Source organism: Semicossyphus pulcher, unplaced genomic scaffold (assembly GCF_022749685.1).
Source record: "Semicossyphus pulcher isolate SPU_LCO1_2020_fin unplaced genomic scaffold, fSemPul1.0.p SCAF_7, whole genome shotgun sequence".
Classification (NCBI taxonomy): domain Eukaryota; kingdom Metazoa; phylum Chordata; class Actinopteri; order Labriformes; family Labridae; genus Semicossyphus; species Semicossyphus pulcher.
The window spans coordinates 6,114,746-6,175,693 of record NW_027211748.1 but is presented as its reverse complement, the minus strand read 5'-3'; the positions used below and the strand labels follow the sequence as shown (position 1 = coordinate 6,175,693).

The window sequence follows — 60,948 nt, the reverse complement described above, 5'->3', positions numbered from 1 at the left end:
GTCCCTTTTGTGATCCTACATTTGTGAATATAGAATTTACCATATAATATCATTAAGTTAACAATAAATTCAATGTTATATTTATCATGTTTGAAGTACATAACATTTTTACATTCAATATTAATGACATTTTTACTTTTACACAACATATATTCCATCGTTTTAGTCCAAAATGTAGTGGAATTGCTTCCCTTCGATGTGTGTGCTGCTCTGCTCAGCCGTGACGCGCACTCTGGCAGCGATAGGGAAGTCCTCATTTCCCATCATGCCTGCCGCATAGTGCTGACGGAGTAGTTTCAGTTGTTAAGTTTGTTATTTATGTTCCAAAATGCAAAAAAACAAAATTGTTAGTGTTTTTAATGTGTCTGTTTAGAATATATGTTCTATATATGTTGGTATTTGTCATTAGTGAGGAACCTGTTACATTTCTTGACTTCAGCTGTATTTTGACAAAAAAAATTGAGAATCTAACTCTCATGCTGGCAAAGTTAAAACTGTGCCCTCTGCTTGTGAGAAGGTGCAATGTTTTTTTCCCACAGGACAGCAAAAAATTAAACCATTTTATATCTGAGCATGTTGGAGGACATTTACGTCGTTACCGATGTATCAACAAAGTGCAAATACCGGCCGATATATCCGAATGACCGATCAATTGGTCGGGCTCTATTATGTATGGCTGCCAGAATTGTCAAACAGTAAGTAAATCATACAGGTTCTAATGCAATTCCTCTTGTCACATCACGGTCACAGCAAACGCAGCACAATTACTGATTCTTCCTTGAGGAGTTGATGACATGAACGTTACAGAAGAGCTGCTAGACCTCCAAAGTCTTAAAGGTCAAACAAGAGGAACTGATTTATGCCTTTTTAGTTTGTTCAGCTGTTGATGATATGAAACTACCACTGATTAAAGTTAGTGGGATTATTACCAATGGCACGCCTGCCATGGCTGGTGAACAAAGGTATTCTAGACCAGTGGTTCTCAGCTGGTCTGTGCTCAGGACCTGCCACCACCTCCTCGATGACAAATCGTGACTCAAATTTCTGACATTTTTTAACCCCTCAAATATATTTAATGAAAAATGGTGCAGTTTGGACCTGAAAATATTTCCTCTAAATTAGCAGCCTTTTTTTAAACAGAAATAACCAACAAAAGTGTGATTAGACAATCAGTGGACACACAGAGTGTAAATAAACTACTCTACTACTGCACGCACGTCATAGGAAACCCATGTCCTTCAAAATAAAAGCGCAGCATAGACTGTTTTTTTTACAAGCACACATCCGCATTCCACTTTCGGGTCCTGACCCACCAGTTGAGAACCAATGTTCTAGACAGCTTGTTCTCTATGTTATATGACTCTCCAGATGTAAAAAAAAGGCTGAATTAATTTGTTGAGACCTGTTCAGTGGCTAACATTTGTGTCTTTGAGAATACAATTGTTATAAAACAGAGAATTTGTATGTAACTTTTATGGTTCACAAAAATTTGAGGAGGTTGGCTCTTGGACATTTCCACATGATCAAACATGATCAAATCTGTCCCTCTTTGAAAGACGTTTGGACACCCCTGCCTTAACTCTTAGGTTCAGAATGAATGAGCAGAAACAAATACTGTATAATAAGATTTGAATACTCACTTCCTTTATTTAACCAATAACTGACTCTCTTTAACTGTACATCGCTCCAGCCTTGTGACAGACTTCCTAACCTGGCTCAGTGGGCTACTTGTCCTGATGATGGCGCTACAGTAACCGTCTAAAGTTTACTAAAACGTCGGTCAAACTGAGCAGAGTTCTTTAAGTGCTTAGAGTTGGCCAGATTATGATTTATCAAATATTGAGTCCACATAGAAACAAAATGTTTTATTGTAAACAGCCACTGTAAATTCTAACCAAATACTACATTTTGATGTCACGATAGATGTAATGTCAAAATTGTATCTCAGAAACTGATTTTCTTTTGACAGATCTATGAATTTATGTTCATGTTGACTTGTGCAGTCAAAGGGGAAAACATCTTTGTCAGGTTGTCTCTTATACATCATGAATTCTTCCTAAGAATGAATGCATGACTCTTTGTGTGAAACCACCTCTGTCTCACATCTCTCAATAACAACGTGCTGTTGGTGGCCAAGACACAGGTAAAGCAAAGTAAACAACTTACACCTGAGGCATTGTGCTTTGTTAATAAAATATGAGCTTAAGGTTCGTTGATTCATTTTTTTAGCTGGAGACTGCTACAAATGCTTGGCCCCAACAGCAGCTGTCATCTCTATCTGCTTGTACAAACTGTTAAAAGCTTCATCATATTTACTCTGAGTAAAAAAATAGAGTTTAGATCATATTTGCATCATCATCAGACATATATGTTTGGTATATTTGGAGATTAGTACTGTCTGAACAATGTTTGGTTGCACAGAATGAGTTTGTTACAACTGGCATACAAGGGGTTACTACTTTTTGAGGGTTTAATCCATATATGACACCGTGATGTCCACACTGGGGCACATGTACATTTAGTATATCAAAACATTGCAAGCAACTAAGCTATCTGCTATAACAATATTATCACTAGTTGCGTTTAATTTGAAAGGCCTTCTCTCAGTTATCTATGATAAAAAATCTTCACTACAGGTTCAGAAAATTGCCTCATAAATGTAGATTGAAGCAAATTCATATCATAAGACTGAAAGCTTTAAACAGACATGCCATTAAGACACAGAAACCTGCTAAGTCAAACAAGCCTTAAAAGTAGAACTATATCATAAGTGTACAACTATCAAACACTTCGTGTCAGCCGAATGGAGTATTCAGGGCCACAGATGTATGCCCCATCCTAATTGCTTAATTAACAACACCTGCTGTGGTCAGGTGTTGTTGATGAGTCGTGATTAGGTCCGAACTTAAAACTCAGCGTGTGTAGAGAGTTCAATGTTTACAGCACACTGCTGAGGCAACCTGCCTGTGAAGTGCTTTTTTGTTGTTTCAATGGCGTGTCGAGAGCGTGGTGGCACTACGATTTTATTGTGTTTAGGATTTATTTTGGTTGTAAGTTCATTTTGCCATGGCACAATTCTAACAAAGCTTAAGGCATTGGATACATTAAGGGGGAACTCGACACTTGGCCATGGTCTAACTAAAGGAAATGAACTGCACCATGGAAGACTCATGATTGGGCAAAATGCTCTGCAAGTTGCTAAAGTCAAAGGAGCTAAGGCCACAAAGAACCTACTGGAAGTTGATACTGATTACCAGGCAGACATGGGTATGTAAAGTTTACATTTTTGTAATTTGTCTTGCCTGCAGTGACCACAACATTATTTTAACAGCAAGTCGCATGTATGAGTAGTACACCTGTTTGATCTTTTAGCTTGTAATTGATTTCGTGTTCACCATTGTTTACACATGTTTAACCTTGAGTTTATTTCTAAAAGGTTGGGGGGAGCACAAAAAACCTAAGGGGCAGGATCATGGCTTTTCAAGGCAGAAGCAAGACAATGCTGCAGTGGACAGACTCCTTAAAATGGAGCCCAAGGTTGAATGTACTGGAGACTCTATGAAGCTTCAAGTCCAAGATGCTGCTTCTACCCCCGGATCTCTGTTGTTTGTGGACAGGGGTAAGATTTTAATCCAGTTATCATTCATAAATAATATTTGATGTAAGCCCAGAGCAGCTTTATGTGAATTTTAATGTTCCTATTCTCAAATGTTTTTGCTTAGGAAGTCGCCTGTCTCCTCTGCCCCTATCCAAGTTGCCACCAAGCTGTGGTTACTCCATCCAGTCAACACGAAGAGATTTGGTCTTAGTTGCACCATATGATGGTTGCTTTGTTGCTCTTGAGGTTTGATATAATTCTCAAAAGCAAGCACGCTTGAACAATGTAAATGTGTAAACTTGTAAAAAATGTTCTGTGCTTGTTTCAGGAGGACACTTATGTGCTCCCATTGCGCTGGTGGGGTTTACCAGTGAGAATGTCTTGTCCTTTGATGAAGCAGTCTTCACCTAACCCTCCAATGGTCACCTGTCACGCTGAAGGCATGGTAGTGAAAACAGAATGGACCTCGTCTGTAGCTAACATAAAAGTGAAATGTAGGTATTTTCCACTTTTATAATGTGCTACACTGCCCATAGAAGGTCAAACAAAGGTGTAACAAAGTATTGCATGCTTTTCCTGCCATTCCCTGTCAGAATCTAAGCAGTGAAACTCTCGAGCATTCACTTCAGTTATCAAAATAGTCTAGTGTCAATTTGACTTGAATCATTTTCTGAGCCTTAAGTGGTCAGACTAAAATTGGATAAATTGTTTTGTAATTTAAAATATTAAATGGTTCTTGGTTTGCTGGCATTCAACTCACTGATTTCAAGAGGGGATTGGCAGCCCTTAAATTTTCTGCCTTATGACTAGATGTTTTACTTTATTTTTTGTTTAAGAAAATGTGCTTGGAATTGTTTAACTTTACAGTGACTGCTGACTGGGAGCCCCTGATGACTGCCTCAACGAGATGTGGTTTCAGTGTAGTTGCACATCCTGAAGGAGTAGTCCTCTCTGTTCGCTATGCACCCTGTCTGGAGAAAACGGTACTGTACAAATGACAAATTCTAAAATTTCACTTTGGTTAAATTGTTTAACATTTGGATATATTGTGCTCTAGGATGGAATGTATACCCTGGAACTTGCTGGAGAAGGAGAAGCCAAAATTTCCTGTCCATCGCTGTCACCAGCTCAACCTGAACCCACAAAAAGTCCAGTAAAGGACCCAAATCAACAAACTGAAGCACCAAGCAAAGGGGTGTATCCCTCCACCTCGTCACACAATTCTGCTTCAAACCATGCCCCCGAACCTACTATTGATAAACCTCATTGGCCTTACTTTCCGAATTACCCCAATTTCTTCCCCCAGCCTGTAAATCCAGATGCTAAACCTACACCTATAATAAAGCCTTCCTCCCCTCCTGTGACCAACAAAAATGATGGATTGCAATCGCAACCAACTGACCCTCCTATGAAGCCACCGATTACCTCTGGCCAGGTGCATCAGCCATTTTATCCCTTCCCCCATTACCCTCAACCAGCCACAAAGCCTGAAGCCCCTGAGGGCCAAGTGTACCAGCCATTCTTCCCTCAGCCACAACCAGCTACAAAGCCCACTGCTGCCACAGAGCCTCCACAGCCTGATGCCCCTCAGGGTCAGGTATTTCAGCAATTTTACCCCTACCATTACCCCTTCTACCCTCAGCCAGAGCCTGAAAATCAACCAGCTTCAAAGCCCACTGCTGCCCCAAAACCACCAAAGCCTGAAGCCCCACAGGGCCAAGTGTACCAGCAATTCTTCTCTCAGCCAGAGCCTGAGAATAAACCAGCTGAAAAGCCTACAGCTGCTCCAAAACCTCCACAGCCGGATGCCCCTCAGGGTCAGGTATTTCAGCAATTGTACCCCTACCATTACCCCTTCTACCCTCAGCCAGAACCTGAAAATCAACCAGCTACAAAACCCACTGCTGTCCCAAAGCCTGAAGCCCCACAGGGCCAAGTGCAGCAGCAATTCTTCTCTCAGCCAGAGCCTGAAAATAAACCAGCTGAAAAGCCTACTACTGCTCCAAAACCTCCACAGCCTGATGCCCCTCAGGGTCAGGTATTTCAGCAATTTTACCCCTACCATTACCCCTTCTACCCTCGACCAGAGCCTGAAAATCAACCAGCTACAAAACCCACTGCTGCCCCAAAAACACCAAAGCCTGAAGCCCCACAGGGCCAAGTGTACCAGCAATTCTTCTCTCAGCCAGAGCCTGAGAATAAACCAGCTGAAAAGCCTACAGCTGCTCCAAAACCTCAGCAGCCTGATGCCCCTCAGGGTCAGGTATTTCAGCAATTTTACCCCTACCATTACCCCTTCTACCCTCGGCCAGAGCCTGAAAATCAACCAGCTACAAAACCCACTGCTGCCCCAAAAACACCAAAGCCTGAAGCCCCACAGGGCCAAGTGCAGCAGCAATTCTTCTCTCAGCCAGAGCCTGAAAATAAACCAGCTGAAAAGCCTACTACTGCTCCAAAACCTCCACAGCCTGATGCCCCTCAGGGTCAGGTATTTCAGCAATTTTACCCCTACCATTACCCCTTCTACCCTCGGCCAGAGCCTGAAAATCAACCAGCTACAAAACCCACTGCTGCCCCAAAAACACCAAAGCCTGAAGCCCCACAGGGCCAAGTGTACCAGCAATTCTTCTCTCAGCCAGAGCCTGAAAATAAACCAGCTGAAAAGCCTACAGCTGCTCCAAAACCTCCACAGCCTGATGCCCCTCAGGGTCAGGTATTTCAGCAATTGTACCCCTACCATTACCCCTTCTACCCTCAGCCAGAGCCTGAAAATCAACCAGCTACAAAACCCACTGCTGCCCCAAAGCCTGAAGCCCCACAGGGCCAAGTGCAGCAGCAATTCTTCTCTCAGCCAGAGCCTGAAAATAAACCAGCTGAAAAGCCTACTACTGCTCCAAAACCTCCACAGCCTGATGCCCCTCAGGGTCAGGTATTTCAGCAATTTTACCCCTACCATTACCCCTTCTACCCTCGGCCAGAGCCTGAAAATCAACCAGCTACAAAACCCACTGCTGCCCCAAAAACACCAAAGCCTGAAGCCCCACAGGGCCAAGTGTACCAGCAATTCTTCTCTCAGCCAGAGCCTGAAAATAAACCAGCTGAAAAGCCTACAGCTGCTCCAAAACCTCCACAGCCTGATGCCCCTCAGGGTCAGGTATTTCAGCAATTGTACCCCTACCATTACCCCTTCTACCCTCAGCCAGAGCCTGAAAATCAACCAGCTACAAAACCCACTGCTGCCCCAAAGCCTGAAGCCCCACAGGGCCAAGTGCAGCAGCAATTCTTCTCTCAGCCAGAGCCTGAAAATAAACCAGCTGAAAAGCCTACTACTGCTCCAAAACCTCCACAGCCTGATGCCCCTCAGGGTCAGGTATTTCAGCAATTTTACCCCTACCATTACCCCTTCTACCCTCGGCCAGAGCCTGAAAATCAACCAGCTACAAAACCCACTGCTGCCCCAAAGCCTGAAGCCCCACAGGGCCAAGTGCAGCAGCAATTCTTCTCTCAGCCAGAGCCTGAAAATAAACCAGCTGAAAAGCCTACTACTGCTCCAAAACCTCCACAGCCTGATGCCCCTCAGGGTCAGGTATTTCAGCAATTTTACCCCTACCATTACCCCTTCTACCCTCGGCCAGAGCCTGAAAATCAACCAGCTACAAAGCCCACTGCTGCTACAGAGCCTGAAGCCCCACAGGGCCAAGTGCAGCAGCAATTCTTCTCTCAGCCAGAGCCTGAAAATAAACCAGCTGAAAAGCCTACTACTGCTCCAAAACCTCAGCAGCCTGATGCCCCTCAGGGTCAGGTACATCAGCAATTTTACCCCTACCATTACCCCTTCTACCCTCGGCCAGAGCCTGAAAATCAACCAGCTACAAAACCCACTGCTGCCCCAAAGCCTGAAGCCCCACAGGGCCAAGTGCAGCAGCAATTCTTCTCTCAGCCAGAGCCTGAAAATAAACCAGCTGAAAAGCCTACTACTGCTCCAAAACCTCCACAGCTTCCTCAGTTTGTAACGTTACCCCCTGCTACTTCCATACAGCAACCCCTTAATGGGCCACCTGTATACTGCCCTCGATCTTGCCCTTCTGGATTATCTAACTGCTGTGTACAAATTGCTTTTCATCAACATCTCCATCACATAGTTCCAGCAAAAGGGACACCTACAGTCTATACAGGTCTGCCGTTCCTTCCTTCAATGGTGTATTCTGGTTTTGACCAAGGCTTGGGTTCTGCCCCACTTTCTCAAAAGCCAGCTGAGGCAACCACAACTAAAGCTTCAACACCTTCCACCTCTGCCCCTGTCTCATTTCAGTCCTTTCCATCTAAAAATGAGAATCGGCCACATCACCAGCCACCAGATGGCAACCCTGATGCCATAAAAGGAAATGATCCAAGCAAGCTTACAAATCCTCAGCAACCAAATTACCCCTATATTCTACCCAATTCATTGCGTTCTTATTGGCCATATCTTGCACAAAATGAGAGGCTGCAAAATGTACCGCAAGGCCCATTACCAGCTCACTACACTTTGCCCTCTCAACCTCAGGCTCCACAAAATAAACAATTAAATCCAGTTGTGGAAAATGGCCAAAATTTACAATGGCAGCAAAATAAGCCCACAAGCAACAGTAAACCCAGTGACTCTAAAGAGCAGACACATCCTAAAGTCCTGGGTGAACCTAATCGTGTTCTGGTCCCTTATTACCAATTTCAAGGAGCTCAAACACCAACTTTGAACAACTATGGGGTCCCTAACCACTCACAACTACAGCCTTCTGTTAGTGACTCAAACGAACCCCCTGAACATCAACAAACTACGGATGCCTACTCTGAGCCCAAGGGTTATGTGCTACTACAGCAAAGCCCACCAGGTAGGGAGTCTAACAGCTTCAACAAATCTCCTGTTCCCTACAGACCCCCAGTTCATGGTCAAAGTCATAAACTACAACATCCTCAAAATTTAAAGCTTCCACAGGAAAACCCCCAACACCCCAACTACATGCCAAGGCCTGATGGTAAATCAAGCCCATCCCAGCACTTCTCTGCTCTGGTTGGCCCTCATTTTGTGCCTTTGCCCCAGGATCCATCTTTCAGTGTGGAAAACTTGAAGCCAAAATTCCCTGACTTCTGGAAACCCATGGCACCCCTTGGCTCGAGCACAAAGATTCCACCTCATGTACCTAGAAAGGCATTTCAGCGACGGAGCTCTGCAGGTGACCACCAAGCAAATGGTATGTAATATGACTTTTACAACTTCTCAACCCAGACTTTTTAACTTGTGTGTCTCTCTTGCAGGACTTCACCGACCCTTTTAGAGACGAGGTGGACATCTGAAGCAGAAATAAATTGCCTTTAATGTGAATAAAAAATTTAAACTGACTTATCTTGCTTTGTTTCTTCTAAAACAAGCTTTGGAATTGATTTCAGTTGTTTGAGGGCTGCCTTTTGATAATGGAAAGCACTTTTCTTTGACCAGTATGCACTCTATACTTGTTGACTTTATGTCAACTGTGTAGTATCAAAGGGGCAATGCCCTTGTTGAACTTATTTGTCTTGCTCTTGGAAGTTCCTGAACATTGACCTATTCATGTAAATGCCACTATTACCATTCATCAGTCTTCTTGGTAAGAAAACTCAGATATTCATAAGTTTCAAGAGAAACTCTTAAATCAAAGTATTTCAGATTAGTTCTTACAATATGCTTTGTAATGCGTAACCTGCAAAGTCCTACACCGAATTCCCTGACTTTTAAAATGTACTTTGCATTTTAATCTGGACATAAAAGTAATTTTGTGTGTATGTATATATATATATATATATATATATATATATATTTGCTGTTACTCTTGTGCATATATGGGAAGTGTGTTTGTAGAAATGTCAATGGGTTCAAAGGAAGAGTAAATACAATTGGCAAACAGCAGTTTGTTTTGCAATCACTCTGAAAGTTTTTCCATGAATGAGTAAAGGCAGTTTGGTGCCAGTGCTTGTGTATATAGAGGTCATCAGTTTTTCCTCAAACTTGCGATAGGCCTAAGGTAACTATCCTTTATGGACTTCTTTTAAAATGACTGACGTAGAAGTATTGCAAATATTTTCAAGGATACTTGAATACCAAAAAGAAGACAAGCTTTCAAGAGATTTATTCTACAGCACCATATTAAAATCTTTATTTTTACAGAAACTTTTTGCAATCATTTATGCTGTTATGTGATGCAACAATTTCAAATGTGTTTTGCTTGAAGTTTTAGGATGTGCTCATGTGCTGATTAAAGTCTCAAGTTACACCTGTACCAGTGCAGCTAAAGGAAGCTGGTATCGAATCTGTGGGACCTGAATGCTTAGAAGAATCTGACCCTTCCTGGGCACACTGGCACAAGAGAAACAGGGTCAAGTTGAGTTGCAGAGACTGCAGCAGTTACATCCCTCTTAAACAGAATACTACCCCCCACCTCCTTACTGGAGGGGGCATCTGAGGCAGATGTACTCTCATCAGCTGGAGCAGGATCTGCTGTAGCTGGAGCAGGATCAGCAGCCTCCGGAGCAGGATCTGCTGTAGCTGGAGCAGGATCAGCAGCCTCCGGAGCAGGATCTGCTGCAGCCGGATCTGCAGCCTCCGGAGAAGGATCTGCTGCAGTCGGATCTGCAGCTGGTGCATTAGCTGCAGGGACTACAGGTACAACTTCAGCTGACTCTGTTGATTCTAAAGAGAGAAGGCCACTTTGCTCAGGGTCATGGATAGTGGTCAGTTTGTGGTATCTCAGACCATGTTTGGGTGACGGGTTGCCTGTCTTAATATGGACCAGTGGTGGCGTAGCTGGATCTGCAGGTGCTGTGCCGTTAACATCTACAGCAGGCATCTGTAAAAGTTGAATCAACACATGGTTAGGACAAATGGATTAATCTTAAGGTATAATAAATATTTGGGGGTTAAATGGAGTATTATACCAGAGTGGGAAACTTCCTGCAGTCCACAGTGTGATCAGCATATAGACCTTTGGCAGAACAAATACCACGTGTCTGGTTGAGGAAAAAAAATGTGTTAATTTTGTTCTAGTTTTAGGTGAGCTTCAGCAACCACATTTCCCTATCTTCTTCTTCCATTTGCTTACAAGCAGGGCTCAGAAAATATATATAACGATTGTAATACTAACTTGGCAAATAAATACTCCATCCTTCAAAAATGTTAGTTTTGTGAAAAACTAAATGTATACTTTGTGTACTTACAGCCATGGTATCATTCAAGGGTTCACAGGCATCGTCAGTGCAATTTGCCTCAACTATAACATATTCTGCTAAATAGATCGGTCCACCTGCCACAACCTGAAACAAGGTTTACAGAAGTATTGATGCTCTGAGAAACACAATTTTTTATGTGCTTGTGCTTCAAACTTTAGAGTAATTGAACCATGATTGGGCTGACCTGTGACGACATCCGTCCAACCTCCAGAATGCTGTAGGTTTGGTTTACAGTGAAGTTGTTGAAGGTTACCAGAGAGGCATAGACAAAGTCCAGTGCTGCAGTGTCATTTAGGGGAAGGAGGGTGGGACAGCCCAGGCACAGGTCCTCTGTTGATTCTAAATGTCATCAAGAAAGACACATGCAGGTTTTTGCATGTAGGATGGGTATCTGGGTGGCTTGGTTTGTACATGTGTGATCAGAAACGTTACCTTCTGTTTTACACTTGAATGCTGTGACAGTCAGAACTTCACCAACCCTCTTCAGCAAAAAATCACAATCTCCTTCTACCGCCTGATAGGAGACAAAGAATCAGTCCAATTATCATAACTGTCTCTTCGTTTGGTTCAAGTATGCAAGCTACTATGTATTAATGGTGTGCATTCTCACCGTCAATGCTTTGGGTCTGACTGTGCAGTTGGCAAGAGGTGTAGGATCCAGCACATGACAGTCTGTCTCCAGCAGTTCAACTTCCAAAACATACGTGTGGTCTCCCATGGGCTAAAGAGAGGTCAATTTTAATATTCAGTTTATATTTTTTAATTCTGCTGCATCAGACAGACAATTCTGCTTTGTGTTGTACTATTGAACAGACTCTTTTATGGCATATTTGAGCAGATGTTCATATTCAGAGGAAACATACATCAACCGTTCAGGAATTTACTCCAATGGATTATGTCTCAATTATGGTGCTGATTTAAAATAACACACTTGCAAAGTAAAAAATATAAATGTAGAAATGAAGGTGAAGAATCGACCAAAAATGTACTGATTTTATCTGTATATCTGACTTTCTGATTAGGTTCTAATAAAATAAGTTAAGCCTTTATTGACCCCCGAGGGGAAAGTCGGGTGTTGCAATATTATGCAAGCATGGCTACGTTTTGTCTATGCTCTGTTTACACAAAATTACACATTCATATCACACTTCCCTGTTTGATGAATATTTGATGCTGTTATCAAATGGCAAAGAAGAAATTCATTTGAGTACTTAGGTAAGTACTGCATTCCAGGTTCATGCTCTGAAGAACAGAAGAACAAAAGTGAAAACTGTTGGCATAAAACTCTACACCTGCTGACTTACAGTAGTGACGATTTTGATGTCCTCGATCCTGTTCAGTGCATACTTGTAGCCATGAGTGTGCTGGCTATTGAGGTAATCCTGAGCCACCTGAGCAGCCTCCTCTGCCTCAGCAGAGTCACACTCAGGTCGCAGAACATTGATCTGAGCCCAAACACCCACCAGTGAAACCAGAACCACAGTGATGCCCAGGGGATTCATTTCTGTGAGAGATGCACAAGTGAGAAGTATCAGGACTAGAGGAAGAACTCGGGATGTATATATCTTGTCCCTCAAACAGAAAACAGAGCCAAGTTAAACACCATTATCGTCCCTCCTGACTCCTACGTGACGCAGCGCGGGCCGTACTCTGTTTTGGGATTGCTGCCAAAACAAATGTGAGCTGACCGAGACTGGTCAACTTAAATCACTGATGGTTCACTGTGGTTAGTCACGTAGAAACATTTCCCCTGTCTGGGACTTTTATTAAGTAGCACAAATGATTTAAATCATATTTTGAAGTATCATGCAAAAGATGCAGAGCTTTATGTCCAAACACTCACATTGTGTAAATGGCCGTCCCTCTCCACACAGGATAGAGTGGGCGGTCAGCTACAGAGCAGGGCACCACTGGCAGCCAGGATTCAGTGACTTGCTCAATGACACTTCAGCAAAGAGGATATTTCCCAACCGGGGGACATAGTTTAGGGACCGAGTCACTGCTGCTACTGCCCACATATTTACTTTGTATCGGACCCTCTGCCCAATAAGCAGTGTTGTTGCTGGTCAACAACAGGCTGAAGAGACAGTTACAAATATATTTTTGTCTGAACCAAAGTCAGCAATAAAGCAATGACAAACATATCCTTAAAAACACCTATTTCTTTGTTTTTGTGCTTAGCTTTTGGTAAACTGTTCCTTTTGACACTTTTTGACTTCTCGTGTCTTTTCTCTGCTTCCATATTTAGTTTTGAGTGCTGTCAGATTCAACGCTGAGAAGATAATGAAGTGTTGGTACTTAGAAAGGAAATATAGTTTGATTAAAATAGTAAAAAGATATAGCTAACGTTGTCATTTTTGGAATACGAAATGTTACTGAACTACAAAGTAACAAAATAAATGTATTTGGCTGACATTGCTACATTATATAACTTTTGAGAAAAATTACTCTACGTATAGCTTGTCAGAAACATAGCTAAATGTTGCATTTGTTTCTCCTTCTTAGACTATCCAACCTAAAATAGGCAAATGCTAATTCTGTCTTAAATCAACAAATGTTTCTCAGTTAACTCTGATTGGTCCGCACATCCGTGACGTAATCCACATGCGACTCTCAATGTGCAAAGGATTGTATACATACAGCTAAATGCGCTGCGGGTTGAGAGGGTCATACGGGCGAAATATCGTTTCTTAAATTATAAAGTAAAAGAAAATATTGTCTAGGTGCGAGACATGGTTGACATTTATCAAACGATAATTCATCCCAGTCCGAATTTTCAATGACACAATGCAACAGAAATGGTAAGGCAGAGTGTTTTTTGGCTAGCAGCTCACCATTTGTTACCCACAGTTGTTGTCAGTAAACCATGCTGTGTTAGCTCGTTTAGCGAGGCTCTTTGCTTGGAAGAAGCACGTGTGAAGAAGAAATCCTAAAAAATTGATAAACTGTGAGCAGTTTATCATCCAAAAGCATGGAGAAAATCAAACGACAGTTTGTTAACTTAGCTGTGTGGTACATGCGTGTCGCACAGGCTCTCAAACAGTAAGGTCTTTAAACTGCAATGCAACGCTGTATGATGCATTGATCCTCTCCAGGTCGGACAGGGGTGATATTCTACTGAAACATTTGTGAAAAATACTTAACAAACTTGCTAAGTAATCTGTTAACACGTGACGTGACTGTTAACATGTAGCTGCAAACGCATAACCTAGTTGGTTTATGAAATATAGAGACCATTCACTGACGAAAAAATAATTCAGCAAAAAACCTTAAAAACCTTATATAAGCTCAAATATACTGCAAACATGTACTTAAAAGTATCAAGAGTGAAAGGGCTTAACTTGCCCCATAATGGCTCATGTCAGTGTTTTATTTTTAACTATATAATTTGATTTCTTTACCGATCTGTTGACATGTCAACTTAATTTAAAGGTTTCATCTGATGATTGATTTTAACCACTCAATAATGTATACAAATGTCAAGTTAATAAAAAGTGATCAAGTGGAGAATAAGTATGCACTAAAGATTGTAAATTATTTTACGTACAACTATCTCATAATTGAGAGTGCCATATAAGAGTAATTGTACTTCATTCCACACCTGCCTAGTTAACTGGGGTGTTGCCCAAATGTAACTTCCATTAGTTACATTGAAAAAGAAAACATCAGAAAATGTAAACTGTTTTTTGTGCAAAATGTGTGTAGCACTGTTAGATGAAAATGTGTGGGAGCCGTGCATATAATAATAGATTCATTCTGTATTGCAGCAAATGTTTGGACTGCACATTCTACTGAGGAAGCCCCCAGAGGTGGAACTAAATACAAGGACAGCTAAGTACACGATGATAATTCTGTCAAGGTGTGGGTGAACCTACAGATCCAACAGCATCCAACACTGGTACTCTGGCTCAGCTGGTGGCAGCTGAGCTGAAGTAACAGGGGATACTATACTGTGAAAGAGGACCATGGCCTGAAAAACAAGTATCTCCTTGTCATAAAGAAGACAAAATATAATCCAGAATCAGCACTGCTGCATATGAGCTTTTTGATTCTGAACTGCCCTTCTAGCAGCTGAGAGCATTCCCTCAAATCCATGCTCCCATGTGACCCCCATCGCTCACTCTAATCAAGCGCTCCCAGATGCACCGAACACAGAGCCACCGGAGCAAAGCAAAATGCCTAAAGAGCAAGAAAGGATTCATGTCTTCCATCAAGGGAGTTTCTCACCTCTCCAGGCGAGCCAAGAGACGCTTGTATTGTAAATTACAGCTTTGGATGTGGAGGAGGCGGAGAGAAAAATGCCGCTTCGGGATGTACAGAACAAAGAAACAAGCTTTTGTGATCAGCCCTGGCTCCGGCTCCTGCCTCACTGTGAAGACACAATCACAGAAAAATAAAATGAAAGTTCTAGTGTACCACGCACAACATTTACAAAATTCACAAGTTGGTACATCATCTCTTGTGTCACCTCTTGTGTGTGATAATAGAGGATCAGAGGAGTCACTTAGAGGACACAGTTACCTGCATAAGCAGTGTGAGTTGTTGCCTGCCTCCAGCTCCTTGCAGGACCTGGTTACAGACACACATGTTGCTTTAGGTAAGCTCAGCAAAATGGCTGATCCTTTAGAACATTGTCACTCTGTCAAACTGTTGACTACAGACAGTGATGCTTGTACATTAACTACACATTTCAAAGAACCAAGGACGATCGTACAAGTGCAAAGGCCTGAGGTCGATGACCCATCAGGACCCATCACTACTGTCATTCCGGGTCAGGATCAGGCGACAAACAGAGATACTGATGGGAATATCGACACAAAAACGCACCTTCAAGCTGATGTCAGCCTTAAAGATCTGACAAAAGACATCCACGGTAGATTTTTCTTTAACTTTTCCTCTTATTTCTTCTCTCTTAGTTTTCTGTTTTTCAGAGCAGTTTGAGATGATTGTTTTTATGTTTCTCTAGAATTTCTTGAGGACTTCTACAGAACATATGGAAGTTTTATCGCTCTACAGAAGACTGATGTGCTGAGACATCTAAAGAGGAGGTTTAACACTGATTTCAGTGACAGGTGAGTCTGTATGAATCACTTTGAGTCATGTAATGACCTCAACTCAACAGTGGTATTTTCTGTTTGTATTGTTTTAAAGGTTATGTTTCTTTCATTCAGTTTGTATCTGTAATGACCTATTCTTGGACTAATTGTGTTGTATTTCCATATGTTTGAAGGAAAAATGTCATCTTCTCAGTGGTGACCACATGCAGATCTGCATTTGCTCAGAAACCTGTTCCCTCCTTCCGGGTGGTCTACAAGAAACACACTCTGACACTGGATGACTTGTCGACACTGGCAGATCAGAACTGGCTCAACGACCAGGTTATCTACCACCTCTTACACTAACAGTTTCAGTTGCACAATAATGATGCTGAAATGAACTCTAATATTATGTTGTGTTTTTGTATCAGGTCATGAACATGTATGGAGAATTGATAATGGAGTCTTCACATCACAAGGTAATCTTCAATGTTTTATCAATAGTAAAGTGTAAAGATGCATTAGCAGCTTGATTTTTATTTTCTAAAGCTCCTGTGAGGGTCTCACATTGAGCGACTATGGAGCCATGGCTTCTCAGAAAAAGTGACAGCAGTTCTTAAAGTAAGGCCTGTAAGACCATGAGGCTATATACTCTGTTTATATACATGTTAACAAGACCAGTTACCTCAGTAATATGAGATTACCATCTATTATTGTTCTTTTAAGCCGAAAGCAGGCTTGGTGACTGTTAACAGTGAAGATGCCGTTATTTCAACAACTCTAGAAACACTCATTTAAGGTGAGGAACTTTCAGTTTGTGTTGATTTTGGCGCCCCTTGTGGACAAAGATACCTCTTACCTCTTTGCTGATTTTTTTCCTTTTCATGCTTAAGTGGTGATTTGAACAAAAACCTGCTTTCCTGCTTTCATTAAGAGTCGCATGTATCACTCACTTTAGAATTTTGCCCTGGAAAATGTGAACAAAGGCAGCGTGCAGTTCATGGCTTCGTCTGACATTAAAAATAACTATATAGAAATAATCAATCTTGTCACTGATGTCATGGTCATCCTGAGAACCACTGGTCTGGACTGTGTCACAATCACAGAATTGTCCTGTTCCACAACCTCTACGACAGGCGTCTCCAACCTTTTTTCATCCGAGAGCTCCTTTTAAAAAATGAAAGGGCTCAGGAGCGACTTGCATCACATCGCTGTAACTGCTTGTGGCCCATGTCGATTCTTCTGTTGACTGAAGCGTTGGCACCACAGATGAGGCACACACACTTGTCCTTCACATTCATGAATAAAAAGTCACTTTCCCACTCCTGGAAATAGTATGTTTTCTGCTTTTTCTTGGCGTGGCCACTTTCACTGTCCATCATAAATCTGGCTAACAGGCTAATAGCACCAAACTCCTCATTTTAGCTCAGCTAGCGTACAGCATAACTGACCCGTGCTGCGGATGGAGGTTGCTGCAGCATTGCTGTGATTGGTTAGGTTCAGATGTTGACAAACAGGCTACCTGGAGACCCCTGCTCTACGAAGACAATAATTATTATATGTTAGAGTTTCACAGTCGGACTATGATTCAAACACAAACATGCACTTTATTTATTTATGTTACAATAGTTTTGTCATTTTAATCTTCTTTTGTCTCCACTTTCAGGTCCATTTTCTCAACAGCTTCTTCCACAGGCAACTCATGACAAAAGGATATGATGGTGTGAAGAGATGGACAAAGCAGGTTAGGTTGAAGACAGAAAAAATCTACTTGAAGTCTGCATTATGAAAAATTAATAGTTGAGGTTGACTTAAAACAAGATGGGACGGCAGAGTTTGTGGTTTTAACCTCGTCTGTCCCGCACAGGTTGATTTGTTTTCCAAGACGTTGCTTTTGGTGCCGATCCACCTGGAGGTTCACTGGTGTCTGGTGACCGCTGACATCGTCAAAAAGAAGATCTGCCTCTACGACTCTCAAGGGAACGCACTACAGAAGGTGGCAAGGGTAATTTTATTGTCACTCCAGCATTACACGTAATCATTACAAGTTCACAATGTCTTATCTGCATACAATGTTCAACTGAGTTTTTCTTTATGTTTTGCTTTAACAGAACATCCTCAAATACTTAATGGCAGAAGCAAAGGAGAAGAAACAAACAGATTTTGAAAATGGTTGGGGGGTATCCTTCGATGAGGTATGTTCTGTAATGTAATGATGGTGTTTCAGAGGAACAAAGCAGACTCAATCGCTGACACTGTCTCTTGTCTCCCCCTGCTGTCCGTCATAGACAGTCCCACAACAGACCAACGAGAACGACTGTGGAGTGTTTGTACTGGAGGTACCAATAGGCTTAATATACACAACTTTAACCATTATAATATCTGATTACTGCGCATTTGATTCATTATAATAACTCTGTTCTCTGTTACAGTATTCTAGATGTCTTGCCCTGGCAAAACCTCTGCAGTTCTCCCAGAAGGACATACCAAAGATACGCAAGAGGATCTACAAAGAGCTCTGTGACTGTAAGCTGCGTGAACAGGGCTGACGAGCGTCACACAGATGTCTGTATGAGTTCATGATCATTTATGCTGCTTCTGATCCAGGTAGGAAAGCTGTAATCGGCACAGTTCTCTGTCAGCAGCTCTGTAACAGCCTTACAGCACTGTGAGTGCAGGTGAAACACCCCATTAGGAGGGTTTTGGTCTTATATCAGGTGCACTGTTCATGCTAAATCATAATCCTTTTATGATTACTGTATTTATATGATGAATATTTAATCCGGCATGTTATTTAATAAGGTATTTTTGTCCGTGTTAGACCTCGACTCTGAGTTTACACATCTGCGATGCACCAACGGCCTCACTGTCAGATCTGATGTGTGGTGTCTGTCCTCGTCTGTGTTCAGCGTCTTATTTTCTGTACTCCTTATTTGCACAGTTAAAGATACATTTTGGATTAGTTCACAAGGTTTACCAGATGACTGAGTAGAACCCGTGTGTTGGTGTTTGTATTGAAAGTAAAGTTGTTGATCTGGAATAAGCGTCTACACTATGATTTTGTTTGCTGCACAATATAAATCTGTATATAGGTTTTAAATAAACGACAGTTTGTGAACATTTCACAAAGTTTATTCATCTTTCCAGGGTACAGATCAAGAACTGTATGTCCTGCATGCAGAATAGCATTCATCCATTTATATTAAATACACAAATATTTATAAATATACAACTTCCTAGATATAGATATGTATTTTATGAGATTATAACTGTGTGTGACTGAATCCCTGAACAGTAATAAAACAAACACTGATGAGAAAGCAGGGCTCAGATAAGAAGTAGAAACTTAAGGCACAATACAAACTCTCTAATGTGTGGTTTTCAGTATGAGAACCAGATTTATATAGTATAATAAATATGGTGCAAAATTGTATATTTATCGTAAAATATATCTGTTAACAACAGAGAATGTTCTATTAAACTAAATATAATAAAATACCATTTCACATATAGTGTTTATTTATTGCAACTGTTCCCATGTCTTCTATACGGAAGCCCTAAGCGGACATGCAGCCATACATGTTATTTTCTCCGTTTTCCCGTGATAACAAATTATTTCTGGTCGTTTTCTCGTTATGTTTTGGGGGAAAAAGCTGCTTCTCCCATTATAATGGATTAAGTCATCCTGTTATCTCGGGATAACAAAGCTCATTTTCTCGTGATCTAGAAAACACAACAACAGGCTGTTCTCTGTGATAATACAGACCAGGACATGCCATGCTGCCATTGCCCACACTGATGAGGGAAGTGAAGCCTGTTTCCGTTCTTTTTTTGCTTTTACAACTCTGGGGATACGAGTTATAATCATCTGACATCGTAGTGGCGCCGCGTCGTTTTCTCGTGATAAATAAGTCGAGATCTTGAGAAATCAGCCAGAATAACTTGTTATCACAGGCAAACAGGGTAAATATAATGGATGGATGCATGTCCTCTAAGGGCTTCCGTACTTCTAGTCTAATGAAACAACTCCAGAAAAAGTTCATGGGTTTAACTTCTTTAAAAAAAATACAAAGTGATCCCAACAATAGTTTCTTTGTTCCTAAGAAAACTGGTCCATTGTTTTTTCAAGGATGATCAGTAATGTTTGATGTAGATACACAACTGTTTGATCCACAAGAGGCCTCCATCACTGAGACCATGTAGGTAAATGTACTGTATTTACTCATAATGTAGTAAGTGACAAAAATTAGATACAAACGATCAACCACAAAGCGATGAAGTCCATTTTTATCGTTTGTTTTATGTATCAAACCTGATGATCATTGGGTTCTTTATTCGGAAGTCATGATCGGCTGTATTTTGGTGTGACCATCTTGATCCAGTTTAGTCAGATCCAGCCATAACAGAGAGAGATCAGTCTAATCGTTATTGTGGAAAGCCCACTCGATTTCCGGCTCGTCGTCGAGGCGTATCACGAGGTAGGACACAAGCTGGAAGAGGTTCTGCCACAGGCCCAAGAAGATGTACATGTAGAAGTCGCTGATGTCTATTTGGCAGTGTATCCCCGAGTAATTAATGTCACACACACACTCAAAGCTGTTCACGTAGTTCACACAGAAGCCTCCGTTCATGCATGGATCCGAGGCACATTCATCCACATCCCTCTCACACCTGGAAGGAAAAAAGAAGAGAAGAAATATAAAACTAAGACTAAAAATACCATGTTTAGTATAACACCAGGAAGTTGGCTAGCTAACACACTGAGCAGTCCCAAAAACTGACTACGTGCTAAAGCTACAGGAGTGGCGGACCAGAAAGTGTTTATCCATATTAAAAACTTTAACCTGCAGCAGTATATTTTTGGACAGTAGGGGGCAGTGGAAACAAGCTACAGTAAAATATCACCTTGTATGTTGGTGTGGCTAATTGGTCAGCATGAAGTGGCTTATTCAGCACAAAGCAATGTTAGCATTCATTTGAAGTTGTGCTTCTGGCCAAATGATCAGTTGAGGCCTAATGACCTCAGCCAGTTGCTAACTTTTTCTGTATGCTGATTGGTGCTAGGCATGTAGCATGTAGTTGTTTTTTTAGCTGTAATTACCGGCCTGTTGCATTGAGGTTATGGCTATAAAACATACATAATAAGGTGAAAGACAATAACATGTTCTGAAAAGCTGAGGGAACTAAAGAGAGTAATTTTTTGTATCCCAGTTGTCATTGGCTCGGAAGCAGAGTACAACCTGGACTGGTCGCCAATCTATTACTCATTCAGTCTGTGTATCAAACGCAGTGCTGAAAAATTTGGATCGATGTTCGAGCACTGCTCGGACGGAGATGGGCGGAATTTGTAGCTGAGATGACGAGGAGTCGCAGAAGTTACAGACGGAGTATAGAATCGCTTCGGAAATGGTGGCGGAGATTAACGTGTCAACACAGGTTTCGGGTTCCCATCAATTACCCGGGTCTACTTCAAAGTCATTTGACCTGGGTCTGAATGCCGATTGTAGCCTTTCCATCTAAGCAAAAAAGATGTTTGCAGGTTTTTTGACCAGTGGGAAAATGGCTTTAGAGACAGACAACCTTTCAAGCTCACAGTGCACCTAATTTAGAGTCACCAATGAACCTAACGAGCATGTCTTTGGACTGTGGGAGGAAGCTGGAGTACCCAGAGGGAACCCACGCATGCACAGGGAGAACATGCATCACACAGAAAGGCCCAGTATGTCCTAACCAGGATTCAAACCAGAAACCTTCTAGCTGTGACAGCTATAACCACTGCACCACTGTACAGCCCTAATTAATTAATTAGAAAATGTATCAAAGCAATTAATCATTAAATCTTGAGAATCTTAAAGGCCTTTTCGGTCGTCCCCATGTGGAGCTATTTGATGCTCATCCCTATGGTTGATAAACCTTGGGGTCATGACCTGTCGGGAGCAAAGAGGATTAAATATCATTAAGTGTTTCCTACCACAGTCCTGTGAAACCAGGTAGGCAGTAACACGTGTCATCTGCTTCAGAGCAGTTCCCTCCGTTAAAGCAGCTGTAGTCCCATCTTGTCCCCACACATGTCGATGTGGGCAACTGAGGAAGTCTTGACAAACAAAGGAACACAACAAGGAAGTCAAAACCTGTTCATTTACCTTGTTGGAATTCAGAAGTCTTGGTTTGGTGGGACAATAAAAAAGCACTTACGGGCTGGTTTCAATGTACCATGGGATTTCTGTAATTTTCTCACTGTAAGAGGCCAGTTTGTAAATCAGTACAACTCAGAGCTTGTTAACTATATGTGTATGAAACTGTTCATGCCAAAGAGATAGTGAGAGAGTAATACACTGAGGGATAACTCACTTGCAGTATTGGCCTGTCATGTTCTGAGGGCAAAGGCATGCATAGCTCTTTAGACCCTTGATGCACGTGGCTCCTTCGGCGCAATTGCTGCTTTCACACATATCGGCTTCCACCTCACACTGTTCCCCGCTGTACCCCAGCTCACACACACACTTGAATCCGCTCTGTGTGTTTGTGCAGTTGCCGTACATACAGGGGCTGGAGATGCAGGTGTCTGTTGGGTCTTGGCACAGCGGCCCCTTCCACTCTGCTGGACATGCGCAGTGTTGCAGGTCAAACAGGTCCTCACACACCCCTGTGTTCGTGCAAGGGTTGGATGCACACACATTTGCTCCCCAGCAACCAAATTGCAGAGCAGCGTTGGTGTTGACCCTCGTAAACTGCTCCTCCTGAGGTCTGGGGAGGTTCAACTCAGTGTCTGAGTGGAAAGGGAGAGGAAGGCCCCCAATCGCAACTGGACCCAGACAGCCAGACATGTTCACTCCAGCCTCCAGGCTCAGTCTTCCAAGGAAGATGTCTGCTCCTTCTTTTAGAAAATCCAGGTTCCCTGCAGCTGTTTCAGACACGCTCAGCTCTTCCTTGTCTCCACCCACAACCAACATCCATCTGGAGGTTGGAAGTGTCTGGTCCTCCATGCTGAGCTCCACGGTGTGCCAATCACCATCACTGATCAGACCCTGGCATTGAACTGATAGCTTTGAGGAGTCCTTGTCAGTCTGGAGCTCCATGACCACGTTAGAGTCCAGGATGGAGATTGTGAGGAAGTCTGAGTCCTTTTGTGCACGCAGTAAAGTGGCAGTGGGCTGTCTGGTGCGGAAGCTGAGGGAGACACTGCTGAGGCTGCGCCTAATCTTCCCATTGCTCCGGTAGTGTAAAATACTGCTCTCAACCCGCAATGTCACGTTAGACAAACCTGAAGAGAGAAATGAAAAGTACTGAATGAACTGAAATGACTGTACTTTGATTTATTCTAGTTCCAAGACTTGGTGCCGATTCTTACAATAATATTCCCTATCACTGCTGATCATTAAAGCGCCTAAAACATGGTTTAAATTTCAAAGACAAACTAACTCTCAAGCTGTAAAGCAGTTACTACCCTTTTTTGTTGAGTGTTTCAAGTCCATTTCACCCAAAGACAGCCAGGAGAACTATGATTTGTTGCACCTTTACCAGCACCCAACTGATGTCACAGTGTCCTAAAGTAACCCTGTACATCACTGCAGGTAGCAAAAGTCACTGGCACTCAGCAAAGATAAGATTTTCAGGGGGTCTTTAACATTAAATACTTGTCAAGTAACATTGAAAATTAAAGTCTTGGTGAAACGGCTTCATCAGGACAGCATGAATTTGGTTTTAACTGATTATATAGGAACCAATTTGGCACCCAGGGACATTCACGTGATGATGACATAGGCTTTGGTAGCGACGGAGAATTTTTCAGGGCTTTGTGTGTACCCGACGGTTTTTCAGGTAGGCAATAATGGATATCCGTACCAAGGCCTTCTTTTCGGTGGACTGGCCATTGTTCACAGTCCCACTAGCAACTTAAGATGCAAGAATTGTGGAGAGATGACATCTACAGCTGGATTGTTATCTGATATGATACTACACGGACTACAAACTGAAACCAAAAAGCTTCTGACACCAAAAATCATGTCATTGTCTAGAGATATGCAGAATCTGTTTCTAGAGATTCCGATTGGAATAACCCAACTCCTGTTCTTTGACGCAAACATTGCTCAATCCGAATTGGTGGCTAGTAGAATATCACATCATCTTTTTCCAACTGAGCCGTTTTCACTTCAAACCAGTGAGGCTGTGGCTCAGTGGTAGAGTCGTTGTCGAAGTGTCCTTAGGCAAGACACTGAACCCCAAATTGCTCCCAGTGGCATAGCCAACAGGTATGATTGCGTAGATCATTAACTTTCAGATGTACATCGCTTTGGACAAATTAAATTAAATTGTAACATGTAAGAAAAAAGATAGAAAAACTATTCCAACTTTGGCAAAACAGTGTGTGTTCGTGTAACTACCTTTTGGTCAAAGTATTAAGCTAATCAAAAAAGGTTCAGGCTCTTGAAACTGTTTAAACCGGCCAGATTTAAGACCTGTTCTGTCTTCTGTAAACACAGGTGCTTGACGGCCTGACGGGCAGCTATTCAGGATCAACAGCTTCCCTCCTTTTTTATTTGTGAACATGTGACATTTTCAGGAAGACATGTCATCATAAACTTCTACAGGCATGTGGCGGTAGACTTAATCTGACCAGGGATTATCACGTCTTAGAGGAATCCTATGGAGGATCCCTGCTTCAACTCTGTTCCCATCTGTAATCAGCCACACTGTAATTAATCAGTGCCTCGGCAGAGAGTGTCCCGAGGGGACTGCTCACAGCAGGGAGTCCCTTCAGTGGATACAAACCAAGTTCAGGTATAGGCTTGTATGATAAAAGGCTAAAACATCTATTATGGAGCATTCTTGCAATGTTTTTGGGTATATGTATGTACAAAATTTTCCATGGTATAGATCCTGTTTCTTGACGATTGTAAGAGTCTGAGCCTTTAAATCTCGCGGTCGTGTACTTTTAGGTCAACGTTCTTTCTTTGACCAGTTTCGTGATCATCTCGGGACACTCACACTCAAAGCCCTGGGATAGGGGTTGACAAACAGCAGTTGCGGGGCAGGGTGACAGCTCACACCATTTCACCTCCTCGCAGCGTCGCCCTGCAGTGTTTGGGGGGCAGTTACAGATGAAATCGTCCCACATGGAGTAACACACCCCTCCATTGAGACAAGGGTTGACCTAATGAAGAGAAAACCGTACAGATCAATCAAGCCTGCCTCTTGTCAGTTGTACAATGTTCTCAGTCATTATTAGTGCAGATAAGAAATGAAAAATGTGCTTATTAAAGACAACATATTTGAACAGGGTGGCATTGATATAACTCACAGCACAAGCGTTGTCACTGCTGCAACCTTGGGCAACATTGATAAGTTGCTCCAGGCTGTAAGATTCCACCGTAGTTACAATGGGATAGAACTGCAGTCGTTTGCTGTTTATCCTCAGATCCTGGACACAACCCTTAAAGTAACCACCAAAAGAGGCAGACGCCCTCGAGTCTGGTAGCCCCCCAACAAAGACAAGATCCCCCGGATGTGAATGGACGGGCCTAATGGGCATAGAGCCCTGGCTCTGGGCTGACTGCATCAAGGAGGCTTCCATTCCCTCCAACTTCACAGTCACAAGATGGAAGTGTCCATCACTGACAGCAACACGACCACTGAGGGTTTCAAAGTTGTTGACCTGAACTTTGACTCTGCCCTCTTCTAGCCACAGGCGGAGGTACTGGCTGGTGCTGTTGGACAGGATGAGCAGCAGCCCGCTAGTCTGTCTGGTGCGAATGAACATGGATACAGTCACAGAATCACCTGGGTCATCGTCTACTGATAAGGAAGCGTAGCTCTCCAGGTCATTGTTTCCAAATCTTGCAGTGATATACTCTGCACGGGTACAGGAAAGAGAGAAAAAAGGCATAAAAGTCACATTTAAACACAACCTAGGTAAAAAGTACATCCTAATAGGAATGGTATGCCTTTCTGGGGAGAATTCACTTACTCACTTTCTTACTGAGAGTTAGCTGAGAAGATTGCTACAGTTAGCAGCCATTTAACTTAGCTTAGCATAAGGTAACAGGAGGAAACAGCTAGCCTGGCTTGGTCCAAAAGAAACAAAACCCCACTACCAGCATTTCCAATGCTGACTAATTGACAGGTACAGTATATCTTATTTGTTTAATCCGTACAAAGAAATGACAATTTGTGGTCACACAGGGGCTTATTGCTGGACAGTTTCTTGGCTCAAGCTCTTCAGGTGACCTTGCAGCCTTAGGCCAGGGACATGACCCTTCAAAAAATAATGTGTTCATTTGTGAGCTTTAGAGGTGCTGGGAGGCGGATTTTGTTACAGTAGGTCAAGAGAGGCAGGCTGTTTCCCTGTCTCTAGTCTTTATGCTAAGCTAGGCTAAGCTAAGCTAAGCTATGTTGATTTTAAATGTGGGACTATTATTTGGTCCTCCGCAACCAGAGGAGTCACCTGGAAGTTACTGCTTCTTACTATGCAAAAGTTTGACTGACAGGAGATGATATGACTGTTGTCACAGTGATGAGCTGCTCTGCGTTACATCTGCGTTGTGTGATGTCATCCCTGATTTCCCAAAATAAAGGATCTCCAGGTGAGCTACTAAAACACACGTTTTTTTAATCCTCAGCCCAGGTGTTGTTGAATGCTCCCTAATTGCATAACTCTGTGCTATTTCCACTAGCACTGTAAGCTCCTTTAATGTCTACTGACTAACTTTACCATCCTGCAGGCTGGCTCCTTTCTTAGATTGAATAGCATTGAAGAGACTTAGGTTCAACTTGACTTGACCTATGCTTAAATGCAGAAATGAATGAAAATGTAGGCTTTTTTTTTCAAACGTAACCTAAGGTTGCTGCAGTGCTTATTTATGGTCGGTGGTGTCTCAGGTTTTCTCAGATAAAAGAAGCAAATGAATTTGTTGTGAGACAATTTGTTTAAATTAATTGGAAATGGTATGCAGTAGTGTACGTGTGTCTGCACTTACCCTCTTCACAGTTGTTCCCCTCATGTGGCCTGTGGCACTCACACATGTAGCTCCTCCAGCCCTGGCTCACACAGCGCCCTCGGTTCTGACACGGGCTTTCATCACACTTGTCTTTGTCGCTGCATCCCATGGTGATGTTTGCCTTGGTGTTTGAACCTTCTGGGACTTTAACAGGCAGCACTAAATGTGAACCGACAAACACATCCCTGAAGCAGCCCAGAAAAGCAGGTGGGTAATCTTCTTCCCCCACTGCTCTGCCCAAATCCCAGCTCCCACCAACTACTCCAATGAAGAGGCCCTGGCGAACTGTTCCCGGCTCAGGGAGAGAGGAGGCTTGCTCAAGCAGCGGGATTTCTGCGCCCAAGTCTCTGTTGCAGCTTCCCTCAGTGCAGAGCAGCTGGATGAGGCCGACCCCGCCACCCAGAGATGCTTCCACCATGTGCCACTGGCTGTCCGACAAGTTCTCAGGCAGCTCCTGAATCAGTGTGCTGGAGCCTAGACTATCGAAGCTGCAGAGGCAGAGATGCCCTTCTTTCAACTCAATTCTGAGCAGCAGGTCGTCCACCATGTGCTGCCAGAGGGTGCCCACCGATCTGGCTGTCCTGAAGCTGAATGTCACATTAAGAGGAGCCTCTGGGTCTAAAAGCTGAGTCTCTATGTACATGAAGCCTCTGGACTCAAAGGAGAAAGTGGTTGGAGTCTGGCATTTAGGGCCTGTGAAGCCAGCAAGGCAGATGCACGTGTAAGTGTGCTGATCATTGACGAGTAAGGGAGAGCATATTCCTCCATTCTCGCATTGGATGTCATCACAGCCTGAAAGGGCAGTTGTGCAGTTCTCTCCACCATACAGACGCCCATTTAAGCTCTGTTGGGAGCAAAGGCATCTGAAACCTCCACTGTGGCTCTCACATACACCACCATTTTGGCATGGCTGCTGGTCACATCCAGTGATGTCCTCCTTGGAGAAAGTACCTGAAAATGCAGTCCAATCCAATATTAATTCTTCAATCAAAAATTCAACTGCATGAAAATTTTAAACTCTAGTGTCAGTGAAGTATAGCACACAGTCGCAAGTGTGTGTGCAGAGTAAATCAAGATATAGGACAAAGATGAGACACAAAATAAAATCTAAGACTGATAGCTCCATTTGAACATTGGATACATCTAGTATTGAAAGCAACTTTTCTAACGCATGTTGTGCATTACACCATACAATTGTTGGACATGTCAGCAAATCATATTTACAAATATGTCAATAATCTAAAGATGACAACCTGTAAAATATCCTTATTATTACATTACAACATGCATGCAACATTTCCAAACTATGTATAATCAAAACATTCATACTATTCCCAAAGATTACCTGCACAAAGCAACCAAAATATCCACACATGCACGCTGAATCTCAACATTGTCCTTAACAAGTCTTCCAAATTAAAAGAAGTTTGGCAAAATCTTCATTTTAGGTCCAAGGTAGATGGTAAATACTCCATCTTAAGCTCTGCTCCTCCGTGCATGCATGCACTGAACTTCTTCGAGCGCTGCAAGCCAGATAGGAGGGATTAAGCTAATGCACTTACAATGTCTTACACATTAAATGTGTTCGCAAAGGGAGAGTTCATCCAGGAGGCTAATTTGAGCAACTCCAAACGCCTTTTCTAGACAGACCTCTGATGTACGCTTATATAAGTGACAACACAGGACCATATGATGAAAACAAAGGGATGTGATGGGGAACCTTTCCTGACTGGAGGTACAAACTGAAATTCAGTTTCTCTTTATGTCAGTTTCAGTCTTAAAAATGTTCTCATAATTTAATGACACAAAGAGAACCTTAAACATAAACATCAGTACACACTGCATGTGTGCAGATTCAGGCACACGTGTACGACAAAGCAGTGCCCAGTTGAGTATCTGACTCCAGCAGTTAGCTGGACTGAGGCCCGGCCTTTAAAAGAAAACAAAAGGTCATGTTTCTAATCCAGTAAGTATTGCTGTCATTAAAATGTCACTCATATCCTCACAAGTCATGTCGCTGAAGATTCCTAAGAACATGCAATCTGTTCTTTAAGGGCCTTACTTTTCCTTTCAGTGTTACTTATTCTGAAATTCCTCTAGCTCATGTTTTACTCTGGCACCAACACTATGTTTTTGCCCAGAATTTCGGGCCACAATCCAATATGCACAACAACATGTGCAGGTTTATCATTACATCTGTTTATTTTCAAAGTATACATCTAAGTATCCTTCTTTCAAAATAATATATTTAAAGAGTCAACATGTAGCCTAAATTGGATCTATCAGTGTTACATTTTTAAAACTATATTATGCTATTGAATTATCAATGTGCTTTAACATGTACATAGCATTTTAATGTTGTTCCTGGCAGCAGTAGAGGAAATTCCACTACTTTATATAATGTTTGGTAGTTGAATTCAATAACAACAAACTTTTTTTAATACACTTAACATTATTTTTATTCTTTAGTATTCAATTTGCAAGTAACATGTTACTTTAACAGTCAGACAAATTATTGCAATTTAGGACTACAGAATTTTCATCTAGTGGTCAAATAGGAATAAAAGTAAGTACAAAGCTAAAGTAAATGTATTAATTTGCCTTGCATCACTGAAAAATACCGAGATATTGAACTTTTTGGTAGACACTGTTAAAATTATTCTGTTGGTTTTCATACTACATTACCCATGTTACCCAGGTCTCATGAAACCTCGCGTGAATCTTGGTATTGCACGAGAACACGTCCTCTTCGTTTAATTTGACTTTTCGTGGGTTACAGACATAATTTCCTGACAAATATATTTAAAGTTTATATTTGTGTCGACATTACTTCAATATTATAATTTGTTTCCGCCTCTAATTCGCTAAACAAGACCTTTAGAGGACAAAAGCTAAAGCAGCCAATGGGCGAGCGGTTTGTTACGGTGTCCGACGTTTGCGGTAGGGTGATGAGGTGGGGCGTAACAAATATTTAGGAAATTATTATTCCTTCGTCTATATTCATAATTACGCATGTCAGCTGGAGAGTTTTGTGCCTTTAAACGCGGCACGTGCCTGTAAGGTAAGATAATTTAAATAGCGTCTTGATATAAACGTTAACCGACAAGGTTGCAGTAAGGGTCGTTTGTCAACACTCTCCTCGGAGGGGGGCCCGCCCGTCAGACTGATAACATTATTGTAGGGGTCCTTGAGGTGGAGAGCGAATTTGCAGTTACAACCGTCTTGGCCGTCCCGATTGCAGCATAGCATCACGGTTGCTAGCTTAATTTAACTGGCAATGCTGTCTATTAGATACAGCGTTGATAACAACGGCATATTCGTTCTGCTTTGTATTAATAAATGGGATATGTACCTCAAACGTTAGCAATAAACTGCTATTATGCATCTTTTCGTGTACAGTTTTCCCATTTGTGATAACTTTTCACCACGATGTCCCCTTCATGTCAGCCTTATGCAAATAATACCGTTGTTGTGTTGTGTTGTGAAAGTTAGCATAGTTCCATGCTAATCATATTTTCTTACCCTCTTGTTTATCAAATCTAAATATATATCCATCACTTGTGAGGGTTTGCACCAGTGCAGGTAAATCTGAGCACTGCTTCTCTTTCTCTGGTTTACAGGAGTGATTCATGGTGGCCCCACAGACACACCAATGAAGAAAAAGCCTTGTAATCCTCTGCGCACCAAACGCAGCAGGCAGGTCGGTGCCAGCAATGAGTGTGCAACAGAGCAGGGCCCTGTGCTGGGAACCAGCGCCCCACCACCAAAGTCTGTTCCAGAGTCCACCTCTCAAATCAGGCACCTGGCTATGCCTCAACACAGTCACAACCTCCTCAAGTTCTTGAACGAGGACCGGACCAGGCAGAGGTTCTGTGATGTGTCTGTGTCTGTGGGTGGGAGGCTCTACAGCGCCCACAAGGTGGTGTTGGCCCACGGGAGCAGCTACTTCCACGCTGAGCTTTCCAAGAACCCTGCTACAGCGCATGTGACTCTGGACCATGTGGAGGACTCTGTTTTCCAGCACCTGCTTGGTCTCTTGTACACCTCTGAGTGTGTCATTGCAGAGACGGAGCTCCCGGCTCTGACAGAAGCAGCCCGATTCCTGGACATGATGGATATACTGAAGCTGCTGTGTGAAGAGGGATACAGCAACCCAGTAAGTGTGATCCAGGCGCAGGATGAGATAAGAGGGTCCCCTGAGGTGGAAATGACCCCAAGTGACTCGCCAGCCAGTGAAATAGACTTCCAGAGCCCATCCAGTCGCCCCTTTAGCGCTGAAAACTCCCTGCAGAAAAACTTGGAGGAGAGTCACACTGATGTACCGGAGAAAACCTCAAGTGAGACAGAGAAGACCACGCGGAGGTCAGCTCGCAGGAGGAGAACACCCACCAAGTACCAGAGAGACAATGTGGAGTACGCCTCTGAGGAAAAATTTAGGAGCGTGTCAGCTAAAGAGCAAGATAAAGAAAGAGTAAAAGAAGCAGGCAAGGTTGTTGTAGAACACCAAGCGCACAAACTGGAGACATGTAAACCACCTCAAAGGGACGACATAGTGGACGAGGAGGAGCAGGAAGAGGAAGGGGACATTGGTGAAGATGTGGTGGCTCGGAGGAAAGATGCTGAGGATTTCCCAGCAGACAAGAGTGCAGTTCAGCACGGTTCAGATGTAGAAAGAGCAGAGCAACATGCTATTAGAGAGGCGGAAGTGAACGTGTCGGCCGCAGGAAGCTCTACGCAGAGTGCTGTGTACCCTGAAGGTCTGGCTCCAGTCATCATCCAGACCTCCAGCAAGAAGACTCTCAAGTGCCCCAAATGTGACAAGACGTTCGACCGTGCAGGTGGGAGCCAGAGACTGATGATTAAAGTTATCTTTTGCAGTAATGGTGTCTGTAGTGTTTGTTATGAGGAGCAGTTGTAATATAACTTAGCCTAGCATAGCAGATTGAGAAGTTATACCTACAGATTGTCTCCATAAAAAATTAAGTAGCTGTAGCTCAAGGTTCATGTACTTATAATGCTTCCACACACTTCACACTAAGAAATGCAGGCTTTTTCTGTATTGTTTCACAGACAGCAGCAGCAGCAGCAGCAGCAGTGACATATTTATGAATTCAAAATGTCTTACTGACACAATATATGAACTGATACATCTTATCTGCTTCATTAGGGAAGTATGAGAGTCACACCAGAGTCCACACAGGAGAGAAACCCTTCCAGTGTGACGTCTGTCTCCAGCGCTACTCCACCAAGTCGAACCTGACGGTGCACAAGAAGAAGCACGCCAGCGACGCTCCCTTCCAGAAGAAGGAGCACAAATGTCCCTTCTGTAGCAAACTCCACGCCAGCAAGAAAACTCTGGCCAAGCACGTGAGGAGGTGAGATTCTCGTTATTGCCCTGAACAGTCACTCTTCATTATATTTATTTGTTTTAGTTTGGTTTTTAAGTTCACCGCTGGCCCACAAAGCCAGTCATGCCAACACAATGATATTAAATATTCAAAGACAGCAAAAAAAATCTACTTGGATCATCTGAACTAAATACAGTTTACCTTGTTTATTTCTCTGTTTTTTTAAGTTCCCACTTATTCATATATTACAAGTTGTTTAGATAATAAAATGTTCCAAGTAAGCTAAATTTATCATGTTGCTATCTAACAATCCTGATCATTACACAGCCATATCTAATACTGTTTATTTGACTTGTTAACGTACAAAAATGTTCAAGTTTAAAAGTTTTCAATTTTGGAAACATAGCTACGCTTTAGAACACGTTTTATGAAGTTGTACACTGTTCAGGTGTTTGAAGAGTTTTCCCCCAAAACTAAATTCACTTTATACAAACTAGAAAATGTCTGTTTGTCAACATGCAGACATGCTCACGGTAAAAATGTTAACATACAACTGCTTTTTTTAGCAGGTTTATTATTTACCATGTTAACCATCTTTGTTTAAGGTTGTAATCTCGAGGATCTCAGTTTCGTTCTCTTTGGTAGCACATACAAACAGTAATTGCGGGAGCACACTTCCCAGATATCCAGACAGTGTCGCATGTGTGACATCCACGGTTGGCTCCGGTTGTAACTCTTGATTTTCCTGGCTGACGGTCGCTTTCCTTTTCAGACTGTTTCCTTCATCTGAGCGTCGAGTTTGTTTCTTTTTCTTTGGATTTTCACTTCTTGTTGAAGTTGTATCTGTAGTCATCCATCTTTTCTTTGTTTGTTCAGCCATAGTAGATTACTGTTTACTCGCAACACTTGCAGAGAAAAGCAGCCGCTTAGCTCCGCCTACCCTCTCTGGCAGACCAACCACTGCTGGCTGATGGAAAACGCGTCACTAACTGGGCGCCGCTTGTGATTTTTTCCGTGAATGTCGCCACAGACGCCCAGTCTGTCATCAGTGGGCCGTAGGCTCAATCACCATTGTGTTACCTCATTAGGCAATAGATAAAGACTTAACAGACATTTATTTATATGAAAATCTTCGAGATTATTACTTTAATGTTTAGCATGCTAACATTTTCTTATTAGCGCAAAAAAAAGTTTAACTGAAGCAAGTGAGAAGTCATGTCATCTGTTTTGCAGCAAACTGGCCATAAAGACAAATATTGGACAAAGGAAAATAATTATCTGAAATATATATTTTTATTGTTAGTTTTTCAGTAATATTGTCTGTACAGTAGTATAGGTATTTAAAATGGCAATATCAGTAAAAAGGGGTGATAGTAGCACAGTAGTTGTAGTCTTGTGACATTTGGAAAAATACTTATTGTCCTGGATTGTCCTTATTCTCCTTCCAGGTTTCATCCAGACAACATCCAAGAGTTTCTTACCAAGAGGAAGAGGAAGAGCGAGGGCTGGAAATGTGCTGTAAGAATGTGTTAACAGTTTGTGTTTATGCCTGATGATGTAAGCTGATCTTAGGTAAAGACATAGAACACTTAATTTTTTTAAAAACCATTTGTACTAGATTTGTCTGAAGACCTTCAGCCGCAGGCCTCACCTGCAGGAGCACATGATCCTGCACACGCAAGACCGGCCTTTTAAATGCTCCTTCTGTGACGAATACTTCAAGTCCAGGTTTGCCAGGCTCAAGCATCAAGAAAAGTTCCACTTAGGTGAGATTTGCACAGTAAAAACTCACTCTTAAGCTTTTTTTAACATCGGTGTTAAATTTGGGAAATTTTTAAGATAAAATATGCGTCATTTTTGCATGTGTTAAACCTAAATTGAATGGTGAAGCTGTCATTTAAACCCTAAAATGAGGTCAGTGCTGCAACGGTGATATCTCTTTATGGATCACAGTAGCCTCTTTCTGGAACAATCAATGCATTTGATAAAATTCTTAGAATCCTTTCTTATTTTCAGGACCTTTCCCCTGTGAGATCTGTGGCCGACAGTTTAATGACACAGGCAACAGGAAGAGGCACATCGAGTGTACACATGGAGGCAAAAGAAAGTGGACCTGCTTTGTTTGTGGGAAGTCTGTCAGAGAAAGGTACGCTGACACTGTCCTGTCTTTATCCGCACCATGTTGCTCTGGCCTGTGTCTGTATATTTAAAGCATATTTAAACTTTGTTTTGCATGCTTAGCTGCTGAACATCATGCGCAGTTCTGTGCCGCATTATAGAGAGCGAGTTTTTCTTGTTATAGGACGACATTGAGAGAGCACATGAGGATCCACAGTGGGGAGAAGCCTCACCTCTGTAGTATCTGTGGACAGAGTTTCCGTCATGGCAGCTCCTACAGGTGAGACCAGTGAGATCTGAAAGAGTGCAGGTGTTTTTTGCAGTTTTCAAGGTTAAATAATGAGCAGATAATGAGCTAACTGTTCCTCGGACAGGCTCCACCTCAGAGTCCACCATGACGACAAACGCTACGAGTGTGATGAGTGTGGGAAAACCTTCATACGCCACGATCACCTGACCAAACATCAGAAAATACACTCTGGTAGGCAAGCAGCAAAGGGATTCTTGTGGCCTTTTCTTTTGTTGCAACTTGTTACAATAAAGTACAGTGAGAAATGCTGTTACCTTTTCCCGTCTCCAGTCAGTATTAACTTAACTTATCCCATGGCCATTACAGGTGAGAAGGCTCACCAATGTGAAGAATGTGGGAAGTGCTTCCGGCGCCACGATCATCTAACAGTCCACTACAAAAGCATTCATCTGGGAGAGAAAGTTTGGCAGAAGTATGTTAATATAAAATTTGCGAGTTTGGCTCTTGTTCTTGTTTTTTCTCTGCTAATGAGGAATTTGCTCTCAGGTATAAAACCGCTGTACACCAGTGTGAGGTTTGCAAGAAAGAATTCAAAGGAAAGTCCAGTCTAGAAATGCACTTCAGGACGCACTCAGGTAAGAAAACAAAGACGTTAATTGATATGTTTGCTTGGAAATGCATGCATGCATGTTTGTCTGCGGAAATGCTTTGGATGCGTCTGGTTGCTATGAAATGGAATATCTGTGAAAGTAAAAATGTAGGCACAAGGTGAAGTACTTGGGAAAGCCGAAGCAGGTAGGCAGAGAGAACAAATCCACCCATGTGTGGGACAATCAGGCACAGACACTGTTAATTTCCCCTCCCTTATGTTGTTGCAGCAGCACTTACATGTAGGATGTAGTGGTTGAGGTATTTGATTGGGTAGCTGGTATACAGTTGCAGGGACAGGTGCAGTATATCACCCTATGTTAAACATTAAACAGCATAAACTGTCAGGGACCAGACAAACCATGCAGCACTCAGGGCAGCGTAAATGCTCAGCTCCTTGTCCTGCTGCAGGTGTTAGTAGTGTATGGAAACACGCTGCACTCGCTTCACAAAGAGTTGAGAAAACACACCACTCTCAGAAAATAACGCTTTGTTTGTTTTTTCTCTATTGACCATTTTTTTTGCCCCATCCCACACTTGTCAAGCTCACCATTCTTCCACTGCACATTTGAAGTTTACAGTGATGATTAGACATTCAATGACCTCAGGTGGGGTTCATCGAAACTATTATTGTTCACAGCAAGTATGAATTTTTGATGCTCTAACTCGGGCTGTCACTAAATATTCTAAATTAGGATATATAACCAAATGAATGAATTTGAATGCCGAGCCCAGCTGGAGAAAGATTCTCACCGCCAGCATAGCAGACAAATAATGTTATGTTGATCTTTTTAAAAGGCAAGTTTATGTTTATATAAATATATCTTTCCAAATAAGTTTGTCTCTCGTTGTATTGGTATGTCCTCTTGTGGACATATTGCAAATGGTTCGAACCTATGTGTTTTTTTTAGAAGGAATAATCAAACGTCATTTTGGGCCAATTGTGACCGCACTAGCTCTAACACTGATGTTGTCTTGTGCTCACGTGACAGGTGAGAAACCCCACAGATGTCCCGAGTGCAACCAGACGTTTCGGATCAAGAAGACGTTGACGAAGCACATGGTGATTCACTCAGACGCTCGTCCTTTTAACTGCCCGCACTGCAGCGCCACCTTCAAAAGGAAAGATAAGCTCAAGTACCATGTGGACCACGTGCACAGCGCCCGGTTTAATGAGCAGCCAATCAGCACAATCAGCGAGGACAAAATAGTCTCCGTACCCTTTGAGGAGCCCTCAAAGGCATACAGTGCTGAATCTAAGTCAGGCCTGCAAAGCAGCCCTCCTCCTGCGAATGTGTGCGTGCCCGTCACTTTGGTTCCCGTGCAGATGGCAGCAGCAGCACAGAGCAGTTTGAGCGCTCACAGAGCCTCGACTCTCTCCTCCCAGACTCACAGCGTTGTTAGCATGCAGGCTCAAGGACAGCAGCAGAACTCTGGGTACCAGGCGTCTTCAGACCTGGCCTTCTTGGAAAAGTACACCCTAACCCCCCAGCCTGCCAACATTGTGCACCCTGTGAGGCCAGATCAAATGCTGGACCCCCGAGAGCAGTCCTACCTGGGCACGCTGCTGGGGCTGGATTCAGCTTCATCTGTGCAGAACATCTCCAACTCTGATCACTCACACTGATGCTCCCAGCCGAAAACTCGGCCCATTAGATAAAAAAATCCAGTTATTTAAAGTGTTTGAAAAGAAAATATGAAGCTGCAGTGTTTGTTTCCATGTCAAGTGATTACATTTAAGACAAAAGTAAACACCTGCTCTTGATTTACTTTGAATCCAGTGATGCACATGATTATCTCTTGAAAAGTCCGGCTTGATTTTACAGGAACTTCATATCTTATTCCCGCCAAAATAAAACAATTTATGTGATATTTTAAAAAAGGAAAAAAAATAAGGATTTTTACTTACTATTTATTACTTTAGAAGACACACGTAAAACATCACCTTAAAGGGCCAGTTTGCCGAAATTTGGCTCTGTGCCTTTGGAGGATGCTATCTGCTTCTCCAATGGGTCCTGAAAACACCTTCTAGCGGAGGCCAGGATTTGCTAAACTACACTTCCTCAATCTAGGACGCCCGCCTCCGATGTCATGTCTCGTTCAAAATCTTCAGCTTTGAAATGTAGACTGCAGACCTGAAGACAAACCACCGGTATATTCTCATCATATTTCGGATTCTGTACCGCTCTGAGCCATTGTGTGCAGCGATCAATGTCCTCGCTGGGCTGTTCCTTTCAGAGGGAGGGGCGCAATGCATGCTGGGTGTTGTAGGAATGTAGAATGGGTGAAACCACGAGCTGCTTGTGAACACCAGCTTTGGCTTTTTCCAGGGGCAAATTTCTTCTTTAAATCTAAAATCATTGTTGAAACTGAAAAGGATATGTGAAGGGACATTGTGTACCAACAGAAACGAGATGAAAACACACATGAAATGTTACAAACACTCGGTTGCAGTTTGAGTTTTTTGGTGGCACAGAATTAGTTGTGTTTTACGTGTTTGCCTTTTGTGTTGTATTTTTATAAGAGCCAAAACAATGTGTTTTCTAGGGCAGCCATTCCCAACCTGTGTGCTGCGGGTATTGCAGGCAGGCTGCCAGAGCATTTGCAAAAAATGTAACTATTTAAAATAAATAAATAAACATTTTAATACAAAATGATTTTTAAAAACATTTTAAAGATTTAATACTCAAAACATTTAAAAACTCCTTTCATTGTGTTCTTTATCGTATTAGGCCTATCATTATGTATGAGAATGCATTTCTTCATCGTTGAATGATACCGTTATTTAATTTGTATCAATTATTGGTTAATTAGCCTATTGCACAGAGCCCACTCAGTTTCTGATTTCTGCGTGGTGATGATGACAGCTCCTTTTATCCAAGGGCTCTGAGAACGCTCCACATCCGACCGTAAACGTGTTGTTCGCGGTCGGATGTGGGCCGCAAACATTTTGGAGATTTTCAAGTGAGCTCGGAAAAGGTTGGGAACCGCTGTTGTAGGGGATCAATTGATTGGCAGAAAAATAATTGATGACAATTTGGATAAATTGTTTAGTCATGTAGTAACTGATCAAGTAAAAGAACAATTTTCTGGTTCCAGTGTTTCAGTCTTTGGTTCATGTAACACAAACAGTCTAATCTATTTTAAAATGTGTTTGGATTAAATGTGTGCTTTACAAACTAAATGAACTGAAAATGAAAAAGTGACTCCTCGCAGACTTGAAATACAGAACAAGTTTCACTGAGGCCTTAAGTTGTAATTTATGTAAAGTCTCAACAACATGTCTCTCAAAAGGTTTTGGTTTGTAACAATGTGCTCGACCTGTACTAGTCTCCACCCTCAGACCAATCAGCTCTCTTGATTTAGGAGCTTTGAGAGAAGATGGTGAGAAGAAGGAGGGAGAGAGACCGGAAAAACACTTCCTCTTTACAATATGATGTTATGAAATATATTAATGAAAGATATTCATCGACCTTTACTGATATAGGCCTACATGTACAACACAGACGGATCACAGCACTAAAGCCTTGTTGTATTTGTAAGATATAAAATAAGCATTCTTACTGCTTTAAATTTTATTTGCTCCTTAAAGTTACAATCTCGAATAATTCAGTTTCGTCTTCTTGGGCGCCAACAACTGACAATAAACAGTTATTCAAGAGTTCTCTCCCCAATATGATCAAACGTCTACGGTTGGCTCCCTTTGTTACAGTTGTAAGTGTTTGCCTTCATCTGAGCGTCGAGTTTGTTTCTTTTTCTTTGGATTTTCACTTCTTGTTGAAGTTGTATCTGTAGTCATCCATCTTTTCTTTGTTTGTTCAGCCATAGTAGATTACTGTTTACTCGCAACACTTACAAAACCCGGTAAGGCATACACTTAGCTCCGCCTACCCTCTCTGGCAGACCAACCACTGCTGGCTGATGGAAAACGCGTCACTAACTGGGCGCCACTTGTGATTTTTTCCGCGTGTGTCGCCACAGACACCCAGTCTGTAATAATACTATATACTGGAAATGCAAAGGCTTTCATCAATGGGTCATAGGCTCAGTCACCATTGTGTTACCTCATTAGGCGATAGATAGAGACTTAACAGACATTTATTTACATGAAAAAGTTTCCAGATTGTTACTTTAAAGTAATACATGAGTGTCATTATAATCAATGGTGCTCTAAAGATAGAGCGGTGATATTATAGACTTACACATTTTCACAGTCTGTTGTCCTTCCTGCATTCAGCAGCTACAGCTGAGTGGATTTTAGTCTGAATTAACATCTTCTTATCTCTAATATCATAGTTTGCTCAGAGTTTATCAAATATGCCGATCAGCTGACGGCAGACTTGTGCCTATTTGTGATTGCTTATACGCTGCAAACGACGTCCCTTAAATGTGAACGCGCTCACAGAAACTCGACTTACGGAGTTGATAACCAGCGTTGTGTGACCACTAAAGACAAAAAATAAAGAAAGATTTCTGAATTACATTTGAAGACTTTATTTAAGCCGGTTCATCAAACATACATCATATTTATCTGTAGAGTTATGTTTGTAGAGTTAAATGTCCCTACGTTATGTGGGCATTTGTGGACTGATATGAAAAGCCAGAAATGTTTTTTTAAAAACCCAGCAGTGTGTCACAGAAAAACAAAACATTGTTGTCTGTCAACATCTTCCAGGTTGGATATTTGTTTTCAGTGGGTGATGAGCAAATCCAGTGGCAACAGAATCTTCCTCTTGGTTACACAGCCTTAGCAACTATTCTGGATACAAGACACAAGTATTACAAACAAGAAACAATGACAGTAAATGCAATTAAGATCAATGGAGATATAAGTAGTGTATATATATGTATGTATATTTAGCAGAAGTATTTATAAGATGTAAGTAGTGCTTCCAGTGAGACACTTTGTATTCACACTATGTTGTTACATTTCAGAGTGTCCCTAAAAAAGGAGATGTAGGAGTAACACTCACCGTCCTTATTTGAAACCTGTTACAACCTGAAAACAGTCAGAGACACAGAGGTGAATCATTGTGCACAGCGTCAGGTTATTCTAACTAACAGGGACACTCTTAATAAAAGCAGAGTTTGTTCCCTCATTCTGGGTTTTATGAAGCCTTTTGTGACTCGATGGGGGAGATGCTGGAAATCTGATAAGTTGCTTGATTGATGTGGCTTGAGTAAGCGTCTGTTGGGGCTAAGACTATGAGCTCAAAATAGAAAATATGTTTTTTTGCTTGATGCTAGAGTCTTAGATTAGCTCAATCAAGATTAGCTACTAGCTGAAAAACACGACTGCATCACAGATATAACTGTTGGAGGTTGAGTTGCATTGTGGGTAATATAGGTGACAGGTTTCACAAATAAAAAGAATGCGCAGAAGGTAAAAGATGATATCTGTTGTTGTTCTGTGTAAATTCTGCGCCTTTTTTTTAAAGCTAATAAACACATTATATCTTGAAGAGTTTCCAGTCGTTATGCTAAGCTAGGCTAACCAGCTGCTGGCTGGATGATTATATTTAAGACATCATGAGAGTGGTATCTATCTTCTCAAGGAACTCTTGGCATGCGATAATATTCTGGTGGAATTGCTGGGGACAAATCCTTAGATTGGCTTGCCAACACTGATGTTGTACATCTCATGTAAAGAGATAACTTTTGTTTTGATTTGGTGCTATATAAATAAAAATTGACTGATCTGATGGTCGGACACTATGATTATGTGTTTTCGACTGTCTTCAAAACTATGTTGCAGATAGTTAGCACACACATTCTGTATGTAAGCTGACAAGGAATACAAAAATCTGTGACTGTAAAATGTTTATTTTAATGGCTTGTAGAGTTTAAAGAGTTACTTACATCTGGAAAGTGTTAGTCGTCCTTCAGTGCACTGGCCCACAGAATAATTATCAAACTGCCACTTGTCCAAACATGTAAATTCCATTGTCTCTCCATCTTTAATATATTGAACTCCAACTTTAACTAAGTCTGGATTCTCATCAGTGTTCACAGTACAGTAGACAGCTGCGCCAAAGAAAAAACCTTATTAATTTTTTTCCCCAAAAACATCTTTAACAGACTTTTCTAATGGACGTGTTTTTACCTGCGCAGGTGGGTACTTCTGACCATGTGCCATCGTCATAACAGAACACCGTCTCTGGACCCTCTAGTTTGTAAAAAGTACTACAGCTGTACTTCAGAAACCACTGCTCAGTTCGCAACACACCGTAAGGAACACTGGGAGGATTTCCACAGTTTCTAACTGAAATAAAAAAAATAAAAAGGTTTCAGGAAATAAACATTCTGTCTCTGGACCCTCTAGTTTGTATAAACTGTTATAGCTGTACTTCAGAAACCACTGCTCAGCTAGCACAACATCAGCATTAGGAACACTGGGAGGATTTCCACAGTTTCTAACTGAATTAAAAAAAATAAAGAGTTCATCAATGGAATATTTGACCGCAGACTTTAATGTCTTCTTTCTAAGATGCAGTGGACACACCAGTTATTTTTATGCATTCCTTCAAAAATGGTCCAAAATGGCCTACAATGCTTTCTAAAAAGTATTGTCCTTTTAAGGGGCAATTTTATCCCCAATTTCTGACATTGCATTAACATTTTTATGTTCTTCAATCACATGTTTCACAAATCAGAACCTACCACTAACACGCCGTTTCCCTCCACCAGCAGGTGTAGTGTGTCCCCCACCTGCAGAGCCACCATGTCCAGTACCTGGTCTGCTGCCTAAGTTACATTACATTACATTTAATACATGTGAAGAAATTGAGTGTGTACAAAGCATGATTTTTTAAATATTTGTGAATATTTTAAACTGATCTCTTGTTTTTCTAAACCTTAAATATATATCTATGGTTGCTTGATATTATGTATTAGCCTATTATGATGCGTTGTGATAAGCCCCTTTTACACTGCCAATTCAAGGCAGGATTATTATGCCTCTGTTATGTTACGTCTTCTATGTAAAACGCACGGAGGCGGAATGGTTGGGCGAAGACGTTCCACCTCTGATCCGGCATCGGAGGTAGTAACAGAGGCGAAACAGCGTCTGTGTAAACAGCGGAGCCGGCAGGCGCTCTTTGTTTACACCTCGCGCACGTTTTGCTTCTGCACACGTCTTTGCTTGGTCCAATGTAAAACGGCAAAGGCTGCAAGACAGCGGAGCTTCGTTTTGGTGCTGAGGCGGAAATGAAGTGTAAAAAGGGCGAAAGATAAATGGATTATGGCTTAGGCCCTATAGACAAGGCTATTGATTAAGGTGTTAAAGTGATTAAAGAACACAAAATATTGAATTTATATTGTTGTTAAAGAATAGATTAGTCACTTTAATGCCGATTAATTAATAGTATTTTTATTTTCTGCTTACTGCACGTTGGGCCTTCAGTCCAGATTCCAGACATGCAGAAGATGGATTTCTTGCTGTCTGCTCCTTCTACAGTGAATCCATCTTCACATTCATACTGCACTTTTGAATCAGCAGCAAACACCTCCTGGTACCTGTGACCAATGATGACTGCATGGGGGATTTTAGGGGGCTCACCACATGCATAGAGACTTTCTGTAATTAAGAAAATAAATCATGAATAACAATAAAAAGATGACGTGATTGTTGCAGTTGCTGACATTAGTGTAAGATTTATACACAGATATATCTGGTTTACTGGAGGAACAGACTTACTCTCACAGACCGGTACAGAGGACCATGTTCCATTTATGCAAATGGCCGTGGCATCCAAGTTTTTCAGTTCATATCCTTCATCACATGTTATCCGTATTCTGTGTCCCTCCTCAAACCAACCGTTTGAGTTTTCAGTGTGTCCTGCGTTGGGGATTGTTAGTGGAGTGCAGGCTTTTTCATCTTAAGAACAAAGAATAAAACAAAACTTTTAGACTTCATACAATTTACTTTTTTTTTTTTTCATTATGCAAAACAATCACTGTACAAATACACATTATATGCTTCCCCATTGCTCCCTCCCCACCCCATGTAACCCCAAGAACAAGAGGGATAAATGATACATCAACAATGTGGTTTTGTAGAAATAAATAAAAATAACTCAAATAAATGACAAATAAATACATTATCAATACAGGTGAAGACTTTGAAGTACTTGTAGTTCAATTCTCTTGAGTACTTATTAAAGCAATGTTCTTTCCCCACGCACTATTACAATTCCTATATGACAATCTTTCATATACAGCAACCTTTCCCAATTCAGTCACCTAATCCTGAAAAGCCGTGTTCCTTTTTTCCAGCTCCTGACAATATTTTGCATCCCTATCATGACTGCTGTCTGGGTCCATTTCTCCACACATCGAGTATGGAATTAAAACTTACCCATGACCCCTTGCTGCTGGTTTTTATTTGTGAATAGTCATTTATTGAAAACGTTTCATTTGACGTTCTTTTAGGATTAATTGAACTTTTTAGTATCCTAACGATGTTACACTTTTAGGAGGCAAACTTCTGTTTTTTTTATTTCTGCTGCTGTTTAGAGACCCATCTCAAACCATCACGGTATCAATACATGTCATTATAAAAAGGGTCAAAATTCAAGCATGCAGTTGTTTCGGAAAGACAATTTTTTGGTTCAGGTTAAGCAACACATTTAATTTGTATTTTAACCAAGATTCAAAGTTGTGACTGTAAATGATCCATAGGTTTGTTGACAATACAGAGTTTTATTCAGTTTTTAAGAAGCTTACATCTTGGAAGCTTAGTTTAAGCTTCTGATGTGCGTATGAAATGAGTTGTGACTTAATTATTGAGCACAACACTCGACATTTCATGCCCACCGTGAATTTAAAGAGTTCAAACATCTTCAAACTGAATTTATGATAAACTTACCAATACATTGTGGCTCAGGAAACCATGTGCTGTTTTGACATTTGCTTGAAGCCCACCAACCCTCCACTGCTGGTTTAAGTCCACTGTCACAGGAATAAGTGAGTGTGGTTCCCTCAGAATAAGAGTCTCGTTCAGGGACAAAATTGCCACCATTCAGATTCGGAGCACGACAAGGCTGAGCTGCAATCTGTGCTGAAATACGACAATAAACAAAAGTACAAATTAAACATATTTAACGCATCAAAGTGTTTCTAAGTGATAGAATTTAATGTTCTTACCATGCAGCACTCCTGGAAACCAAACCAGGAGAACAAATCCGAGATATCTCACACACATTTTGTCAGGAATTAAATCACCACGACAAAAGCTGAGCTAACAACTCAGTTCACATTTAGTTAATAATTGTCGTGGGCATTTTTCCAATTATGTTAAGAAACAGTAAACAGTGGGCTGACTTACTGTCATCATGCTGTTGCTCGGAAGTTAAAACAAACATACGAAAAAAACTCAACTGAGATTCATATGGTACAAAGTACACAGATCAAAACAGCAGCTATTTGCTGTCAAACCTTTGTACATAGTTAAAAAAAAAAGTTCATATTAAACTAGAAAATGCTGCTCTTGGTTATTTATTTTTGTTGACTTGAGAAAAGACCAAAAATATAATAATAAACAGACCACCAGCCTGTGGAGCATGATTTGCGGCATAATTCCATGGTTCGGAATGCTAGGCCCAGCTGGACTAAAACACTGTGTCCTCCAGGTGTTAACGCTTCTCGGACAAGAGTTTTGCCTTTCAACCTATTCTAGGAACGATCTGAATTCTTCCAGAGAGACGATCTACTTCCAAAATCCACCAGGCATGTGGATGTTGTAAGCAAACATATTTCACTAGCTGTGTCTCAGTTCAGGGGCTGCATCGTTCACTCACTCATCATGGGTCTGGAGTTTGTCCTCTATGCAGCCATCTAAATGTCGGCCACACACCATATTACACGCCTCACATCCTTCTCTAAACTTATTTGGTCCAACATCTGACATCGTCAACTTTTCCATTCAACTCAGTGTAGACACATCCAGTCATCCATCCATTATCTTCAGCTTTTCCAGGGCTGGGTCACGGTGGCAGCAAGCTCAACAAGGTGACCCAGACGTTTCTCTCCCCAGCAACATTTTCCAGTTCCTCCTGGTGGATTCCGAGGCGTTCCCAAGCTAGGTGTGATATATAATCCATCCAGCGAGCTCTGGGTGTTCCCTGGGGTCTCCTCATAGTTGGATGTGCCTGGAAAATCTCCAAAGGAAGGAGCCAAGGAGGCATATTAATCCGATGCCTGAACTACCTCAACTGGCTCTTTTTGATGCAAAGGAGTAGCGGCTCTACTGCGAGCTCCCCCGGATGTTTGAGCTCCATAACCCATCTCTAAGGCTGAGCCCAGCCACCCTTTGGAGAAAACTCATGTTCGGCCATTTGGATCCGCCACCTCATTCTTTTGGTCACTACCCAAAGCTCATGACCATAGGTGAGGGTTGGAATGTAGATAGACTGGTAAACTGAAAGCTTTGCCTGCAGGCTCAGCTCCGTCTTCACCATGACGGTCCGGTACGCCTGCATTACTGCAGATGCTGCTTGGAGCCGTTTGTTAATCTAATTATCCATTTTTATCCTCACTCATGAACAAGACACTGAGATACTTGAACTCTGATGTATCTGACTTTGTGCAGAGGATCAATCAATCAATCAATCAAATTTTATTTGTATAGCGCCAAATCATAACTAGAGTTATCTCGAGACACTTTACAAAAAGAGCAGGTCTAAACCGACTCTTTGTTATGTTATTTAAAGAGAGGCCCAACATGAATCACCATGAGTAGCACTTAGCAATATTCGGCACATTGGCAGAAAAACTTCCTTTTAACAGGCAGAAACCTCGAGCAGAACCAGACTCATGTTGAACAGCCATCTGCCTCGACTGGATGGGCCGAGAATGGGATAGAAGGAGATGCAGGATAGAGACAGGCAAAGAGAGCAACAACAACATATGTTCTTGTTACATGAACAACATATGTCCTTGTTACATGAACAACAACAACAGGTAATACATACTTATGGTTACAATGCCAATAATAGTGGTATACTAGTGTGAAAATAAGCAAAAAATAAATTAGCGCGAGTAATGATAAAGGCTGTAGTAATTGTTATTGTAACATTGAAGTCAACAGGTCTACTAGTAGCATTAGCAGCAACAATAATGATACTATGGGGAAGACTGATGTTAGTAGTTGTTGCAGTCGAGCAGGTCCACAGCAGCAGGTGGTCTGCAGCAACGATCCCCAGGAACCTACAAGACAAGGGAGCACAAGAACTCCCGGGAAGATATGTGGTTAGTAATGTTAATGGGACCAGAAAATACAGAGTTAATGAGCTGCATTAATATGAGAGAGAGAGAGAGAGAGAGAGAGAGAGAGAGAGACATAGAGTCAGAGAGAGAGAGGGAGAGAGACAGAGAGACAGAGAAACACACACACACACACACAGAGACAGAGAGAGATAGAGAGAAACAGAGAGAGGGAGACAGAGAGAGAGGGAGAGAGAGAGAGAGGGAGAGAGTGGGAGAGAGACACAGAGAGAGAGACAGAGAGAGAGAGAGGGAGAGAGACACAGAGAGAGAGGGAGAGAGACACAGAGAGAGAGAGGGAGAGTGGGAGAGAGAGAGAGAGAGTGGGAGAGAGACAGAGTGGGAGAGAGACAGAGAGAGACAGAGAGACAGAGAAACACACACACACACACACAGAGACAGAGAGAGATAGAGAGAAACAGAGAGAGGGAGACAGAGAGAGAGGGAGAGAGAGAGAGAGGGAGAGAGTGGGAGAGAGACACAGAGAGAGAGACAGAGAGAGAGAGAGAGGGAGAGAGACACAGAGAGAGAGGGAGAGAGACACAGAGAGAGAGAGGGAGAGTGGGAGAGAGAGAGAGAGAGTGGGAGAGAGACAGAGTGGGAGAGAGACAGAGAGAGACAGAGAGAGAGAGAGAGGAGCTTGGTTCTGTCAGATCCCCCCGGCAGTCCAAACCTATAGCAGCATAACTATGGGCTGGTCCAAGCCTGAGCCAGCCCTAACTATAAGCTTTATCAAAGAGGAAAGTTTTAAGTCTACTCTTAAAAGAAGAGAGGGTGTCTGCCTCCCGGACCTTGACTGGTAGATTGTTCCAGAGGAGGGGGGCCTGGTAATTGAAGGCTCTACCTCCAACACTACTCTTAGAGACTTTAGGTACCACAAGCAGGCCTGCATCCTGGGAGCGCAATGTTCTAGAGGGGTAATATGGCACTATGAGCTCTTTAAGATATCATGGTGCCTGACCATTAAGAGCTTTGTAAGTAAGAAGAAGGATTTTAAATTCTATTCTAGATTTTACAGGAAGCCAGTGCAGAGAGGCTAATACAGGAGAGATGTGATCTCTCTTCCTAGTTCTTGTCAGCACACGTGCTGCAGCATTTTGTACCAGCTGCAGAGTTTTTAGTGACTTATTAGGGCAGCCTGATAGTAACGAGTTACAATAATCCAACCTGGAAGTAACGAATGCATGGACTAGTTTTTCTGCACCGTGTTGAGACAAGATGTGTCTGATGTTTGTTGCGAAGATGAAAGAAGGCTGTCCTTGATATTTGTTTTATGTGGGAGATGAAGGACATATCCTGATCAAACAGAACTCCCAGATTCCTAACAGTAGTGCTGGATGCCAGGCTGATGCCATCTAGGGCAGCTATATCATTAGAGAAAGAATCTCTGAGGTGTTTGGGGCCGAGCACAATAACAAAGCAGAAAGTTTCTAGTCATCCAGATCTTTGTCCTTAAGGCATGCTTCTAGTTTAGATAGCTGATTGGTTTCGTCTGGCTTCATTGGTAAGTATAATTGAGTATCATATGCGTAACAATGAAAATTAAAAGGTACCTGGGATTGTTTTTATTTTCTTCTATGAGGGAGGAGTAGTAGACACCTCGAGCATGCCGTAGGGCCTTCCTGTATTTATTAAGACTATTTTGCCAGAGTAAACGAGACTCTTCTGTTTTGGCGGATCGCCACATTCTTTCAAATTTACGCGACATTTGCTTCAAGTTACGGGTTTCTGAGTCATACCATGGAGCTAGCCTCTGTCGTTTAATAATCTTCTTTTTCACGGGGCAATCGAGTCTAGAGTACTTCTCAGCAAACCTGCAGTACTATCAACAAACTGATCAAGCTGAGAGGGACTAACATTAGCACAAGAGCTTTCTGTAGTAAACAGATGTGGTAAAGAATTAAAAGCAGCTGGAATTATTTCCTTAAATTTAGCTACAGTCCTATCAGACAAACATCTTGTGAGTACATTTTTGTTAACTGGAGAGTAGTCGGTTAATAGGACATCGAATGTTACTAAATAGTGATCTGATAAAAGAGGATTTTGTGGGAAGACATCTACATGAATATAAAAGTGACCTACAGTAATTATTTTATCTGAACTCAGGACTAAATCTGATAAAAACTCTGAGAATTCAGTTAGAAAATCAGAGTATGCGCCAGGAGGGCGGTATACTATCACAAATAAAACAGGCTGTAAAGTTTTCCAAGCTGGGTGTGAAAAACTCAGAACAAGGCTTTCAAAAGAGCAGAAACTAAGTTTTGGTCGAGGGTTGATTACAAGACTAGAACTGAAAATAGCTGCCACTCCACCACCTCGACCAGTGTCTCGAGGAATATGAGTATTAAGATGACTGGGAGGAGTGGATTCATTTAAGCTGACATATTCTTCCTGACACAGCCAAGTCTCAGTTAAAGAGAGTAAATCAATATGATAATCTGGTATCAGATCGTTCACTAATAGAGCTTTAGATGACAGGGATCTGATATTTAACAGACCACATTTCATTCTCATATATTTTGGCATAACTTCGGTTGTTGTTTTAATTTTTATTACATTTTTTTGATTTACTCCTTTTTTATTTGAGTTTGAATTAACTGTAATGACAGGCCTGGGTTGGGGGGCAGACACAGTCTCTATAACATTAACATTGTGGCTGGGAAACTGCTCACAGGGAAGCTCAGAGGAGTGTGTAGGACTACAGCTCTGCCTCCTGGTCTCAACTCTGGTTTATCAGGTTTTATGACTAACAAACTTACACCGGGGACACACCGGACGTGGAAGCGCCGCGAATAGCCGCGAAGCGCCTAGAAGCGCCGCGCCAATGTTAACTGATTGTGTCGCTCACACCAGACGCGCCGCGGCGTGCACCTCCGCTGCTGGCTCGCGTCCTGCAGCGATCGTCACACACACACACACACACAAGAAAGAGAGAGACACAAAGTGGGCTGGCTATAGGGGGTGGGGGCGGGGTGTCAAAACACACACTCAAACAGAGAGAGAGAGCAAGAGAGAGAGAGCATCATGAAAAAACAGCTCCAAATGTGAGTAAACGACAGCTGAGGAGCAGATGCGCTTGCCTCGTCCGGTGTGTCCCCGGCGTTAGCCATATTACGAGACAAAAGAGCTGCACCATCCAAAGTGGGATGAATGCCGTCTCTTCCGATCAGACCAGGCTTTCCCCAGAATGTCTGCCAGTTATCTATGAAGCCCACATCGTTTGCTGGGCACCACCCTGACAGCCAGCGGTTGAATGATGACATAGAGCTATACATGTCATCACTCTTCAGATTGGGCAGGGGTCCAGAGAAAACTACGGAGTCCGACATCCTCTTTGCAAATGCACACCGACTCAACACAGCTCTCGATTCTGTTATATAGAGACCGGATGGCTCATAGCAACGGCCCCAGTACCCCATACTCCCGCTGTACCCCCCGGGGATCAGGATCGTAGGCCTTCTCCAAGTCCACAAAACACATGTAGACTGGGCGAAGAGATGGTCCACTGTTCCATGGGCAGGTATGAATCCGCATCGTTTGTCCTGTATCTGAGGTTTGATGATCGGCCACAGCCTCCTTTCCAGCACCCTGGAATAAACTTTACCCAGGAGGCTGAGAAGTGTAATATGATGATAATTGGGTAAGTAATAAGTAAGTAAGTAAGTAAGTAATAACTTAAGTAATAACTTACTCCGGTCCCACTTTTTGAAAATGGAAACCACCAACTGGTCTGCCATTCCACAGGTACTGTCCCAGACCTCCATGCGACATTGAAGAGGCATGTCAGCCAAGACAGCCCAACAATGCCCAAAGCCTTCAGTATTTCAGGGTGAATCTCATCTGCGCCAGGCGCCTTGAGACCGCTGACTACCTCAGCGACCTCTGCCAAGGATATAGATAAGGCTTCCCCTGGACCGTCGAACTATGCCTCCTCATCAGAGGATGTGTTGGTTGGGTTCAGGAGTTCCTCAAAGTGTTCTTTCCCTCTACTGATGATATACCCAGTCCGGATCAGCAGTTCTTTACTCCTGCTTAAATCAGCTTGCCAATCCCTGCCTCCCCCTTCTGAGTCATCTAACGGTTTACCAGAACCTCATTGAGACCAACCCAAAAGTCCTTCTCCATAGCCTTCCCGAACTACTCTCACACCCAGGTTTTTGCTTCCGCAACCACTGAAGCCACGGCCCTTCTGGCCACCCTGTACTTGTCTGCTGCCTCTGTAGACCCCTGGACTAACCAAGCCTAAAATGCCTTCTTCAGCCCGAAGGCTTCCCTAACTGTGGTTTCCACCAACGGGTTCTCAGGTTGCCGCCAGGACAGGCACCGATGGCCTTCTGGCCGCAACTCCTTGCAGCCGCTTCCACAATGGAGGCTTTGACCACGGTTCATTCGATTCTATGTCCCCAACCTCCCCTGGGACTTTGGGACTCAGACTTTGTGGACAGGGGCCTCACTACACTGTTAGGTATACCAGGTCTGTCTGGCAACCTCCCCCGCAATCTGATCCAAGTCACCACCAGGTGATGATCAGTTGACAGCTCGGTTCCTCCCTTCACCTGAGTGTCCAAAACATAAGGCTGCAGATCTGATGATATTTCCAAATTCCAGTGATGAACACTTATCGACACCCCAGGAAATACCTCTAAAATACCCTGCCTCAGGGTCCTTTGCAGCACTGGTCATTTTTTAGATGCTAATTTAAAGGATCCACCGGACAAGACAAGACAAGAAGTGGTTTGGGTGTTTTTACACCTTCATATTCAGAGTTTGCTTATAACAAATATGATAACTTAAGTATCCTGTTATGTCAAACTCAACCAGATGTTTTCATATATGGCTGAAAAATCTGATTTACAATCAAACTTTACTTTTCTTTAAATGATTTTAATATTTTCAGAACAGATAAAGCAGGTAAGGGAGGTGGCGTTGCAGTTCATGTAAAGTCATCACTCTGCTTTTGTACTGTCATCAGTCTCAGTTCGTAAATATTAGAAATGTATTTCCTTAAAAATGTAACTAGGGCATAATAATTCCATTAAAGTAATTGGTGTCTATAGACTTCCTTCTGTCCCATCAGAGGCACTTGTAAAACATGCTGAAATAAATTAAGCAATTATTGGCCATTGGCCAAGTAATCACACGTGGTGATTTCAATTTAGACTTTCTTACCACAGTTTCTAATAATCTCAAAGAGCTTTTTTTGAAATATTAATTAAATATTCATTAATTTACATTGCGCTCGCTCTAACCTTAAGGACAAGTCAAGCTTAATTGATTAAATATTACCAAACAGACCAGAGGATTATCCTGCCTCTGGGCTTCTTGACCTTGGTGTTAGTGATCATGTGCATTAGATATGTTAAATAGAGCAAAACTAAGTTGCACATAGTGGTAAGAAGACACTGGCCAGGCATTTGCACACAACCTTTACAATAATCAAATAGCTGACACCCTAAAAATCCCTGACCCTGAATTGGCTGTATTATACCTGTGTGCTTTAACAGGGTTTTGGACGCGGATGGACCTTTTAAATAGACAAGAACAAAATGTTCTTCAGCACTTCTTGGTTCTCAGCTGAGCTTTCTACATTATTTTATTCAAGGAACAAGGCATGGACTTTGGCTAGATCCACCAAAGACCCTCGTCACTGGCTTTCTTTTGGACATATAATATAATAAGCCAAATTTGACTATTATCTGCAGTCCTTCCTTAAATAAAACTAACAATACCTTACCTACCTTTGTTTTAAATGGCCTACATCAGATAACTGATACTTATGCAATCTGCACTGCTTTTAACAATCATTTCACTTCATCTGGTCATCTATTTGATAGCCTTCGCATTGATGACAAAGGTTTCTCAGAAGAACAAAGGCCATCTTCCGACAGGGGGGACAAACAGGTATGTTGTCCCGCCCCTGTCCCTGGAGGGCCCTCTAATTTTAAAAAACAAAAAACACTTTTGGAATATTTTATCAAAAATAGATTTTTGTGAGACATTTATATATAACTTGTGAGACTCATAAAAGCTGGATAACTTTTCTATTTTACAATTTTCAATGAATGTGTGATGGTCAACAATTTTCTCTCACCTATTGCATTTAAAATGGTTTGGTCAGACTGGTTGCCATAGCAACGTAAATGTTTCGCTAAAGGTTAGCTAGTGAAGTGTCAAGATGGCCAGTCATCAAAAATCGGGAGCTCAAAAAAGAAAAGAAAAGCGAAAAATCGAGTTCAACATTAAACATCTGGTGCACCAACAGCAGGACACCATAAGGTGGAATTATTCAGATATTGTTGTTGTTGTTGTTTATGTTGAGTTTGGTTTGGAGTGTTACGCATAGTGTAAACGAGTTTTGTTTAGATTCTAATATTCATTTGAGTTATTCGTTTGTGTGTGCACAGTTAAAAGACAGGTTGTTTAACACACTGGCTGCACTTTGAAGAGGCTATGATTTCATTAAATGTATTTCTGACATTGTGATAGACGTTTAATCTGCTTTTGATACGCTTGTGGGATCATCTTGTCCCGGGTCTGGGTGAGATCCACGGCGGTGCTGCCTGTATCCACTGGGACAGTAACTGATGCCCTATGCAATATCGATGTACAGAATACCTCAGGTTAGACAGAGTGGAGCCATTTACTCTAAAACTCTCAGCACAGCTTATCAGTGAATACATAACTCATACGTTCAATCTAAGCATTACTTCTGCCATCATTCCAACAGTCTGGAAGACTGCCTATGTTCTTCCTCTCCATAAAGGTGGTTGCAATTTTTGATTGGAATAATTAATGTCTGGTTTCAAAACTATCATGTCTTGCTAAGGTACTTGAGTCACTTGTCAATAGTTGAAATAATTTTTATTCACACATTCCATACAGGATGAGCTGAGGAGCTGGACTTGGACACTGATGATTGGTCTTGTTGCAGTTTTTTTTTTTTTTTCATTTATTTATTTTTTCTTTTCTCTCCTCCCCTTCCCCCTCTACTTCACTGTTATGTAATTCAACAGTATGATATTGGCCCTGAATATAACATCCTGGAACATAAGAGGTATCAGCTCCCCTGCCAAAAGGACCAAAATATTGAACCATCTACACAAAATAAAATCAGACATCTGTTTATTACAAGAAACCCATTTCACAGAGGAAGAGTCTCGGAAACTCAAGGCCAGGTGGATTAGCCAGACTTACCATTCAACTTATACCTCCAAAAAATGCGCCGCTTCCACCCTGATTAATAAAAACACTCCATACTCTCACAAATCAACTATAACTGATCCAGAGGGCATTTCATCATCATCAACGGCAACATAAAAAAAAAATTGCATACACAAAATTGCATACTATGAGATGAGAACGCATGACATACTCAATTTGACGTCACGGTTAGTATGATTAGTATGATAGTATGCGGTTTCCTACCCTTCTGTGCCAGTTCATTGAGTCTATGTCCGTGACCTGTTGTCCTTTCCCCTGTGAATTGGTTCCTTGTGTTTCTACCCTGGGTTACCTTCGTGCCTTCCCTGATTTCCTCGTAGCTCCTCATGTTCCCTTGGATTATCTGTTCCCTGAGTTTGTTTGTAAGTTATTTGCTCTGCCTTTTTGATTTTCCTTTTTTTGTCTTTTGTTGGATTTTAGATTTCGTTTTTGCCTTTTGTTAATTAAATCATATCTAAGTCTGCAGCTGGGTCCTCACCTTTTTGGTTAAGCCTCAATCCGTGACAACCTTTCAGAATTCCCATATCATTCTAGGAGGTGATTTCAATACTGTATTAAAGCCGGCTCTGGATCACTCCTCTATTTCAACCTCCCATAAACCTCTTCACTCTTGATCCACAATCAAACAATACATGTCAGAATGTGGACTGACGGATATCTGGAGACTACATAACCCAGACATTAGATAATTTTCTTACTACTCCTCATGCCATAAATCATACTCTCGCACTGACTATTTTCTCATCAACAACTCTCTCACACATAGGGCCGTCCAACATAGTATCATTATTTAAGACCATGCCCCTATCACCCTCAAATTACTAACAGGAATTCACCCACATTCGCCCACCGAGATGGCCCTTTAATACCTCACTCCTGAAAGACCCGGACTTCACCAAGTATTTTGAACAGGAATGGGCATCCTTCCTAGAGACCAACAACATCCCTGATATAAGCACAAGTTTCTCTGGGAAACAGCAAAAGCAGTTTTAAGAGGTAATATAAAAGCATACTCCACAAACACAAAGAAGAAACGACAAGAGAACATTTTCTACAGCAGGAGGTGAAGAGACTACAGACATGATCTACAAAAAATGACTTAAAATTAAACATCAACTCAATAGTCTTCTTAACAAAAAAATAGAATACAATCTTCTCCGACTCCGACAACAAAAATTTTGAATTTGGAAATAAATAATCCCTAAATCCCTAAACCCAACAAAGACACCACACACTGCTCTAGCTACCGCCCTATATCATTCATAAACACTGTTTGTGTTTTATGTTAAAATTATGAGCAAAACACAATAAGACTGGAATCTTTCATTTATCACTTGTGCACCCAGACCAGACTGCTTTCATAAAAGAGAGACAGTCCACAGAAAACATGCGACGATTATTCAACACAATTCATTTATATAAAACCAAACCGGACACCAAAGAAACTAATCATTCCGCCATTATTCTAACACTGAGTAGAAAAGGCGTTTGACAGGGTAGGGTGGCCGTTACTCTTCACCTCCTTAAACCATTTTGGCTGTGGCCCATACTTCACTAATTGGATTAAGACCCCCTATAATACCCCTTCAGCATCTGTGATCACTAATGGACCCATTTCTTATTCATTTAACTTAAACAGAGGTACTAGGCATGGATGCCCGTTGTCACCATTACTCTTTGCACTCTTCATAGAACCGCTCGCCTCAGCCATAAGAGAAAATGGCAGTATCTCAGGTATAAAAACCAAAACACACCATCATAAAATCCGCCGATGACATCTTGCTTTACTTAACAAATCCATCAACATCCCTCCCATCAGTCCACAATCTGATTAGCAACTTCAGCAAGGTTTCGGAGATTCTACCTCTAAACCATTTTGACTGGGATGCTGAGGCTGGGGACCAACCCTACCAGACCACTCCATCCATTAAATACCTCTAAATCCATGTTTCAACAAACCCAAATAATTTATTCTATCTCAATTTCACCCCCCTACCATCCCATCAAAGAAGACCTCGAGAGGTGGAATAAACTCCCACTCTCATTAATTGGCCGCATCTCCACTGTCAAAATGAATCTATTTGCCATGACCCTTGTTATCCCATCCTTGGGCTGGTTCTCCTCCCTTAATTCAACCGTGAACGCATTTTACTGGAAAGGCAAAAAGCCCAGGATCAAATTAACAACACTTCAAAAACCCAAACAACATGGCGGGCTCGATGCACCAAATTTCTACCATTACTTTCTCTCCCACCAGCTGCAATATATCTGACACTGGACAAACAAATCTCCAGTGATATTCCAATCCACCACATTGCACACAAATCGGTTAAGATCCATGGCTATCTCAAATGCAACACCATAAATACAACTCTCACTGCCTGGTGGAAAGCAAATGAAATCTCCTTCCACTCTCACTCCAATCTGGCATAACCCCATGTTCAAAATCAATAAGGAACCCATCAACTTCCTCGTTTGCAAACAGAGAGGAGTAACCAGCCTGGGGCACCTTTTCAGCGGCAGCTCTCATGTCCTTTGCTCTCTCAAAGAAACATACAACTTACCCCCACACTGTCAGTACCAGTACAGACAGAGGCAATAAAAAAGAACATTGATATCCATAATTTTCACAACTTCCCTCCTCCATTATAAAACTAAGTTCATTCAAACCCAAAACTATCACAAATATACAAACTCTTTTCCCACCATGACAATACTATCTTAATACCAACACACAAATGGACATCCGATCTGAATGTAAATGATAGTCATCAATAGACAAACCATATGCAACAATACAGTCTCCATGTCATACAACTCGAAAACTCAACTAATTCAATACAAGATCCGACACAGAGTACAACGTGCACCATATGGGCCTCACAGACAGCAACGCCTGTACAATATGTCCCACTGCAGTAGACAACGACTTCCATGCATTCTGGCTCTGCTCACCAGTTCACCGGTTTTGGTCGGATGTCATGGGTCTGTCCGAGATCCTCAGCATCCCCCTCTGTCTCTCTCTTGGGCAATCTCACCTCACTCACAATCCCACAACATCTACAAACTTTCATCCTGATAGCATTAACGGTGGCTAAGAAAACCATTTTACGCAACTGGAAAGACAGAACTGAAGTATCAATAAACCACCGGCTGACTCTGTTAACAGACCACTGCAACCTAAAAAAGCTCACACTGACCCTACAGGACAATCTGGTCCCATTCAACAACACCTGGGGAAGAAGTTCCAACAAACCCTCAGTCTAACACCGGACTGTGGTTTGATTTACTCTGAGCAGAGAGTCGCTTGCTTTTTGGTTTCAGAACAGCTGATCTGAGTTAGTTCAACCAACCCTGAGTAGGTTCAGTCAGAGCTAAGTGTGCGCATGCTGACTATAAAAAGCCAGCATTAATGGAGCCCCGATACCACGATTCACCATGGCAACGTCACACCATTGGAACTCAGGCAGTGTTACCGTTTCAAACTTTCTTCTGTGTGCTGTGCTCGCACGGCTAAATGTTCACAACATCAGTGAGATACTACTTAGTTGGTGCTGTTTTGTCCACAGTGTTGGTGGCTTTGCTAAATAGAATTAGCTGTAGATTACTGTTCACAGTAAAAACACTGATTTCTGCAGGTTTGATGTGTATCTGCTTCGATAGTGTTGGTGGTGTAATACAACGGCTGCGGTTGTTGTCATTTCATGTTTTTACATCGTGTATATCTGGCTCCTTCAATGGCTGTGGTTACTAGCCTGCGTACCCGATAGCCTCCTCCGCAGGGAGGGCTTTGGAGGCAGGACTGAGCTCTGCGGAGAGAGAGAGGGGGAGGGACCTGGAGGTTGTAATCTTTCAAATTTTGAAGCAAAGTCCGCTCTCTTCTCCATCTTACCTACTGCAGCTTTAACAAACCTGGGGTTTTCACTATACCCGCTTTCTGAAATGGACACCTGGGGCCTCATGTACAAAGGGTGCGTACGTACAAAAACGTGGCGTACGCTCTTTTTCAGGCAAAGTTCAGATGTATCAAGAGTGAAATGATCGTGGAAATGTGCGGTGCCTCACGCCAACTTCATGGCTGGCGTACCCACGTTTCTACAGCTGTTGATCCTTTGGCGACACTTAGAGGTGATGCTGGGAAATGTGAAAACAATTAGTCCTCAGACTGAGTGATGTGCACATCAGAGACACATGAACAATTAACACTGATGAACAATTACCACACCCACGTGTCTGCAATTACATGAGTGGATATAAAAGCATGCGCAAAGTGGTGCAAAAAATACAAAAAACAATGGCTGCTTTAGCAGTATTAGAAGACATTGTAAATGGTGCGATAAGAGGAGAGCGTGTGTTCAGAGACAGAGATGATTTACTGGCACATGACGACAACTGGCTCATCAACCGCTTTAGGTTCCCGAGGGCAATCCTCCTGGAACTGTGCGCAGAGCTGCGGCCGGCCTTGGAGCGCAACACAGTGAGGAGCCATGCCCTGCCTGTGCCCATACAGGTGCTGACCACACTGGGGTTCCTAGCAACCGGGACATTCCAGAGGGAGCTGGCCGACCGATCGGGACTGTGCCAGTCGACCCTGAGCTGAGCCATGCCAGCCGTGTGGGACGGATTTATCCGCATGTCAGACAGGTATATCAAATTCCCATACAACGCAGTTGAACAGGTAACAACAACATTGAAGCGCAATTTGCAGCGAGAGCCGGTTTTCCTAATGTAATCGGAGCTATCGACTGCACACACATTGCTATAAAAGCGCCATCACATGATGAATTTGTATATGTCAACAGGAAACATTTCCATTCGATCAATGTACAGATCATATGTGATGCGCAAATGCAATTAAGCAACATTGTGGCGAGGTGGCCTGGTTCAACGCACGATTCATACATTCTGAGTAACAGCATGGTTGGGAACAGACTACAAGCTGGCACTGTGCGTGATGGGTGGCTTCTTGGTGAGTACATTTATTGGTGTAATTGTCCTAATATTAATCCCTGTGATGCGCATTGAGCATGTGTGCCCCAAATTCTATCCCGTCTTCACAGCATCATTACTAGTCAGTGGTTAAAGTTAGTGACTCGTTGTTTTTTGCTGGTTAAACTACAGCTTAAGATCTTTCTAACAAGCCCCCGATTGTCTCTGTGTGCAAAGTTCTCATGTTAATAACCCTGTGCGTAAAGTGGGCAATGTCTTAATCAGCCTCACCTTTTCCCCGGCGCACTTCTGCACTAATTTGCAACAATAATGTGTGATCGATTTACATAGTGTATAAAATTAACGAATGGAAACTGTAAATCCAGTTTACTTTGTCTGCTTTCAATTGACCCCAGGCGAACGTGGCTACCCACTTAAGAGCTGGCTGATGACCCCTCTCACCAACCCTCAGACTGACCAAGAGCAGAGGTACAATGACCTCCGTGGTTGCGGCATACTGGCGCCGGAGACGCCGCCGACGGTGGAGGAATCCCCCGAGTCTGTGACGCCGGGGACGCCGGGGACGGTGGAGGAATCCCCCGAGTCTGTGACGCCGGAGACGCCGGGACGGTGGAGGAATCCCCCGAGTCTGTGGCAGGTGGCTGCGACTGCGTGTCCTCTCCTGTGTTTTAATAAATTGAGTAATCAAACATGAGTCAAAGTCTTTGATATCCTCTTTGATATGCTGGCATGTTTAAATTTAAATTCAAAAGATTTCAAACAAAATAATACCATACATACAGCATTTACGCATGAACCTCTATCTTTTAGGGCTGTGAGCAGGCTACTGTATGAACACATTTGTTGTGAGTTACACAAATACATAGGTATTTACCTTTGGGGTAATCAGAGTCACCCACATGTGCTCCCACCACCCCTGAGAGAGCAGTGTCACCCACAATTGCGGCGACTCTCTGTTGAAACGGGGTGGGCAGCTCTTCTCCTGTCCCCCCGCCTGTTTTGGCCACACTTTGGCGGTGGGCAGCCATCCTCCGCTTCACATCCACCTTGATGTCAGACCACTTCTTCTTCAATTCTTCTTGTGTGCGCTTCTCTGACCCCACAGCTTTGACAGCCTCACACACAGTCTCCCACTCACTCCTCTTGCGTTTGCTGCTCATGCCGGAGGACAGCGTGCCAAAGAGCACATTTTTGCGCACCTCTACATCAGCGAGTAGTGCCTCCAATTCACTTTCTGTGAAATTCTTTTTTTTCCCCGTCTTACTCATTCTTTTTTTATTTTCTGAGTCGTGCAGAGAGGGGAATCTCAGGTGCAGGGCTCATTTAAATATGATTTGCGTATTTAAATGGGGGCGTGGACAGGGAGGGGTCGGGTACTCCAACATGTGCGCTCTATTCCACGTTGATTGGGATATACAAAGGAAATGTGCTTGGATTCATGCGTGCGCACAGATTCATACATCTGGATATTTTTGTGCGTACGACGTTTTCTGGATTTGAGCGTTCGCCAGGTTTCAGTAGGAAGTCCACGCAAGTCTTTGTACATGAGGCCCCTGGTCTCTTTTCCTGCAGTTCATTCAGAGCCGATTCCTCTTTACACCATCTCAACTAGATCTTCCCAACTCCAATCTAATAACTCAAAGTAACCCACTTCTGTTTTTTCTTTTCCTCTTTCTTTTGGTGGTGTTGTTATTTATGAAATGTCTCTGTACTTTTGCTGTTTGTTGTAAATACTTCTGTTTTTGGTTTGAAATAGTGTGATGCAGATATCAATAAAGATTTTTTTGTAACTCATGCAGTGTACATTTGAAAATAATTACATGTCACAAATTAAGGTTCTTCAAGAACCTCATTTTAAAAATATATATTTTTAATTTAATTTGTTTTTAGAAACAAAGAAGTTGTAAATCAGGCAAAACCTGTAAAAAGTGGATTGGTAAAGACAACACGTAAGAGAAACTGTTGCACCTTAAAGTTGTTTCCTGACTTTTTCTTGGCATTTGCACAAAATTAAACCTTGTGTGTCACGATCTATAAAATCAACATTTAAACATGATGGATGTTTGTCATTAATTTGTCCTGTGACAGTCGGCCTGCCTCTTCAGGATGTTCCCTACCTGAGAGGGCCTCAACCCCCTGTGACCCCCGAGACTGTGAACAGGATAAGTGGGGAACCAATATTGCATGTATTTGTTTGGGGGGGAAATTTAGGCACAAAATCACTTTAAAAACAAAAATAAAGATTTTTTAATTACAGTTAAAGAATTTATTTTTAAGTCAG

General features: G+C 42.2%; 6 protein-coding genes across 6 annotated transcripts; 3 read left to right on the top strand and 3 right to left on the bottom strand.

Annotated features, from left to right (window-relative positions):
• Positions 1-3,525: 3,525 nt before the first annotated feature.
• Positions 3,526-8,932, top strand: LOC138611203 (uncharacterized). The gene is made up of 3 exons (XM_069684178.1): positions 3,526-3,619; positions 5,077-7,400; positions 8,894-8,932. The coding sequence occupies exons 1-3, from the start codon at positions 3,526-3,528 to the stop codon at positions 8,930-8,932; spliced, it is 2,457 nt and encodes an 818-aa protein (XP_069540279.1).
• A 1,007-nt stretch (positions 8,933-9,939) lies between these two features.
• LOC138612161 (alpha-2-HS-glycoprotein-like) lies at positions 9,940-12,339 on the bottom strand. Its single transcript, XM_069685471.1, has 7 exons — positions 12,142-12,339; positions 11,448-11,558; positions 11,270-11,351; positions 11,022-11,176; positions 10,826-10,921; positions 10,547-10,618; positions 9,940-10,458 (listed from the first exon to the last, which is right to left on the bottom strand). Exons 1-7 carry the CDS (start codon positions 12,337-12,339, stop codon positions 9,940-9,942), a joined length of 1,233 nt encoding a protein of 410 aa, XP_069541572.1.
• A 1,139-nt stretch (positions 12,340-13,478) lies between these two features.
• On the top strand, positions 13,479-19,291 carry LOC138611898 (sentrin-specific protease 5-like). Its single transcript, XM_069685158.1, has 10 exons — positions 13,479-13,638; positions 14,605-15,710; positions 15,804-15,909; positions 16,068-16,215; positions 16,305-16,352; positions 17,540-17,617; positions 17,741-17,878; positions 17,985-18,068; positions 18,162-18,212; positions 18,306-19,291. The coding sequence occupies exons 2-10, from the start codon at positions 14,978-14,980 to the stop codon at positions 18,420-18,422; spliced, it is 1,503 nt and encodes a 500-aa protein (XP_069541259.1). The 5' UTR covers positions 13,479-13,638; positions 14,605-14,977; the 3' UTR covers positions 18,423-19,291.
• A 1,000-nt stretch (positions 19,292-20,291) lies between these two features.
• On the bottom strand, positions 20,292-28,264 carry LOC138612205 (protein crumbs homolog 1-like). The gene is made up of 8 exons (XM_069685517.1): positions 28,216-28,264; positions 26,850-27,821; positions 25,175-25,725; positions 24,862-25,027; positions 22,225-23,137; positions 22,069-22,110; positions 21,845-21,967; positions 20,292-20,544 (listed from the first exon to the last, which is right to left on the bottom strand). The coding sequence occupies exons 1-8, from the start codon at positions 28,262-28,264 to the stop codon at positions 20,292-20,294; spliced, it is 3,069 nt and encodes a 1,022-aa protein (XP_069541618.1).
• Positions 28,265-29,834: 1,570 nt separating this feature from the next.
• zbtb41 (zinc finger and BTB domain containing 41) lies at positions 29,835-38,900 on the top strand. Its single transcript, XM_069684813.1, has 11 exons — positions 29,835-29,931; positions 30,491-31,708; positions 32,038-32,245; positions 33,667-33,736; positions 33,837-33,984; positions 34,235-34,364; positions 34,521-34,616; positions 34,711-34,817; positions 34,953-35,058; positions 35,133-35,221; positions 36,227-38,900. The coding sequence occupies exons 2-11, from the start codon at positions 30,523-30,525 to the stop codon at positions 36,859-36,861; spliced, it is 2,775 nt and encodes a 924-aa protein (XP_069540914.1). The 5' UTR covers positions 29,835-29,931; positions 30,491-30,522; the 3' UTR covers positions 36,862-38,900.
• Positions 38,901-40,226: 1,326 nt separating this feature from the next.
• On the bottom strand, positions 40,227-44,436 carry LOC138611202 (complement factor H-related protein 1-like). Its single transcript, XM_069684176.1, has 6 exons — positions 44,379-44,436; positions 44,101-44,292; positions 42,931-43,110; positions 42,619-42,810; positions 41,361-41,496; positions 40,227-40,233 (listed from the first exon to the last, which is right to left on the bottom strand). The coding sequence occupies exons 1-6, from the start codon at positions 44,434-44,436 to the stop codon at positions 40,227-40,229; spliced, it is 765 nt and encodes a 254-aa protein (XP_069540277.1).
• Between the last annotated feature and the right edge of the window lie 16,512 nt (positions 44,437-60,948).

Coding starts and splice junctions, on each gene's coding strand:
- LOC138611203 (XM_069684178.1), top strand. CDS start 3,526: ATGGAGCCCAAGGTTGAATGTACTGGAGACTCTATGAAGCTTCAAGTC. Junction 3,620..5,076: donor TCTGTTGTTTGTGGACAGGG/GTAAGATTTTAA, acceptor ACCCTCAACCAG/CCACAAAGCCTGAAGCCCCT. Junction 7,401..8,893: donor CTGATGCCCCTCAGGGTCAG/GTACATCAGCAA, acceptor TCTCTCTTGCAG/GACTTCACCGACCCTTTTAG.
- LOC138612161 (XM_069685471.1), bottom strand. CDS start 12,339: ATGAATCCCCTGGGCATCACTGTGGTTCTGGTTTCACTGGTGGGTGTT. Junction 10,922..11,021: donor TTGGACGGATGTCGTCACAG/GTCAGCCCAATC, acceptor ACCTTGTTTCAG/GTTGTGGCAGGTGGACCGAT. Junction 10,459..10,546: donor GCAGGAAGTTTCCCACTCTG/GTATAATACTCC, acceptor CAACTTTTACAG/ATGCCTGCTGTAGATGTTAA.
- LOC138611898 (XM_069685158.1), top strand. CDS start 14,978: ATGCACCGAACACAGAGCCACCGGAGCAAAGCAAAATGCCTAAAGAGC. Junction 17,618..17,740: donor TGAAGAGATGGACAAAGCAG/GTTAGGTTGAAG, acceptor TGTCCCGCACAG/GTTGATTTGTTTTCCAAGAC. Junction 18,069..18,161: donor GGGGGGTATCCTTCGATGAG/GTATGTTCTGTA, acceptor TGTCCGTCATAG/ACAGTCCCACAACAGACCAA.
- LOC138612205 (XM_069685517.1), bottom strand. CDS start 28,264: ATGTTGAGATTCAGCGTGCATGTGTGGATATTTTGGTTGCTTTGTGCA. Junction 27,822..28,215: donor ATTTTGGTTGCTTTGTGCAG/GTAATCTTTGGG, acceptor CTGCATTTTCAG/GTACTTTCTCCAAGGAGGAC. Junction 23,138..24,861: donor CCTATCCCAGGGCTTTGAGT/GTGAGTGTCCCG, acceptor TTCTCTCTTCAG/GTTTGTCTAACGTGACATTG.
- zbtb41 (XM_069684813.1), top strand. CDS start 30,523: ATGAAGAAAAAGCCTTGTAATCCTCTGCGCACCAAACGCAGCAGGCAG. Junction 33,985..34,234: donor TCAAGAAAAGTTCCACTTAG/GTGAGATTTGCA, acceptor TCTTATTTTCAG/GACCTTTCCCCTGTGAGATC. Junction 35,059..35,132: donor GGAGAGAAAGTTTGGCAGAA/GTATGTTAATAT, acceptor ATTTGCTCTCAG/GTATAAAACCGCTGTACACC.
- LOC138611202 (XM_069684176.1), bottom strand. CDS start 44,436: ATGTGTGTGAGATATCTCGGATTTGTTCTCCTGGTTTGGTTTCCAGGA. Junction 44,293..44,378: donor GTTTCCAGGAGTGCTGCATG/GTAAGAACATTA, acceptor GTCGTATTTCAG/CACAGATTGCAGCTCAGCCT. Junction 42,811..42,930: donor CTCTGTACCGGTCTGTGAGA/GTAAGTCTGTTC, acceptor TCTTAATTACAG/AAAGTCTCTATGCATGTGGT.